A 68,456-nucleotide genomic window follows, 5' to 3' on the forward strand; every position below is an offset into this window, starting at 1 on the left:
TAAGAGATAATCTCCAACAATATTTTTACATGGTATAAACTCACCAGGTAGACAAAGGGTGTACTATTCTATCATTTGAACATATGGGAAAGACACAAAACACAGATCTTTTTGTATACTAAATGAAAATCTCTGAACAGATATACAAATAATTGGTAATAGCATGTACCTCTAGTGAGAGAGAAGAGGAAAGGAAGGTCAGGTGAACTTCTCCGTATTTGCTCATTTGCTGTATTTGAATTTTTCTAACCACATGTATAACATACCCACAAATGCACACATGTAGTTATGTTACTCAATTTTCTCTCATTCTAAAATTGACACTGCAGGAAGATGAGCTGTATATTTTTTTTCCTCCCTGCCCCCACTTACTGTAGCTGTGAGCACTCCCTATACACCGTTATCAAAGTTTGAGTTGCATAAAGGAGTGACGTGGTCCATAATTCTGTTTCTACTGCTTCTTAGCTTTCTGACTTGTATTTTTATGTCCTTGACCATTAACTTACTGATGCATACTATTATCACCACAATTCCTACTTCCTAGGGCTGTCCTGGTGCTTGAATGAAAGAGCGTATCACAAATGCTTACCACAGTGCTTAGAATAGAGCAGGTGCTGAAGAAATGTTGTTCTTGTGTGCTGGGTACCAATCCTAGATAATGGGGATGCCAAGACAAAAATTCTCCTGCCTATAAGGAACTCACACTACAATGGCACACAAACCTGAAGATTAAACAGAAAGTAGATGTCTGACCCATAATAGAATGGAAACAATACATACTGAATTAACGAATGATACCATTATATATTTTAAGTAAGCTAACACATTGGTGTGGTCTGGAATCGGGTATAGGAAATATGCAAGGCAGAGTCTTCGTAAATATCTTTATTCTGTTTATTAATGTACCAACTGATAGAATTGGCTATCAAAATTGGTAATTTTAACAATTCAAAATTAATTTTATGGATAAAAAAATGTTAAAATACTATTAAGTATCCGGATCAGGAGAGAGTATTACTGTTAATTTTCAAACATGAAACTCTGCTCTCTTTTCTTTTATATCTTTCCTTTCTAGAAATGGAAATTCTTAAGGAGCTGTGGCTTTTGAGAATCTTCCAACTGACTTTGATGTTGGAAAGGAAATATCACTTTCCTTTCTAGTCAAAGTATAGTCAAAGGGATATTTCATTAGAATTCATTCCTACAAATTTAAGTCTTTTGCTTTATTCAGGAAAATATGAAAACTTGACTTTGGAATGGTATTTTACCTTTTTTTTTTTTCTTTTAATTAATAGACTTTATTTCTTAGAGCCGTTTAGGTTTACAGAAAAATTGAACAGAAAGTACAGAGAGTTCCCATATACTCCACCTTCCCTCACCCCACCCCCAAGCTCACAGTTTTCCCTGTTATTGACACCCTGCATTGGTTTGGTACATTTGTTGCAATTGATAAATCAATATTGATACATTATTACTGACTAAAGTCCATAGTTTATATTAGGGTTCATTCTTTGTGTTGTGTAGTTCTAAGGGTCTTGCCTAATGCATAATGTCAAGTATACACCATAAGAGAATAATCTCACTGCTCCACCTATGTACTCATCCCTCCCTTCTTCCCCTCAGTCCCTGGCAACCAGTGATCTTTTTGCTATCTCCATAGTTTTGCCTTTTCCAGAATGTCATAGACTTGGAATCATATAATACATAGCTTTTTCAGATTGGCTTCTTTTGCTTAACAACCTAACAATATGCATCGAAGTTTCCTCCATGTCTTTGGTTGGCTTGATAGCAAATCATTTATTTTTTAAATTTATTTTTAATTGAAATGTATTGACTGTACATATTTATAGGTTACAGAGTTATATTTCAATACATGTATACAATGTGTAGTGATCAAATCAGGGTAGTTAGCAAATTCTTCATCACAAAATTTATCATTTCTTTGTGATGAGAACATTTAAGCTCTTCTTCTAGCCATTTGCCAACATACAATAAATTATTGTTAATTATAGATGCTTAGCACTACTGTACACCACTAGAACTTATTTTTCCTAATAGTTCATTTCTTTTAATTGCTGAAAAATAATATTCCATTGTATAGATGTACTGTACCACAGTGTGTTTATCCATTCGCCTACTGGTGAAATTTTACTGCTTCCAATTTTTGGCAATTATGAGTAAAGCTGCTATCAATGTTTGTGTGTAGGTTTTATGTGGACATAAATTTTCAAGTCACTCGGGTAAACAGCCAGGAATGTGATTGTCAGACTGCATGGTAAGACTATGTTTAACTTTGTAATAAACTGAAAAACTGCCTTCCAAAGTGGCTGTACCATTTTTTCATTTCTACCAGCAATACATGAGAGTTTGCATTGCTCCACATCTTCACCAGCATATGGTGTTACCACTGTTTTGGATTTTTAGCTATTTTAAGACTGTTGTGATATCTGATTACCATTTAAATTTACAATTCCCTAGTGATATATGATGTTGAGCTTCTTTTCATATGTTTGTTTGCCATCTGTATATCTTCTTTAGTGAGGTTTTTCCAGGTCTTATGCCTATTTTTTAATTGGGTTGCTTATTTTCTTATTGCTGCATTTTAAGAGTTCTTTGTATATTTTGGATACAAGTTCTTTGTCAGATATGTGTTTTGCAAATATTTTCTCTCAATATATGGCTTGTGTTTTTATTCTTTTAGCAGTGTCTTTTGCAGAAGAAAAGTTTAATATTTAATGAAGTTCAACTTAGCAATTTTTTTTCTTTCATGGATTGTACTTTTGGTGTTATATCTAAAAATTCATTGCCAAATCCAAGGTCATCTGGAATTTCTTGTTATTTTCCAGAAATGTTATAGTTTGATCCATTTTGAGTTAATTTTTGTGAAAGGTGTAAATAAGGTCAGAGCTTAGATTTATTTTTTTGCATGTGACTAGTCGTTCCAGTGCTATTTGTTGAAAAGACTATTCTTTCTCCATTGAAATGCCTTTGCTCCTCTGTCAGAGACAGGTGGCTATTTTTGTGTGGGTCTATTTCTGGGCTCTCTTTTCTGTTCCACTGATCTATTTGTCTATTCTTTTGCCAATCCCACACTGTCTTGATTACTGTAGCTTTAAAGTAAGTCTTGAAGTTAGGTAGTGTCAGTCCTCTGAATTTGTTCTTCCCCAATACTGTATTGGCTATTCTGGTCTTTGTCTTTCCACATAAACTTTAGAATCAGTTTGTTGATATTCACAAAGTAAGTTGGGGTTTTGATTTGCATTGCATTGAATCTATAGATCAATTGAAGGAAGAACCAACATCTTAAAAACATTGTATTTTTCTGCCCACGAATGTGAAATATCTCTCCTTTTATTTCCATTTCCTTTGATTTCTTTCATCAGAGTTTTGTAGTTTTCCTCACATAGATCTTATACATATTTTGTTAGATTTATACCTAAGTATTTCATTTTGGGGGGCTAATGGAAATGACGTTATGTTTTTAACTCCAATCCCAATTGCTCATTGCTGTATATAGGAAAGATATTGACTTTTGTATATTAACCTTGTATACTGCAACCTTGTTATAATGGGCTGATTTGTTTCAGGAGTTTTTTTGTTTTGTTTTGTTGATTCTTTGGAAGTCTCTTTGTTGCCCTTGTCCTTTCTTTCTTATTTCTTTTTCACTCTTTTTCTGCCTTCTTTAATTTTTTTATTAGTGTATTCATCATTACAAGTTGTAATCCTTCCCCTTGTCCTCTACCCAACTTCTTTAGCTCTAATTGAGCATTCTACATGATTCGGTTTTCTTTTCTTAGCATATCAATTATACTTTAAAAAAAATTTTAGTGGTTGCCCAAGAGTTTGCAATATACATATATGACTAATCCAAGTCCACTTTCAAATAATGCTATACTGTTCATTGGTGCAATAGTATTCTCATTTATAATGTTATTATAAGTACCTTATAATAATAGTATTCTCAATTCTTCCCTCCTATCGCTTTTAATATTGCTGTCATTCATTTCCCTTTTCCATAGCTATAATCCAGAATACATTTTTACTATTATTTTTCTTAACAAACTGTGATGTTTTACCTACATTTATTTCTTCTAATGATGTTGTTCTTCTCCTTATGTAGATTTGTTTCTAATCTATGTTATTTTTCTTCTCTCTGAAGGACTTCTTTTAACATTTCTTGCAAGGCAGGTCTGTTGGCAACAGATGTCCTCAATTTTATTTGTGTGAGAAAGTCAGATTTTTTTTGAAGAAAGAAGAGTACTTTTATTCCTTTACTTTTACTTCTTCACTTTCAAAGGATAATTTTGCTTAGTACAGAATTTTAGATTGGTGGGTTTTTTTCTTTGAACACTTTAAATATTTCATTCTACTCTCTTCTTGCTTGAGTGGTATCTGAAAAGAAGTTAGATGTAAATCTTATCCTTCCTCCTCTCTAAGTATGGTGTTTCCTCCCCCACCTACTTACTCTCCCTTTCTCCTCATCCCTTCTTTCAAGATTTACTCTTTGTCTTTGACTTTCTGAAGTTTGGATATGCCATGCCTACTGTAGTTTTTTGTTTGTTTGTTTTGTTTTTTAGTATTTAGCCTGGTGGTTGTTCTCCGAGATTCCTGGATCCGTGGTTGAGTATTTTTCACTAACTTTGGAAAATTATCAACCATTAATTCTTCAAATATTTCTTCTCTTCTCTATAAGCATGGCTTTGCCTTAGATATATTGTGAATTTAATTTCAGACCACCTCAGTAAAGTTGATATCACAATAAAGCGAGTCACAGAAATTTTTTTGGTTTCCCAGTGCATATAAAAGATACATTTACAATATACTGTAGTCTATTAAGTGTGCAATAGCATTCTGTCTTTAAAAAGATATGTGCATACCTTAATTAAATAATAACTTACTGCTAAAAAATACTAACAATCATCTGAGCCTTTAGCAAGTCCTTATCTTGTGGAGGGTCTTTCCTTGATGTTGTAAGCTGTGACGGATCAGGGTGGTGGTTGCTGAAGGTTGAATTAGCTGTTGCTATTTCTTAAAATAGGACAATGAAGAGTGCTGCATTGATCAACTCTTCCTTTCATGAAAGGATTTCCCTGTACATGCAATGCTGTTTAATAGCGTTTTACCCATGGTAGAACTTCTTTTGAAATTGAAGTCAGTCCTCTCAAACCCTGCTGCTGCTTTATCAACTAAGTTTATATAGTATTCTAAATCCTTTTTTGTTATGTCAAGAATGTTCACAGCGTCTTCACCAGTAGCACATTTGATTTCAAGAAACCACTTTCTTTGCTCATCCATAAGAAGCAATGCCTCCTCATCTGTTAAAGTTTTGCCATGTGATTGCAGAAATGCAGTCACATCTTCAGGTTCCACTTCTAACTCTAGTTCTCTTACTATTTCCACAACATCTGCAGTGACTCCCTCCACTGAAGTCTTGAACCTTTTAAGTCATCCATGAGGCTTGAAATCAACTTCTTCCAAACTCCTCTTACTGTTGATATTTTGACCTCCTCCCATGAATCATGAATATTCTTAATGGCATCTAGAACGGTGAATCCTTTCCAGAAGGTTTTCAGTTTACTTTGCTCACATCCATCAGAGGAATCACTACGGTAGCTATAGCCATACAAAATGTATTTCTTAAATAATAAGATTTGAAAGTCAAAATGACTCTTTGATCTATGGGCTGCAGAATGGATGTTGTATTATCAGGCATGAAACAACATTCATCTCCATGCACATCTCCAACAGAACTCTTAGGCGACTGGGTGCATTTTCAATGAGCAGTACTATTTTTAAAGGAATCCTTTCTTGTGAGTAGTAAGTCTCAACAGTGAACTTAATATAGCCAGCAAGCCATGCTGTAAATAGATGTGCTATCATCCAGGCTTTGTTGTTCCATTTACATAGGACAGGCAGAATAGATTTAGCATAATTCTTAAAGAACCTAGGATTTTTCAGAATCATAAATGAGCTTTGGCTTCAACTGAAAGTCACCATGTGTTTTAGCCTCTAACAAGAGAGTCAGCCACCAAGTAGGCATTGACTTCTCCTCTTTAGCTATGAAGTCCTAGATGGCATCTTCTTCCAATAGAAGGCTGTTTCATCTACATTGATAATGTGTTGTTTAGTGTAGCCAGCTTCATCAATGATCTTAGCTACAACTTCTAGATAACTTGCTGCAGTTCTACATCAGTACTCGCTGCTTCACATGGCACTTTGATGTTACGGAGAAGGCTTCTTTCTTTAAACCTCATGAACCAACCTCTGCTAGTTTCAAACTTTTCTTCTGCTGCTTTCTTGCCTCTCAGCCTCCATAGACTTGGAGAGAGTTAGGGCCTTTCTCTGGATTAGACTTTGGGAATGTTGTGGTTTGGTTTGATCTATCCAGACCACTAAAACTTTCTCCATATCAGCAATAAGGCTGTTTTGCTTTCTTTTCATTCATATATCCACCAGAGTAGCACTTTTAATTTCCTTCAAGAACTTTTCCTTTGCATTTACAACTATGCTAACTAGCACAAGAGGTCTAGTGTTCAGCCTATATTTCAGCTTCTGACATGCCTTCCTCACTAAACTTAATCATTTGTCTTTTAAAGTGAGAGATGTATGAACTTTCCTTCACTTGAACACATAGAGGCCATTGTAAGGTTATCAAACGGCCTAATTTCAATATTGTTGTGGCACAGGGAATAGGAAGGCCTGAGGAGAGGAGGGGAGATGGGGAATGGAGGGTTGGTGGAACAGTCAGAGCACACACAACATTTATCAATTAAGTTCGTTGTCTTAATACGGACATTGTTTGTGGCTCCCCCAAACAATTACAATTATAACATCAAAGATCACTGATCACAGATCACCATAAGATATAATAAAAATGAAAAAGTTTGAAATACTGTGAGAATTACCAAAATGGGACACAGACACTAAGTGAGCACATGCTGTTGGAAAATGGCACTGACAGACCTGCTATATGCAGGGTTGCCACACATCTTCAACAGGTAAAAAATGCAATACCTGCAAAGTGCAATAAAGCAAAGCACAACAAAATGAGGCATGCCTGTGTCTCTCTCTTCTTTTAGTGCTCATTATAGTTAGGTTGTGCCTTTTGTAATCACTCTACACCTACAGTTCTTGAATATTCTGTTCCATCTTTTTCATTATTTTTTTCTTTGCATTTCAGTTTTAGATGTTTGTATTGACACATCTTCAAGCCCACTCATTCTGTCCCAGGCTGTGTCCAGTCTATTGATGAGCCCATTAAAAGCACTCTTCATTTCTGTTATGCTGTATTTGACTTTTAGTGTTTCCTCCTTAGTCATTCTTAGAGCTTCATGTCTCTGTTCACATTACACATTTGTTCTTGCGTGGTGTTCACTTTTTCCTTCAGAGTCCTTGGTATAGTCGTCATAGTTATTTCAAATTCCTGTTCTGATAATTCAAAAATCTCTGCCATATCTGAGTCAGGTCCTGATGTTTGATTTGTCTCTTCACAGACTGTGTTTTTTGCCTTTTAGCATTTCTTACAATTTTTTTTTGTTGAAAGCCAGACATGCTGTATCAGGTAAAAGAAACTTAGGTAGATAGGCCTTTAGTGTGAGGTTTCATGTTTATCTGGCTAGGAGTTAGGCTGAGTTACTGTTTGCCACAGCTATGGTGTCAGAGGCTAAAATTTTCTCCAATGTCCTTGTTTTTGTTTCCCATGTTGTCTCTGAATGTCCCTGGAGATGCCTAAAATAGGGTTGAGGCTTGAGTTCTTTTAGCTGTAATGCCCTGTTATTATAAAGGAGCCCTCCTGATGTGGTAGTAAGGTGAAAGCGGGGGGACCGGGGGACACTCTGTAGTTCTATGATTAGGTCTCAGTCTTAGTCAGTCTGAGTTGAGTACTTCCTTTCTCCCACATGGAAGACCAGAGCTGGCTGGAGTTGGGTATTTCCCTTTCCCCAGATTGGTTAGGCTTTGGTAGAGTCCAGTTAGCTAGGCTCTGATAAAATAGTTTGCCTTGAGAGCAGGCCTCATTAAGAAGTATAAAGAGCTCTGAAACTATGGCCATGCATCACTTAATGAGGGAGATACATTCTGAGAAATGCTTCATTAGGTGATTTTGTCACAGCAAGAACATATAAGAGGGTTCTTATAGAAACCTAGATGGGATAGCCTACTACACACCTAGGCTATATGCTATAGCCTATTGCTCTGACCACGAGCATGCATGCAGTCTGTTGTTGACTTAAATGTCATTATGCAGCATATGACTATAATTCAGAGTGGTTACGTTCCTCTTCCTCTTGCCAAAAGCAAGAGGAGATTTTTGTCAGCTATTCACAGAGAGAACCTGGTAGAGTTCCCTGAGGTAAACTCAGGAAAGTGTTGGGGTCCCATGAGGCTGAGCCTTCTTGGAACTTTTAACTCTCAAGCTAGTCTGAGCCTCCAGCAATTCCTCAATTACAGTATAAAGTAATTTATACTGTACTATACTGAAGCTGGCTCTGGCGGTAATATTGGCTTCAGCTGCTGGCTTCTGCTCCTGGTAAATTGTGATCCTTTGGTAAGCAGTCATTCTCTGCATCCTGTCTCTCTAGTTTTCTGGGCAGCAGTTTTTCCTCTGACATCAATCCTCTGATGGACCTAAGAAGAATTGTAGATTTTCAGTTAGTTTAGCTTTTGTTGTTGTTGTGAGGATGAGAGTGACAACTTTCAAGCTCTTTACATGTCGGACAGGAGACTGGAAGTCCCTCAACATTCCTTTGTAAATTCATGCTAAAAATATCTATCATAATTGAAAAGTGCTAGTGTCAAATTTTCAGTCTATTCATATTTTCCATAAATTCAGGCAAATATAAATATTTATGTCCTGTTTTGATTCATAAGAGGAAAAGAAAAAGATTTTTAATGCCTATTATCTTTTAAGCACTTTTTCCCCCAAATGGTACACTTTTTTGTTGTTATTATTATGAATAGATTAAAGAAGGAAAAAAACCAACTAAGGGTAATAATAGGCTAAGAATCACTTATTGAACAGTAGGTCGGTCTTCTTATACAGTTTGATACACTTCAAATTGTGTGCATCTGATATGTTTTACTTCTAAAAGCCTCAGTGCTTGATATTATTTAGTAGTAATCAGAATTTCAAGTTTTACTTTGTCTTCTTCTGAATCACTGCCTAATTTCCTACTAACCATTAAGGGTCAAGTGAGTCATCTGAAGTAATTTTGTAGTCTACTTAGAAAGTTTTACAAAGCTATTTGGAATGAACCTTGGACACTTAAAAGATTAGAAAGTGATTAAATAAAACTGTTTATTGGGACTTCCAATCAAGATGGCAGAATAGATGGTACCCAGCATCACCATATCAAAATCAATCAATTTACAACTATTAAAAAGCAATGACAGCCAAGCTGGGGCTGCTAGAGCTCAGGGGAAAAGGAGGAGAGACCTACGGAGTACATGAAGATGGGAGAGGCCATAATGAGAGAAAGAAAGGACCACTCCGACCATTTCGAGCCCTGGCCACTTCAAGGCTGGCCCTGGTGAGTGCACAGAGCAGGAGCTGCCAAAAGCCCCAGCTGTTCCCTTTGTATGAAGTTGCTTGGAGGTGGCGGGGGAGAGGAGGGCCTTGGTTGCCCCCAGGCCAGCAAGACCACTAACAGGGTTTACGTGGACCCACATAGGAGTGAGGGGACACAGACAACTGAAGAAAGGAGCCACTCAGAGGCCGTGAGTCATTGCAAAGAACCAGTGCGTGAAGTGTTTGGAGTGCAGTGGGAGGGCGGAGACGGGCCCACCAGGAGAACATTGGGGCACAGCATGGACAGCTGATCTGCCCCCCTCAATCAGCACAGGACCACTCAGTGGAGACTGGTCAGGAATACAGAACTGCAGGGGGTAGAGTTTGTTGAAAAGACTCAGGCCCAGACCAGAGTTTCCACACAACCCAGGTGTACCAGATTTCACAAGACTCAGAAATGCTTACAACGTCAACAATTAAAACCTGAGCTGCACAAAAAGCCTTCTCCAGAGAATCAGCAGCAAAGCAGCAATTTGGCTCAACCACAGGGCTCAAGTGCTGGTTTCCACAGGAAGTTCCCCCATTTTAGAAGAAACCAAAGGACAACAAACTAGTTTGAGTGCAAAGTTTAATAGGTGAAAATAGCGAACAAATCCAACACAGAACTGAAAGAAAAAACAAAACCCCCACCTATCAGAGAAAAAGTTCTGATATTGACCAGTAAAGGTCTAACACCACCACAGAAGACGTGTAAAACCTAGAAGAACCGGAAGTCCCCTGGGTTCCCAAGGGGTGAGGGGGGGTGAGGGCCTCAGCCACACACCCCTGACATCCACATCCAGCCCAGTCATGGCCACCGAACCACTGCTGGAAGCGTCCCAGGCCCCTGAGCTGAGGTCGTAGGGGTCCAAGGGCCTCAGCCATCCCCCCCCAATATCCACATCCGGCCTGGCCACGGCCATGAGCTCCTGGTGGAAGTGCCCCGGCTCCCCTGCTTGAGGGGAGTGCCACTGGCCTCATCCATGCCCCCTTCCTCCTCTTCCCACACTCTCTTCCTCCCCCTTCTCCAAACTGCTCTACATCTTACAATGTGAAAAAAAAATTTTTTTAAAAAAATACTGTTTATTAAGATATACTTATACAGTAATAACCCAAATTCATTTATTAACAAGTGGTTGTAAAAAAGGTGAGTTAAAATTTTATCCCATAGAAAATTTTGCTTTTTAGGATTCTATAATTTAACAGGATTGCTTGAATTAGGGATACTATTTGGCTCCTTTGAAATTATGTGGAAACTAGTCTGTTTGAATATTACTGCTTTTCGTGTTCATATCTGTATGTATGTATGCACATGTATACATACACACATAAAATATCATACTTTATACATTTTTGAAAGGAAAATTGAACTTTGGGGCAAATTTAATGAATACTCAAAAATAATTTTTGTTGATTGAATTATTCTGATTAAAACTTTCGAAATGATTCAAAAAAGTTTTTAAATGACTTTCATTTGCTATTACAAAATGATCTTCTTTTGATGTCACAAACATTATATACCATGCCTATAATCACTGGCCAGAGAGAATTGCTTACACGTATAATGAGACAAGAAATGATTGAAGATCCCCGCAACCATGCTCATATATGAGGATGGGAACACCATGGGCAGTTTCAGAGTTAAAAATAGAGAATATATGTCGATTTATATTAACATAATCAACATTCTTGAATAGTTAAAACTGGCTAAACTGTAGCAGAAGCACAAATTTGGGGGCAATAATAATGACAAGAATAATGAAAACAAAACCAACAACAATTCTAATAGTTAACATTTATTGATTGCTATGTGTCAGGTATTGTTCTAAGCACTCTACACGTATTATGTCATGTATTCATCCATAATTCTGTGGCACAGACACCATTGTGCTCATTTTACAAATAAGTAAACTGAGGCTCAGAAAGGTTAAATTATTTGCTAGTAAGTATCAGAGCCGATAGTTAAGATCACTCTTGATTCTGGAGCCAGTGTTCTTAACACTGCATTTTCAGAATATTAAACTGAAAGGTTTGTAATTTACAGAGTTATTTTTTCCACAATTAAAAAAAGAAAACATGAGTATTTTGGGTCCTTTTCTCTTTTCAGGCATTTCTCACGGTTCTTTTCAAGAATACATACCTTTTAGTGTTGAAGATCTGAAACAGAAAAGTAGCTATATGATCAATCTTTAACAATATCTTTATGGGCCTACTGAAAAGTTAAAAAGAGGAGTTGTGCGCATCGGTTGCTGTCTTATTAGAGTTTAATGCTGTGTGATACAGACCATTGTTTTTGCAAACCAGTATAAAGTCCACTACAGATATCCACACTAATTACTATACAACCCAAAGGTAGATTATAATATACTAATAAGGTAAAGGTGAGAAGTAAAATAATCTACTGTCAAATAGAAAAATATATGTGGAATGCGCCTTTGTTGAGCTCAAAATATACTAATTACTATTAGTCTTACTACTGACAGGCTTGAAATTTACGCTCCCAAAGACGAAAAGTGATTACGTGTTTTCAGTAGCTTGCAAAATCATGTCAGCAAACAGGCAATACCGGCCGCCACCATTCGGGTCTCAGTGAAGGTTTGGAGAGAATTCCCTCTCCCCAGTCTATACAATGAACTCCACTCAAGACACTAAGTCTCAAACTAAGGGTGGTTTCCCCCTTTTCCTAGTCCATCTAAGATTATCTCTGGCTCTTTTAAAAGCGGCAAGAAAGCAAAAGTCTACCTACAGCCATTTTTTCTCACTCTTTCCCTGAAACTCAGATTTATGTCCTTATTTACTAAAGCCATTTATACCTATTTGTAAATGCTTAAAATTATTTCGGATTTTGAGTTCCCTGCAATTTTACTTCCGTTGAGAGGTTTACAGCAAGAAGAGTTTGTTTTATGTTTTTATTTGCATTTACTTAGCAATCAAACTTCGCCACAGAAAACTTACTGGACAAGGAGAGTTCCCTTGTGTTCCATGGCAGAGTGCTGTCGGTGACAGCGACCCGTGATTTGGTAACCTGGCAAGGAAAGACTCCGTTGCAGCGTATGTAAGCAGAGACCAAAGGGCTTGCTGCCACGAAGCAAAGTCTGCGTTTTTGAACTGGGAACTCAGCAGAGCTGGGCGGTAAGCCTGCCCAGCACTGCCACCGAGGAAAAAGAGAGCGGGAGACTCATATTACTGCACCGAGAGCAGGAAAATAGGATGCAGACTGGAGACCCGGCAACCGATCCCTTCTCAGCAGCGCCTCCCAAAGCCAGCCACCGCCTTCCCTAGGAGAGGCGCAGAGTCTCACCCGGGCCCTGGCGCACCCCCAGCTCCTTTCTCTCCCCTGCACAGTTACACACAGACGAGCACGTGAGCTCGGCAGCGCGGCCCAGCTGTGCCTCAGCTGACCGCCTTCTGATTGGCTGAGAGCGGCGCGGCTGGGGTGGGGACTGGCTGCCTGACTCGTTCGCCATTGGCTCTCAGGGAACCCGCCTCCCCCTCAGGTGAGGCGGGCCCGCGGGAGCGCGCTCCGGGATGGGCGGGCAGGAGCACTCCCACCCCTCTTCTCCCCTCCCCGCGCGCCCGAGCGCGCCTCCGCCCTTACCCGCCCCCTGCCGCTGCCTCAGCTCCTCAGTGCACAGAGCCGTCTCGTCTGAGGGGACGCGAGCATCGCCGTCGCTGCCGCGTTGACCAGGGCGTCGCGCCGGACCCTGACAAGCAGCCTGAGGAGAGCCTCTGAGCCGGATCCCGACCTCTGCGATTGCCGCCCACTCCTCCGGCCTTTGGTCCCACGCGGGGTTTCCCGCCTCGCACCCCCCACCTCTGGATTTGCCCCCCTCCTCTCTCCGCGTGTGGAGGGAGCCAGCGCTTAGGCCGGAGCGAGCCTGGAGGCCGCCGGCCGTGAAGGCATCGCGCGGTCCGATTCGCCATGGAGGGCGCCGGCGGCGCGAACGACAAGAAAAAGTAAGCCCATTCCTTCGACCGCCCGCGCCCCCGCCCGCCGGCCCGCCCGGGGCTCGAGGGCCGGCCTCGGCCTTCCTGGGGGGCCGGCCTTTTTGTTTCTGCCTCTTGTCCCCTCCCCTCTTTTTCCCCCAACCTCGCCGGCCGGGCTCCCCCATGTCCACGTCGCCATCTTGTCGTGGGGGGTGGGAGACGCCTCGAAAGTGTTTTCAGGGGCCGGGGTCTGAGCCCTGCTCGCCCTACCCCCGGCCGCAGGAGCCTTGCGCCGCCCACCCTACCCGCCTCAAAAACCCGGCCTGCTCTGTGGCCCCCTCCGGAGGGGACTTTACCCAGCCTGAAAACCCCGGGAGGGGAACTGAGCCGCAGCTCGGTCGCCGCGGTTTGCACCCGGAGCTTCCGCTCCTTCCCGCCGCCATCCTCTCGGGTTCCATTGAAAACTCGGCGCCGGGCGGACCCTGCGCACGGGTCCTGGCTTCTCTGTGGGCTCCGGGCCCTGAGTTCCCAACCGAGAGGCTCGCGTGGTCCGGTGCGGTCTTGTCCTGCGGGTGTCCGAGCCGCGGTGGGAGTCTTTGCCTTTGTGCATTAGGGGGTTGCCGCGATGGCATTAAGATGCTAACTTTTTAGTTTGCACGTGCAGGTTTTGTTTCGTTTTGTTTTAATCATCTTGAAAACCTTGCCTAGACTGAGAGTCAGAGTAACGGGATTTTAAAGAAATCGCTACATTAAAGGAGGACTTCAGAATTGGATACTTGGGATCGTATAACCTGTCACGAGAGCGCAGACATTACAAATGAATATATGCCTCATTCATTCTTGAAAATATCTTAGTGAAAATGTAGCAGCTGGTTAAATTTAGGCAAGCAATTTTAATGAGATTGAAATAAGTATATGATCATAGCAAATTCAGTGCAGCACTAAAATGTTGTAAATGTTTTAGAACTCTGTCTCGTTTTCCTGAAATTGAAGTGTTTTAAAGGAAAACCTTCAACGTCTGTCCGAAGTAAATAACCATTCTGTTAGAAATTAATGCAAGTTGAATAAAACACCTTAAAGTTTGAGTCTGAGAGGTACGTAAAAGGATTAAGAATTGTGAGTCGAACCAATAGCATTAAGAGCGACCCCCCTGGCCCCCGACACACAATTTTGTTCACTTTGGTATTTTAACTTTTGAGGAAATCATTTTAAGGAATTGAAGATTTATTGTAAGAGTTGTCGTTAGCAGAATGGCTTTACTGTTAAGTCTTTCCAGTGTTCTGGGAGAGATTAACTTCCCAAATCAGTAACAGCAGAAGATAAACTTGTTTGTATTCTTGCTGTTTTGTAGATCCCTTATCTTTGTCCTTATTCAATAGAATGTTAAGTTCTCAGTTTGTGAACACCAGAGAAAGCGCTGATAAAATTCAAAAAGTGAGTAAGGAAGTCTAGGCTTAATTCCAAGAGTTACCAGGAATTAATTGCAGTTAATTTTGCAGAAGTGATTGCAGTGCTTTTGACGAAATGATGAAGCTGCTATATTGTAAACCTTAGGCAGAGTACCTCTGTGTAGTGCCAATTTTCTGTTCTTATTATATTCTGAATCATACTTAATACAACATATTAAGTTATGCACCAGACACTTCCTTTTTATATGCAATATTGTACTCATTCTTTGCCATTCATCTAAGAATATCAGAAGCAGCTTTAAAATGAATGAATGAACTAGTATGTGTTAGCCCCCATTATAAATGAATTCTTAGATTTTCCTGAATCCCATCTGTTCAGATTTTATCATTTGAAAATTTAGCAACCTTGGATCAGATGGAATTATATTTAATAATGTAGACGTTCTTAATATAAATGAAAAATTAAATAAACACTTAATAAGTGCTGGTAACTCAACAACTTTTTAGATTCTGTTTATTAAAGGTGTCCTTTCCTAACTGATTTAAAGTTTTTTGAAAGGTAAGAGAGATTGAGGGGTGGGGATTTTCTTCTTGCAATTTTTGTATTTTAAATGAACTCCTAGAGTCAGGGTGAGGGAAACGAATTTGCCTTTTTAAAGGGCAGTCTAGGAAACTCAAAACCTGAAGAACTGGAATAAATCAGAACAGAGAATGGATATGATTATAATAGATTCAACATAGGGCATTTCGTGTTGGTTCCTTAGTTGTAGAGTCTGGACTTATTTAATAGCACGTGTATATAGATTTTTAGATCTTGACAAAGGAATGTTAGGAGGTTCATTGTTCTGTTTCAGGCTTCAGGCCAGACTCCTTCAAAGTTTTCCAAACAAAAAGTTATTGGATCATTAAAGTAAAATCTCTGAGAATAGATATTCCTTAATATCTTTCTTTAACTCGGCCATTAAAAATCAAGCAGCTCTCCTATTTATTAGTAAACTGTTTTCTTGCTATAATTTTACTTTGGTATTCCTTTTGTTTGAAGCAGCAGCATGTCTGGTGGTTAATAACATAGGATCTATAGTCAGACACCTCTGAGTTAGAGTCCCAGGCTTTCCACTTGTGAGCTTGTGCAGGTTACTGAATGCTTCTGAGCCTATTTCTGCCTTTTGAAATGATAATATTAGCAACCATCTTAGCAGTTATTGTGAAGGTTAAATGAGATAATGCATGTAAAGCATTTATCCCAGTGCTTGGAATAGGAATCTTGGTAATAATAGATGTTACCTCTTAAAGTTCTAGTTGAAACTTCAACAACACTTAAAATCCTACTAAATATTTCTTTTAGTTTTTCTTTTCTCTGTCTTCATGCATCTTTTCTATATTTCCTAAAAATGAAAAGACTAACATTGGATTCAGAGCTTGAAAAGGGTTTATTTCCTGTTAAAAAAAGTACATCCCTTGGTTATATTGGCATCTCATAGCAGTTGTTTTTCTAAAGCATTTGATCTCTCTACTCTAGGCCCCCTTCTCCACAATTCCTCACCCCAGTGTTTTCTCCCCAAACAGGCTACTTTGAATTTACTCTGGACTCTAAGAGTCATAAACACTAGTCACACACTAGTCATACACTCTTCATTTCAGCAAGATAAGTGCAGGGCACTGCAGTCTTAGGACTGGCTGTAACTTAAAATATTTTTTGTCTTGATGGCAAAGTTTAGAGTAGACAATTTTATAAATATTAATCTTTGTTAAAAATGATGAGGTGGTAAAATACAGTAAAGCATCTATATGGTAGAAAAACTGTCCTTTGCTTATGCATTTCTCCAGAGTTAAGACCATTAGATTCCATCTCAAGGCAAGGCTTTAAGCCTGTATTTTTGGTCTGATTTTTGTGGCTGAAATTGTATGAAATCTATTTTAGTGCACTTTTCCACATGCATTTGTTTACTGAACTATCAGGTTGTTTTAGACTGATAGTGTGTTGTGGTTCATTCCTGTAATCCACTGCAAAGCATCTTGTGCAGTTTGGCCAGTGTCCAATCTTTATACCTGTTAACTTCAATTGTGTTTGTGGCTCTAATGGTGTCTGGGCCCAGGGTTTAGATTTTGTAGTTACATTCTGTTGTTGTGTGTCAAGAATGGTGTGTAGGAAGCTGAGGGAGATTGGTCTCTCTACTGAATATTTCCTGAAGAACTCAAAATAGTTTATGATGTTTGGTGGTGAAATAAAAACTATGATCATGAATGGATGTTAAAGATTTGGTTTAAGTTACTGTACTTGTTCATGGATGACTTTTCTTAAAATAGAATTGTTAAAAATTTAGATACTTGAAATATTATATCCCTTTCTTATCTCAGCTTAAAATAGGTCTGCTTCTCAACCAGGAGAAAATCTAAATTTAAATGTGTTGTTGGATTAGTTTTCTATCAAGAAATTGATTTTAATTCGGAAGAAGAAAGTCTTTTTTTGTTTTTGTTTTTAACTTTGGGACTAGTTATCCCGTTGGTGGATTTTACTTGCCCTTCTGCTACTTGTGGTGTATGTGTTGTATATGTTTTCTGCTTAATTCTAAAGGGTTAGAAAGAGAATTTGAAACTAAGCCAAGCCAGTCTTCTTGTTGCTCAGTATTTTGGTAAAAGTATGGTAAGAATGCTTAAATTAACTATAGGTTTTGTAATTTTAAAAATAATTGTATCCCTCTGTCTCTTGGTGCATCAAGAATGAGCTATTTTGTATGTGCATTGAGTTTTATATTAAGTTTTATGTTTCTGCAATAAAAATTAATAAACCCGTACAAGGGTACTTCAAAAAGTTTGTGGAAAAATTTATGTTATCTTTTAATTCTCTTTTTCTACAAACTTTTTGAAGTACCCTCATTTATTTGCCAGACATGATCCTTGTAGGAAAATATAGTATATAAAATCAGAATTTATAAAAACAAAAATTAAGTGATTACCTAATGACTTTTTTTCCATAGTTTTTGAAGTGATCGTGATTTTTTAAATTGTGGTTAAAAAACACATTAAACATAAAATTTCCCATCTTAACCGTTTCTAAGTGTACAGTTCAGTAGTGTTAAGGCCACATTGTTGTGTGGCCAATCTCTAGAACTTTTTCATCTTGCACAACTGAAACAGTACCCATTAAACAACAACTCCCAATTTCCCCCTACTCCCAGCCCCATGGAAACCACCATTTTACTTTCTTTTCCTGCAAATTTGACTACTCTAGATACCTCATATAAGTAGAATCATACAGTTTTTGTCTTCGTGGCTCATTTCACTTAGTATAATGTCCTCAAGTTTCATCCATGTTGTAGCATGTGTCAGAATTTCCTTCTTTTTTAAGACTGAATAATATTCCGCTGTATGTATGTACCATATTTTGTTTATCCATTTGTCTTTCTCCATGGACACTTGGGTTGCATACACCTCCTGGCTGTTCTGCTTCAAATGTGGGTGTGCAAATATATCTCTGAGATTTTGCTTTCTGTTCTTTTGGATATGTATTCAGAAGTGGGGTTGCTGGATCATATGGTAATTCTGTTTATAATTTTTTGAGGAATGGCCATACCTTTTTCCACCATTTTGCATTCCCACCAGCAGTTTTAAAGGTTCCTATTTCTCCACATCCTCCCCAACACTTGTTATTTTCTCTGTTTGTTTGTGTGCATGTTTTATAGCAGCCATCCTAATGGATGTGTTGAAGTGATTGTGTTTTCAAGGATTTGTTTGTGTATGATTAACCAACTTAAAGCTAACTACAAAGAACAGTTTGCCAGTGGAAGCTTTAGCAGAAATGAGGTTAAGCACCTCTAATATGAGAATTAAATTTTTCTAGTTACTTAGAAAGATTTGGTCTGCCAGTACTTTTTCAGGAAAATACTTGTTGTATAAAACATTGTATACCTGTTCTATTGTTGACAAAACTTCACTTAATTAGTGATTTAGTTTTCAAAGATTTAAAACAATAATTGAAATGGCATATTTTCATAAAGAACTGTTTCCAAGATGTTACCTTTTAGTTGCTCTTGTGCTCTCAATTGTCAGTTGTGAGTGTTTCTTCATTTTAAATTCCACTTGGTTATAATATTAACCATAAAGATTATTTCAAGTTATGATTTAAAAAATGTATTGTCTTGTAAATGGAAAAATCTAGTGAAAGAACATAGTTTACTATAGTGCTTCACTTAACTGTTTTAAAAGTCATGATATATTTAGACAAATTAAAGGTGTCTACTAGTTAATATTGCAATTTCACTCATTAGTTACAGGTTTTCTGTGCTTCCCCCCTTTTCCTAATAGTTTGTGAGGATTTGTTTTTCCAACTGAAAAATACTATGACAAAAATAAACATGTGGTGTAAAGGCAGAAGGTTGAAGCCTTTAAGCGTTGGGATATATTTCTGCTCTTGCTACTCTTTTCTTGTAAATTCGGATGCTAAGCAAATTTTTTTAAAGTGATTCCTCCCCCTTCCCCCTTTTCTATTATACGACTGGATACATGTTTCAATAAGCAAAATCCTAAATAGACTGAATGTGAAATTTGTGATATAAAAGGGAATACTGGCACACTGTGAGCTCTTAATAAGTATTTGAATGAACAAATGAAACACTGAATGAGTAATTGGATGAACAAAGATAATGCAGAGAAATCTTTTAAGGTTTTTAAATGGTTTTGTTGGAAGTCTTCATTGTCCTTCCTTCTTCTTTGTCTCACTTTTCATAGGAATTTTTCTTATGCTTGGGAATCCCTTGTGTTCTTTTAGAACTTTCTTGAAACTTGAGTTTTAATTTGTTGTCACCTCTTTGATATTTGCAGTATCTATTAGAACCAAGCTAGAAAACATATTTTGTTAATAAATATAGCTGTGTAACATGTACTCGGTCTTAAAGTAATTCAGTATCTTACTTTAAGGTCTGTAAAAAACTTCATGTCTTTATATTCCGTATATTTAGAACACTGAATTTAAAAAGTGTACTAAATGAGGCATCAGTGTATAGCTGTGGAAAATCAGCTAGGTAATGTGTGGAAAGTGTCTTTACCCTTGTTTCATCCTATGCAAACTTCTATTAAATATGTGTCTGTATATCTATCTCATGGTAGTTAAGAGCACACCCTCTGGACCCTGACTGCCAACAATTCTACTATGTACCACTGGGTAAAATATTTAACTTCTCTATGCCTCAGTTTCGTGTGTTGTGAGGATTGAATGTGTAAGTGTGTGTGTATGTGTATCTCTTAAAACAGTATGTGACACTGTGCAATATAAATGATAGCTATTATTGTGCAGGTACTTGGTACTGGTGATATAACAATGACTAAACAATAACTAAAATACAAACAGCCTTCAAAAAATTCATAGTCTACTGCAAGAGTCAGCCATGGGGCTGATAAGTTTAAATACAGCCTAAGTGTTACAGGCTATGAATTAACAAACAGTTGTGGCCTAGTCACAGCATCAAGGGAAGGTATCCAGTAGTTCAAATCTATTATAATAAAATAACAACATTCCAGAGTCTCTCAGAGAATTTAGATACACTTCATATCTGGCCTTTAGGTTTCTCATGGACTGACTGCAATCCAGCCCTTCTCAGAGAAGGTGATGTACACATGATGGAATACACACACAGCCATGTCTATAAAAATAGATTAGAGTTTAAGATTGCCTTACTAAAATATAAAGATTTTTTAAAAAATTATACATCATATATGTCTGTTCTCATTGTAAAAATTATCTAATTTAATCCCTTTTCCTTTAACATTATATCTTAGTTATCTTTCATTGCCAGTACAAGAGCTACTTCATTCTCTTAACTACTACATAATATTTTTTAGCATGGATGTACCATAATTTATTTAATCATTCCCAATTGGTGGATGTTTCTAATGCATTGCTCTTACCAGCAAGACATGATGAATGTTTCTGAATATATAAATACATGACCTTAAGCATTTGTTCAAAATCATAACAATACATATTAATTAAGAAAATACAAAAAGTATACAGAAAAATGCACTCATAATTCTACCACTTACAGATAACCACTCTTAACATTTTAATGTATTTTCTTCTTTATCTTTTTTTATATATGCACATGCATGTGTTTTCATTAGCTAAAATACTGCTTGGCATACTTTAACATTCTGCTTTTTTATTTGCTATGAGCATTTCCTACATCTAAATGTTTTAAAGTAGTATTTTAATTACATACTATTTCATTGTATACTTTAGAGGCAGTATTTCTTAATGTTTTAAGCACTAGAGTTAGTAGAGTGCCTAGGTTCAAATCTCAATTCTCTTACTAACTAGCTAGTGTGACCTAACTTTTCTGTGTTATGTAACTTCTCTGTGCCTTAATTTTCTTGTCTATACCTCATAGTTAATATATGTAAAGAGCTTAGAACAATGCCTAGCAAATATATGTATAATAGTATTTACTATTGTTATCTTTGATATTTTATTAACAGTTAGTTACCTTGTGTTAAACAATGATGCTTCTAAATTTTTGTTACTATATCCTTTGTTCATAATCAGGAATGCAAAGATTTTAAATGTTAAGGTTCTAAGGAACTGATGCTGTCAGAGGTGGGTAAGCGGGAATGTGGGAGGGGAAGGGGGATTAGGAAGAAATTGGTAAAGAGCCACAAAAAATGTTTACATTGTGTAATGATAAAGAAAAAAAAAAAGAAATTATTACTTACTCAGAAAGCACTGTCAAAAAAATTTAAAAGGCAGTTATAACCAGGGCAAAAAATAAATATTGAGTTTCTTGATAACTAAATAATTTGACTTTAGATGACTCCTTAATAGTTGTTTCATTTAATTTTAGAGGGAATTTGATTGTGAATATTAATTTACCATAGGATACCAAGACTTTGGCTTAATAAGAATATGAGAAATTTGATAAATGAAATTCTGTAAGAACTACTTAATAGAGACTAACGTATTATCAGCATTTTTCTGAAGTTTATACAGCCTTTAAGAATTTTGTTTTAAAAAATAAGTCTTATCTAGGGATCATTATTAATATTCAGTATTTTGGTCCACTGAGTTTTTCCCTTTTCTCCCTGAATAAATACTGTGCAATTTTGAAAATGAGGAACCTGTGAATGCTTTTAAGTATTATGAATGAATATCATTTAATATCTAATATAAAATTATGGTTTCTCCTAATTTTGATCTTTCAAGTCTTACCTTTTGTTTAATGTTGAAATTGTAATTTGAAACGTAATTGAAGATCTTCAGCTAGAGATTAAATTCATTACTGGCAGTGCTTGTAAATTACAGTTGGTAAAGGTGGTCCAAGATGGTAATAAGTTTAAAAATCCCTGGAGTCTGTTAAAAATTTATTAAATGTGTGTCATAACATAAATCCTGTTTTGAATGCCATGAAGACACTATTACTGCTTGAAAACAGGTATGTATTTTCAGACTCATGATATAGGTATCTGAATTTTGGAGATGAGGGAGAGTTCTCTCAACAACTGCTGAAGTGATTTGTTTCTTCTGCTTTGATTATGTTATCTCCATGCAAAGTCCTTGAGCCATACTCTTATCTCCAGAGTCCTTGGAGCATACTGCAAGACCTTTACACTAGACCAACTCAGTGTTTCTCATAACCTTTGTGTCACCTTGCCCAGTCTGACCTACCTATTTCTTTCAACCATCTTGCTCCTGTGTGTGAGGTTTTTCTTGATTCACCTTAATTTTTCTTTCTTTTTCACTTCACATATATCTTCTCCTTTAATTCAATTGTCTTTCTCTCTCTCTCAGATTTATTGATTGGTAAGATAAAAGTTATGAATATCCCTTGACTTTTGATATAGATATTTACTTTCTAATTTTTCCACAAAATTTACTTAAGCCTCAGTAAGGGTGATAAATATGAGCAAGCCCGACTCTACTTCCTCCTCTGACATCATGACTGGCTTCAGGATTTTTGTTCAGTAAGATATTACAGGCAATCATAGCAGTCATGGAGTTGGCCAAAAATGAAACCTATTTGCTATTCCAGCCATGCTACAATACTAAAATTAATAATAATTTCAGAAACAACAAACTGTACCCCATAAACATGTACAATGAAAAAAGAATAAATAATAACTTAAAAAGAAAACTTTTGACATTAGATACAGGTGTATTTTGTTGTACTAAATCTGTTATAAGGTTGGGGCTTGATTATTCCCATTACTTTATAATGGCATTTAAATAGGAGTTCCCTGAGTATATTCAAAATCACTTGATTTTGCTGAACTTTTTAAAATGTTGAATGCAAAGTTTTGGTGTAAAAAATTTTAAGAACTATACAAATGCATGAAGAAATAGAATCACCTACTATTTCACTACCTAAAGACCCTATTTTCCACATTTTGATGTTACTGTTTGTCTTGTTTCTGTGTATACTTATTTATATGTTTTCATAAATGCAGGATTAGGGTGTACATACTGTGTTTTTAACTTACTTTTAAAAAATCTACTTCTATCTTTATTTTTTTCCATCTAAAAAGCGGGAGAGATTCTTAGAATTTTGTAGGATTGTGGTGAAGATTAAATTAGATAATATTAGTTGTTGGGTCCGTTGCATAGTCTGAGTATATGGCTCTTAATGTTCTCTAGATACTGGATATAGTCTGTTTTACTATTAATTAGCTTTATAGCAAGACCTATTCTCAAAAAAAAGGATATGGTGAACACATTTATCAGAAAGGGTAGATGATTTCTAAGACTATTTCTTACACTGTATTCTTCTGAGAGATTTTTGCAATTTGTTGAAGAAATAAAGAATATGACTAAGAAAAGTATTTACATGGGGTTGTTGTAAGGGTTAATTAAAAATGTTTACTATATCATATGTAGGTAGTGAAAATTTAAGTACTTATTGTTAGATTGCCATTAAATATTTTATAGTAGTTTTAAAGGCTGAATGGTTTTGCATTATATAAATGTCCTATCATTCCCCTATTTGGGACATTTAGATTGAATCTAATGTTTCCCTATTATAAATAGTGTTGTGATTAATAGTCTTTGTTCACGGTTCTTTTTAAACAGTTGATTTTAGGTAGAATTACTGGCTCAAAAAATGTGTAAATTTTAATGCTTTCAATGCTATTGCCTATTTATCTTCCAGAAAGTGTGAACTAGTTTATACTCTCTAGAAGTATTTGAGTGTTACTTTCTTGAACTTTATTCATCATTAAAGTTTATTTTTAATTTGAAACACTGGCAATTTCATAAGTGTTATTAGGATTCTTTTTATTGCAAGTGGCAAAACAACTCAAGCTAGTTTAAGGGGGGGAATGGAGTTACTACTGGCTCGCACAATCTAGCTTTGGTTTAAGGGACAATCAAATCCAGAGTCTCAAGTGATGTTCTCAGAGTGTAATTGCTGACTTTTCTTGCATAATACTTGGCTTGTATACCTTTGCTGTACTTGCATGCTGGCCTCATTCTGTCACTGACGGACTATATCTGTATGGTATAAAACTGGCAACTGGCATCCCCATACCTGCATCCATACAGTTTATGATCAAAAAAGAAAAGACACTCCTTTTCTCTTCTAGTGTCCCTATATCAGTTTCTTGGAAGAATGCCAGTTTGCGCTGCTTGGATAATTCATTATTAAGATGTGATTGGAGTTCCCTGGTTACATGAGTCAGATGTCTTATTGTAGATTATTTGGATGTCTTGTAGATTATTAACTATCACCTCATACACAGTACTCTTGATCAGTGCCGGCATTGTAATGAATGGGCTGTGGGTTTTTGTTGCAAATCATCTGAATTCATACTCTACAGAGTTTTCTACTAAGCACAGTCATTCTGCAACTGTTCTTTCCATAATTTGGGGGAAGTTTAGAGTTTCTTTTACTATAGATTAGAGTTTTCATTTCATCTCCTTAAGAAAAACATACTAATGCTAAGAGCTTAAGCTCTGCTAGCTGTGCTGCTTACTAGCTGTTTGATCGTGCACAAGTTGCTTTATCTCTCTAGGTCTCATTTCCTCATCTGTAAACTGGAATGATAAGAATAATTCCCTTATAAGATTGTTATGAGGAGAAAATGTGAAATACTTGGAACAGTTCTTGGCACAATGTAAGGGCTTAATTAAATAGACTCTACCCTTATATTCGTATTATAATATTTATTACATTGTTTTCAGAAGAGTTTTACTCCCTTGAAGTCTCATGATACTGTTTAGGAATCACTTGAGCCTTTGGGATAATCTGATAAAGGCTAATGTCCTTTGGGCCAAACCACTAGTGAACCTGTAAAAGTGGTTTGAATAGTTAGTGCTGCTTTCCCTTTACTTTCGTGTTTTTTTTCCATGAATATCTGGTCTCTGCAGATTAAATGAAGATATTGGTTTTTTATATAGGCATGTTGTTCTTAAAACAATTATTTTCCATAGTGATAATAATAAAGGAAGAAAAATATTCTCAAGGGTATTTATACAGTCTTTTAGAGGATGGGAAATTTAAAAAGCCTATTTTTCCATGCTCTTTTGGTGTCAAAGATCTCATTAAGTGTTTTTTTACTTCTTAGCAGAGGAAAGTTGGAAATCGCCTGCCTTTGTAGATAACATAGTTAAAATATTTAAATAGGTTATGTCAAACCCCAATAGTCAAAGCCTTCACTGTGAATGGAAGAAGGGATATTTTCTTGGATAATGTGAATAAGTTGATTTATTTCAGTGATTCACAAAATTTCTTCAATTCTTGACCATGACTCTAGTACCTAACCACTGTGTCCTATACAGATTATTGTGCATTCATTTATTCTCAGATATTTGTGCATCTTAATTTATTTGAGCATAGCATTGAACCATTGATCACTCAGGCTGTAGTTGAATATTCAATTTTTAGTGTTAATTGGTTCATCCATAGCATGTTCCATTTATTTTTTAGTACAGTGCAATTTCAATTTTGAGGTTCTTGCAAAATATTGACTTAAGATTTAAGTTTTGTTAGTTTAATATCAACCATCACAGGAGCATTGTCTGTACTTATGTTTACAGATTTGGCCAGTCGGCTTTTAGAATTTTCATAGACACACAAAAAGCATTCACAAGACAGTCTATTCATTTTTGTCAGCTGTATATGTTATTTATTCTAGTTTTTCTCAATCCTGACTAATGTTTAGATCTCTTTTGGAGCAAAATACTCCTTGTGAACTTTTGAGATGTGTCCAGTGAACCTCAATCTGAGTATACTGCATTAAAAAAGGTAATCCTGTTCCTTTTATAGTTTGGTATCAATTTGATCATAAATGCCACCTCAAATACAGAAGGCTTGTAGCAAGTATAAAGAATTATGTAGAGATTTTAGATGATCCAGAATATGCTTTTTATTTTCTTTTTTTACATTACCACCAAAGTGAAAACACAGTTTTAAAATTCTCATAGAATGTACCTTCAACACTGCTTTAACTCTATTGAACAAAGCCCTGCCATGTTGTAATTCCTCCTTAATATTGTCTGGAATTGCAATAATTGCCAAATCTGTCTTCCATATGACGTTCTTTTCAAATGTCTGAAAATAGCTATCATATCTCTTGACTTCTATTCTTAAGGAAAAATATCCCCAAATTTCTTTCATCTTCTAATTAAAATATTATATATTGAGCCTCTAATTTGTGGAAGCACATAGACCATATTAAAAACAAGAGGTTCATATTAAACAGGGGGAGGGGGTAGAGATTCTCAGGTGGAATCTGAGGACTGCCACTTATTGTTACTTCTTCTTATAGACAAGGAAACAGGTTACTTGGGAAAACTTATTTGGTAACATTGGATAGGATGGAATAGTGTAGGTGGAGAACAGAGACTCTTGCTTCAGGAGAGCTTCTCCTTTGCCATTGTTTCCAGAATCTTTATCATGATCAAGTTTTAGAACTAAATAGAAGAAAAATCTTCAGGGCATGATTTCTATTATATACTTTTATTTTGATATCTGTGGTTTGTTTCCTGTTATATAAGTACTTGATTACTAGAACTTGTACATCTTCCATTATACGTAAGCAAATAATTCTTTCAAGGACACGTTCTTCTGAATACATACAACACACACATACCGTTTAGTATCACTGATCATCTTAAGTTCACTCCAGTCCCAGATCTATCACTATATGAGAGCATATAATAAGGGAAACAGAAGGAAAAGTGTTTACACTGCTGAGAAGGAAATAATGGAAAGGGAGAAGAGTGATAGAGTAAATGATGTGATTTGGGAAAAGCCATTAACACACAGCTGTTAGCCATGGACAGTGGTTCTTAAGTCTTTGATGTTTGTGCCATTTATGAAGATGAAAAGGTGATTTTTTAAAACTTTTACGAGGATTGAAAAAAAAATCCCACAGTTATCATATTCTTCATGTGGTCATCTTTGAACCCTGCTCGTGCTCATATTTTTGAGGCAAAGTTACTGTGTGGTTTATTAAACATACAGTCATTCTTACTGATTGTCATTAAATTTTACCTCTAGCTTCTTATTCCCAGCAACTGTCCCTAACACTATATAGCATTGCCCAACCAACTCAATTCAGTCTTCTGAGAAACATAGTATGTTATAGTATAGTATGTATAGGTTATAGTATATAGTATGTGTTTAGTTGTAGCTAAAAATAAATTTCACTCATTTTTCAAAATTTACTGGCCTTCCTGTTAAACTAATGATTCTCAAAATTCTGTAGCTTAAAAATCACATGAGTGTTTAGTTGATATATGAAGTCTCAGGGACGTACTCCCAGAGATTCTGATTTGGTATTTCTGGGATGAGACTCAGGAATCTGTAAATTTTACAAGCACCCATAGATGAAACATAGACTTTTTTTTTTTGGCTGGCCAGTACAGGAATTGAACCCTGGATCTTGGTGTATCAGCACCACGCTCTAACCCATGAAACATAGACTTTAAACAGCTAAGTGTGCTCATCAGAATTATCTGCGAGATTATTTTTAAATAGACATGCCAAGCCTATAATTTGAGTTTCCAAGTTTGGGATCTGGACATATACATCTGGGGGGAAAAGCTATTGGTGATTGTGATGTATATAGTACAGGTCAATCATTGACTAGTCTAGTATAAGACCATAATGTATTTTATAGTTATTAAGTTCTAAGTGTATGGTCGTATTAATGTCTTAGGAGTTGGATATGTTTCCTATATTTGTAAAGCATGTGGGCAGATTTTTAAAGAGATAGTATATAATAAACCATTTTTGAGTGGTGATGAATAATTTTTACTTCTTTGGGCATTTTCGAAGCATACATAAAGAAATATTTTCTTAGAGCAGAGGGGCTTAAAGGGTCATCATCAGTACCATCTGCTAACTTATTAGAAATGCAGATTTTCAGACCCCATTCAGTCTTCCTGAATCAGTGACTCTGGGGGTAAGGCCCAGCAATCTTAAGAATTCTCCCAGGGGACTGTAATACAAGCTAAAGTTTGACAACCTCCATCTTAGAGTAAAAGCTTCACATATACCTTTTTTAAAAAATTCATCCAGCACAATACCTTGTATACTAGGGTACTTCAAAAAGTTTGTAGAAAAATAGGATTAAAAGATAATACAAATCTCTCCATGAACCTTTTTGAAGTATCCTTGTATTATTTGGGGATCAGATGTTTGTTGAAAACTTTAATACTAATTCTGGACCAGGACAGATTTTATTTATATCACTAGTCAGGAATAACCTAAAAACAAAAAGCACATTCTATTTACAAACAGAACTTCAATACACATTAATGGAAACATGTGTAAATCAATTTCAACTAATTTTTACATTCAGCCAGCACTTACTGAATACTTCTTATGTGTTAGGAACTGTTTTAGGTTCTTGGAATATGTCACTGAATAAAACAGACAAAAGTCCCTGCCTTTATGGAACTTACCTTCTAGTATAGGAGTGGGTTGGGGTAGATAATAAACATAGTAAACAAGTAAGATATATACCTATAAATGATTAAGTGCTTTTGGAAAAATAGAGTAGGGCAAGAGAACCAGGATGGAGGCAGTGGTCAGGGAATCTCACCTCAATTGAGAGGGTGAGACTAGGAAACACAGACTGAAAAAGGTGAAGTAAGCCTTGTAGGTATCTAGGGTAGCTGTGGTTCAGGTACAGGGAACAACTCATGTGAAGGCCCTAAGGAAGGAGTGTGTCTGAAAGTGTTTGAAAAACAGCAAGGAGACCAGTGTAGTTAGACGGAGGGGAGCAAAGTGGGCAGTGGTAGGAAATGAAATGAAAGAGGTAATGGGGTCATATGGGCTATTGTAAAGACTTTGGGTATTACTCTGAATGAAACAAAAACCATTTTAAGCAGAGGGGTGATGTGACTTGACTTTCCTATTAAAGAATTATTTTGGTGGCTGTTACAGGAAAAGATTACAAGGGGTCAAAGAAACAGGGAAATAGCAAATTTGGGCCAAATACCAAAGTGAAAGTCAACCATATGCACACACCTACTGAGAACACGAAAGATGAATGAGGCATTTTCCTGCCCCCAAGAAGCTTTAAGGGTTTAGAGGAAGATAAATATAGCCAAATAACTATAGTGGTCAGTTCTCTGGAGAGAAGTAGTTTTGGAAGAGAGATAAAAAAGAAACAAAATGATGCTTGAGTTAAATCTTCAATGTTTCTCACATAAATTTACCAACCCTTGTATTGCTCCACAGGCAAAGAAAGAGTGAGCAAGCCAGAAAGCAATGAAATATGGTGCTTTTTGAGTAACTATAGTGTGGCTGAAGAATATGGAAAATGATGAGGATAAAGAGATGGGCAAGGAACTAGGTAAGGGAAGGGCTTCATTTTAAAATAATGAGCCTTTGTCCTGTGTACATTTGATGAGATTTTAAGCAGGACATAATACCAGATTTTTTATTTTGGAAGGATCTTTGTGTTGTTAATTTAACAGAGAAATTAAAGCAAAGTAACAGTGATCATCAGCCAGGGGCTCCCAAACCCCCCTAGGTATCATATGCATCTTGGGAATTTTAAAAACTCAAATTTTGGGGACCTGCCTCAGGTCTACCTAATCAGAATTTACAAAGGTGGTGCCCAGAAATTTGAAATGTTGAATGTCCACAAGTAACTATGACACAGCTAGACCAGCATTTGGGAATATAAAGGGACTATTTTAGTAGACTAAGTGGTAGGTCATCTAAGCTCCTTGAGGGCTGTTCTGCTTATCACTATAGCAACTAATCATGCATCTTTCCACCTATTTAAATTATTTTATGTGTTAAAAAAAAAAAAGTAACAAAGATAGTTCAACAAAATTGTCTAAGAAATATCCAAAATAGGTCAAAGTTTAATATGTTAAAGTCAGAAATAAAAAAGCAATGGGGAGAAAAGGATTAATTCTTAAAGGGTGTGGATAACTGCATAGTACATAGGGAAAAAATAATTTAGATTCACACCTTACTTTTTATGAAAATAAAGTCCAGTTGGTTTATCTGGTTCAATAAACTAGATGGAAGCAGGATAAGATATTTATCTGGTCTTTGGAAGAATGGAAAAATAAGGAATAAAACCCTAGGAAAAAATCTCAAAGGAAAGATTAATTTGGCTTTATAAATATAAACATTTTTAATGATTATAAGATAAATAAAAGAGGAAACGGATTCTGGAAAAAAATTAACATGTAATATGACAAATGGTTTATATTTACAATATATGAAGAGTGTATTTAGATTTATAAAAATAGAATCAGAGTCCATCAAAGTAAATTAACTGAGCAGACTGTGAAATGTGGAGCTCTATGTAAGAAGAAGAAGAAGGCTTAATATATCTTATTGTCAAGCTGGCACCAAATTGAATGTTTACTGGAACATGCAAAAAACTAGCTTCCCAAGTATGTAAAAGCACTCAGTCAGATTAGTAAACAGTCCTTTCCAAACAGCAACACAATGCTCAAAGTCATTCAAGGAAAAGGAACAGTATGGAAATGTGAGGTGATGTTTATAATTGTGTTATTTTTGTTGATTTGTTCAGTGGTATGTCAGTTTTTTAATTCCTTCAAATCTGCTAGAAAATACAAACCAAGAACTTGGTGAATCTTCCTTTTGTTTTCCTGGGGAAAATGGTGGAATTAAAAACCTCCAAGGTTACTTTTCAGTTTTTATGCCAATGTCATACCAAATTCTGGAGGACTGACTCCCTTCTGCTTAAAAACCAAGGGCCGACCCCATGGCTCACTCGGGAGAGTGCGGCGCTGGAAGCACAGCAGCGCTCCGGCCGCGGGTTCGGATCCTATATAGGGATGGCCAGTACGCTCACTGGCTGAGTGCAGGAGGGTTGCGATCCCCTTACCGGTCACAAAAAAAAAAAAAAAAAAAAAACCCAGTCAGTCTCAGAAATCACCTCAACCAAGGAGAATGCATCATTCATTATATTATGTGCATTAGCTTTAGGTTATAGATCTAAAGTGTTTTTAATATTTCAACCCCCCCCCAAACCTTCAGCCTTTTATTCGTTAATTTGGCCTAACACAAGTTAGAAGAACTTTGTAAAAATGAGTGCCCCCCCCCCAAAAAAAAAGTTGCTGTGACTGCCAGTCAGATGTCGAGCAAGTAAGATACCAACAATAATGAAATAGGATGTTCAAATAGCTGCTCTGTACAAATAAAGTCTAGTGGGTGTATATGGGGTAGATTGAATTACTGTCCTCAGATTCTTTCTCCATTATGGTGGACATTATCCATTTCAAGGTTGCCTTGCTTTGAAGAACTGGTGGACAGTGGAGCAGAGAGCATCGATTGCCATTGTAGGTGCCTTTCAATTAGGAGTTTAGATTTACAAGCAGACTCCAAAAGCGAGCCTGATCATGAGTCCCTGTGAATAGCTTAGCGTCAAGTCCTAAATTCCAAAGCCAATCCCTACAACTTCTCCTTTATATCTCTGGACATATGAAGTCAACAAATTTTTAACTTTATAATAATGGCCTAGACTTATGAATACTTGTCTTGGTAATTAGAATGAGTTTCTGAGAGGCAGCATGGTCTAGTGTTAATAGCATGGACTCTAGAGCCAGACTACTTGAGTTGGAATACAGGTTCTACCATTTACTGACAGTGTAACCTTGGGTAAGCTATTTAACCATGATCATTATCTGTAACAGTGTGATCATAATAATGATTAAATAAGTTAATGGTGAAAATGTTTAGAATACCACTGTGTATATAGTAAGCATCATGTGTAAGTGTTTGGATTTAAAGCTTCAGGCAGAAATGTCAACTAAAGAGTGAACATGAAGATTTCCTTGCGTTTTACTTGGGCCTGAAACTTTAAGAAATTCGGGGCAGTTAAAACAATGAAATAAAGTTCTCACCTATTAGCTTGGCAAAAATTAATAAGATTAAAAAATATCCATAATATATAATACTGCAGAGTGCATGAGGAAATGGATATACATTCATGGATTGCCAGAGATAAAAATGGGTACAGACCTTTTTGGCAAGCTGTTATCTATTTAAAAATTTTAAATAGCACATCTTTTATATCATAGAATTTCACTTGAGAACATCTATCCTGTAGTACTGACACAATTGTAAAAACAAAACACCCAAAAAAACAACTTGTACCTTCAAGACCAGAAAGAGCTTTTTCAACAAATAATAGAGTTGAAGGTTTTTTAAAAAAATTTATACATGAACTTTATTAGAAATAAGTCTGATCATCTGCTAACATTTTGAATGGTTATGACTTCAGATCTTAAAGTGTCACGTCTTTTCAATCAGGAATGCTAACAGGCTTTTTTATGTGGAATTTAGTAGACAACACAGACAGCTGACTTAATGTCTGCAATTATTTTGTGTTCTTAATCTAAAGAATAATAGGTATTCTTTGTAAAACAACCAAGTCATGAGCTTTGTATACAAGAAAGTAAATTAGACAACAGCTGTTCAAAATAATTTTTCTAAACATTTTTCTATACAAAATATTTTCAAGAAATAATTGTTAGTTTCATGTCCAGTACTGTATGTTAAATAATAATAAGTATGTGAAAACTACAATACAACAAAGATTGAGCTATTTTTCTAGTTTATGCAAATATTAGTTCTAGAACAGTCATGGAAATGGTAAGCAAGCTATTCAAAAGACAGGAATTTGTACTCAACTGAAATCACACCTTATGCAGACATATCAGTAGCAGAACCTCATTTGATCTGTACTTAAAAGCAACATAGATACAATTGATAATTTAGAGAAATACAGTGACCTTATTTGTATACTGAAAATCTATTTATTTCCATCTGGTCTATACACCTTTCATTGTTCAATCTATGTAGTAAGTAAATAGTACAGGATTCATCTCTGTGGGACCTAGACCCTGTGGTGTAACAGAAATAATTCTTGGTCAATACTGTAATTCTGTGATATATGACTGATAGAGTCTTCTTGTGAGTAGACAAGAAGCTGGGCAGTTTAGATGCTGAAACTTATAAGAATTTTGGAAGCTTTAGCTTCAAGCCTAGAAATGTTTTAAGAGCTCCCACAGTCACATGTGAAGAACATACAGATTTCTTCATTAAACCTTTATTGTAGGTCACCTGATTGCTTTTTGTCTAGACTGATTATGTAATGAACGACATAACGATTTTCACCACCATCTTCATCTACTATAGGTTTGTTGGTTCTCTTATCATATTACTCATTTTCTTGAAGCTCAGTTTTCTTCCAAAATTCAGGCTTATGCTAAAATTCTTCTGAGTCTGCACTAACTTAAATATATTGTCCTTTTACATGTTTCATCCAACCTCACATTTCTAATGGATTTGTCTTAGAAGCTTATTGCCACACCTTGGACAGGCATTGCTATCTTCAAAGTTCTGGACAAGTATTTCAAAGGTATGGAGACATTTCATCACCATAATTAGTTTGATTAGATACCCTTTAAAAGCATATAACAGGTATTATAAGGATTTCAAGTTTTCACCAAGTGTTTCATTTAGGTAATCAAATGTCAGTAGCTTACATCAGTTGAATAGTCCAGAAAAAAGAGAATAGTAAGTCTGATTAAAGTTGTTTATAAAATTCTGAAGAGCCGGACTAATTGTGGTGTTTGGACTAATATTCAGGTTTATCATGAGGTCAGTGACCATCAGCCTTTTTTGACGGTTTTACTTGAACCAGATAAGAATCTGTTTCCCACAGTCATCACTGCCTCTCACCTACCAATTTGAGAGGAAAAAAGTGAGGGAAACAGTATCTGTTAGAGCAAATAGCGTCCCTGGATACCCCCGCCTCCCTGAATATTGTGTAGAACTCCAGTTTATAGATTCTTAAAAATGTTTTATGATAATACATTTTAAAGTTCAAATTGAAAACATTTACAGTCGATCAGTGAGAACAATGAGGCAGTTTTAATACAGATAAATAAAACTGCAGACTGCTGACACTAACATTTTCATGTAGCCTCAGCATCTAATTTATTTTTTAATTGCACAGCACTGAAAAAATCCTGATTCACATAGATATGTAGTTACAAGTGATAAAATTATACTATCATTATTGTCACAATACAACTGTTAGATATTCTTTTGTTAATATACAATATAACAGAGCATGTACTGAGAACCCTGCGCATTGCTTGACAACATTGCTTCTATGATTGCACTTTTCAGCTTTGCAGAAAATTTGGAGGGAGGAGAGATTTGAGGTGGAGACAGTTATCTTCATTCACAGGATGTAAGTGTTAAATGAAATAATGCTAGCAAAGTCCTTAGTATACTACTAAATGCTCAATAAATTGTAAGCCTGTTTTCAGTATTTAGTAAATAATTGAGTTGAGGGGCATAGGAGATCAGCTGAGTATTTGAGGTAGAAATGGCATTCTCCATTAAGAAGATAAAACATTGTGGAAGGGCTAAGACTTTGGATTAAAAAACACCTGGGTTCAAATCCTGTCTGCTACATTAATGGCTGTTTTTACTCATTTGTAAAATAGGGATAATATTTAACCTGTTCATAGGTAGTTATGAGAGAACTAGGCGCCTGGTACCAGGGTAGTGTTTGGCATGTGGGCTTTAATGAACAATAGCTATTTAAGAAGAAGCTAAGGATAGAACCAGATTTAGCCTTATCTCCAATTGGGTCAGGAGGAATGTTGCTAGGCAGTTAAGCAAAGAAAGACAGCTTTGCTTGGTATGACTTAGGAAAATTTTTGACTGACTATCTTTATTCTTGGAAGAGTTCCCTAAAGGTTTATTGACACCTTTATCTTTGCTAACCTGTCCCTTTAAATTCTTGGTATTGTGCCACTTTTTTTTATTCTTCCGCTGCATTTATTTGGTACCGGATATGCAAGTAATAGATAAGGTGCTTCTAAAGGGAGTAGGCAACCTGAAATCGGTAGCCTATTATAGCTGCTAATATAAATTCTTATACCTTATAGTCGTCATTGCTCATGTGGTAGGGTAGAGGGTGGGAAAGTATTAGAGTCAAAAGAAACTTGAGTCAAAAATCAGTTTGTAGCTATTGCTGTCCTACCTGCTTAACAACTCCTGTTTTCAAGTTATTATGTACAATTTTAGGTAGTTTCTCTACACTTAATCATGGTTTCTCTATGTTGAGACTACTTTTCAATGGCTATGAGGTGCAGCCCTAGATATACAGGCTGCTTTAAGTTTTTGGCTAAAATAAAAACATCCTCTTCAATTTGACATGCCGGATTTAAAGCTTGATCTTGGGCTTCCTGTGAGAGTTCCTTATGTTTGCAGTAATCAAAAATTTGTATAGTTGTCTTTATAAAAATATGTTCATCCAGTAGACAAATTTCCATGTAATTTAATTACACGGCATTTTGTAATCTTGTAGTAAACAGAAAAATGTAAAATTAGTTTTATTCAAGCTAAGGCAAACTAACTTACATACATTTTCTGTCTTCTCCCTTTTTTGTTTTTTGTTTTTGGTTAAGTAGGATAAGCTCTGAACGACGAAAAGAGAAGTCCAGAGATGCAGCCAGATCTCGGCGAAGTAAAGAGTCTGAAGTTTTTTATGAGCTTGCTCATCAGTTGCCACTTCCCCATAATGTGAGCTCGCATCTTGATAAGGCTTCTGTTATGAGGCTTACCATCAGCTATTTGCGTGTGAGGAAACTTCTGGATGCTGGTGAGTTGTTTTACAAGGGTGTAATAGACCTGAAAATTAGAAATTAGAAGTAATTAGAAATTATTTTTAGAAGGTGGTCACAATGTTTTTTTATACCTTATTGTATTGTGATATATATACACTTTAAAAATTTTTCAATAATCCGTACTGTTTTTACCAAGCTTCATTTCTTTTTCTAATCTGTTTAGTTACTCTTTGAATAATCCTTCTCTTTGCATTAAGTTGTTTTGCTTTGTTCTCTTAAACATATTCTCAATTCTTTATATGACATCCTTTCAATTACCTGCTTTTAAAGCTTCATTCAGGAATTTTTAAGATATTGGCTCCCCGCCCCCATCCCGTCTTTTTCTCCTGCTCCACCTCTCTTCCTTTCTTCCTTTTAAAACATGACCCTTCTTTCTTTTCTCAGTGGTTAACCTTGCTGTATTACTTTAAATAATGATGAAAAGCAGCTGGCAAGTCTAATTTTAGTCTTTCCAGCCTTTGGCCTTGACTGTTCTGTGTTAAAATAAGAGTGATGGGGAAAATCTACAGAAAAAATAGATGCTGTATATATTAAATATCTGTAGGAAAACTTCATAAAAGAATCTAAATATTACATCATTTTAGTATAACTTTTAAACTGATTATTTTCTTTCTTTTGTGCCCTTTTAAGGTGATTTGGATATTGAAGATGAAATGAAGGCACAGATGAATTGCTTTTATTTGAAAGCCTTGGATGGTTTTGTTATGGTTCTCACAGATGATGGTGACATGATTTACATTTCTGATAATGTGAACAAATACATGGGATTAACTCAGGTAAAATACCCACATATTAAGAGCCCTTCTGTATGTTTTTATGATTATATGATGTAGATCTAATTTTTTAAAATGTGTTTACAGTTTGAACTAACTGGACACAGTGTGTTTGATTTTACTCATCCTTGTGACCATGAGGAAATGAGAGAAATGCTTACACACAGAAATGGTGAGAAGAAAAGTCTACTGTTTGATTTATTTAATTTTTAATTTTTTTATTGAAACATAGTTTATTGTACGTATCTGTGGGGGTACAAAGTTGAATATCAATATCTGTATGCAATATCTGATGCTCAAATCAGGATGAGTATATTCAACATTATATAATATAATCGTTTTATTGTTTGATTAAATGTGACAGGTGGTTTTTCTTAATCACATACTATTACTATTTTTTAAATTTTGCTATTGTGTTACCCTAAGGCAAGACGTTATTTCACATTTAATAAAATGTTTATTTGTTAAAACCATTATTCTATTTTTAGGAATTTCTTAAATACCTAAAAGAAATTTTAAGTCCCACTTAATTCCATAAATAATTTTTTTGTGTGTGTGTATGTATATCAACAGATAAAATAAAATGGAAAAAAATAAAAATCAGGACCGAGGGACTTATAAGTTAAAATACAACTGTAAGCCATGGATAAATGGTAGATGATAGGATTTTAGGCAATATTTAAAGTTGAGGTTCCAGTTTGGGTCCAAGCTTTCTAAAGGCAAAAGCAATAAAAAAAGATACCAGAATTTTAAGAGCACAATAACAACTGCTTATTTGACTTCTTAGTGTGTTTTCAATAATTTGGGACTATGTAGTTAAATTAACAACCATTATATTATGGATGCCTTCACATTAACAGAAAAAAGACAGTAAGACCTATCCTAGTAATGAACTGTTAAAAATAATAAAATATTCCAAGATTTTTGGAAAGTACCTCTTGAACTACAAAAACTTAATGATTAAAGAAAATCTTTACACAGTGTGCCTTCTTAAACAGAGTATACTGATCATAATTGAACTTTTCTATCATAGCTCAAAGTTACCACAATGAAAATTTGTTAATGTGCTCTGCAGTTGTTCTTTGCTGTTTTCTAATTTACGTGTATAAGTTTGTTTGCTTCTATATTAAACAACCTCAAGTTTTATAGTACTTATTGAATAATTTTAGGCTTTTCTTTTTTAATCTCATTTGTAATAATAATAGCTAACCTCTAGAGAGTGAATACTCTGTGCCAGGACACTGTTCTCTGCATTTTATATGCTTTAACTCCTTTATTTTTATTTTTCACAACAACCCTGTTAAGTTACCATTACAATTTCTATTTTACTGAGGAAACTGAGGCACAGAGTTACTGAGTAACTTACCCAACATTACTTGGTTAGTAAATGGCAGGCCTTGAATTAAACTCAGGTAGACTGGCTCCAGAGTCCAAACACGTTAGTATTTTAGAGCTTTTTTCATGTTCTTGAACTCTAAGTACCTTTTTTTACCCTATCATTAGGAACCTTCTCCTGTTTTTTAATTTCATATTGTGTTTTTACTGTGAATTTGAGGGGGGAAATGCATTAGAATTCTGTATAGAGGAGGAGTAAATATGCTTTGAGCAAGGACCTAAGTGGGTTGTCTTAAATTAATGAACTTAATATGATATGAGTTCTAGTGTTTAGACATGAGGTTTGTATTGATTGCTCAGTGCTTTCCTGGGGCTAGACTATAAAAGGATGGATATTAGGAAGTCTTGTTTTGATTTGGTAATGATGTTAATATATATTATTCTAAATCAGATATAGTCTACTTAATATAGTTTAAATATATCTTTTGAACCAAATGTTCTTTTTTAAAGCACAGAAACATTTTTTGAAATCATTCCTAATGTAGCTAATGAATTTTTGATGTTTTCTTGTGAAACTAAAATGTAGATTTTCACTCTTAGAAATGAGGGGCTATTGCAAAGCCTCATATTTTAATGATACACTAAGAGCTAGTGGTGTGCTTCTTATAGAAATAGTCCTGTTATTCTTTCATTTAAATTCTAAAAAGATGCTTTAGAATCCATAAATTATTACTAAATATGAATTATTTTTAAAGGGTTGAAAATTTAGTTCTTTTAAAATGTTTTTTCCGTTAGGAAAATGCTAGTACTTTTCAGTCACCTTGGTTTTCAAAATTATCTGCATGCCCCCATTCAAAGGCCTTGGGTTTCCAAAGGTCAGTTTAATTCAAGCTTAGATTATGAAGGACTAGAAACATCCCAAGGAATTACATGTGGATCTCAACTGCCAGCACCACAACCATCTGTCCCCCAACACACACACCGTACTGTACCATCACCAAGACCAGTATGGTTCTTATGGCATCTTTTTAAAACCTATTCTTGAATGCTTCTAGGAAGGCTAATTCAATCCTTATTTAAGTAAACCCAAGTACCTTGTACCAGCACTGGGACTGCTCTAACTTTTTCTAGTTCCATTGTTAAATATGAGTATCAACTAGAACTCATTCTTTTTGAACAGTCCAGCATTTCTAGCTAACCATACCTAAATTTAAACTTATTCTTGTTTCTTTCCCATTTGACAATGTTTTCAATATACTAGCCTTAAAATTTCCATATCTTTTCTTTTTCTCCTCCTTTATTTCCACCAGTTTTTAAATTTTTATAGATTCTATCTTTCTTCATTTGTCTTCTGCTACCCTTCTTTTCACTCCTACTGCTACTACTTGCTTAGCCCCTCATTACCAATTACCATCACTGTATTCAATTTTAAGACATCATATATATTGCTGCTAAAATGTTCCTTAAGTTAAAAGCCCCATGTATATTTAGACTGATCTTCTCTTTTGGGCATCCAAGGCTCTCTATAGTTATGGTCCTAACCTCCTAACTTTGTCTTATTACTCTTTACGTGTACTTTATAACGCTGACAAACTGTACTTTACTATTCCCCAAACATGCGCTATTTTTCCTACCTCTGTGCTTTTTACTCTCTTCTTCTGCCTGGAACACCCTTCTAACCCATTTCTACTTACTGAAATTCTAATGTCTTTTTTCCTAAGGCAGCCTTCTTGATTCCACCTGACTAGAAGTTGTCTTCTGACCTTTCTCTGTCCTTCTTTAAGGCATTCTTAGAAGACTTGTGTACTTACTCTACATTGTATTGTTGTTGTTGACCTTATATATCTACTATATTTTTAACTTCAGGAAAGGCGCAGAGTGTCTTATTCCTTTATATTGCCTGCAATATCTAGTCCAGGTCCTAAATAATGAATATTTTTGTATTTGTTTTGAACCAGACTGACCAATGAAGATAAGAAATTAAGATGCTATTTACTTAATCCCTGAGTGTAATCTCATTTTTTAGTTATATGAGGTTTGGGATGGGAGTAAATAGTTTTGAATTTATTTAATTCTGACTTTGCTTTATTACTCTAGCTTTTGATAAGACATTCAATCTGATTTTTTTCCCACAGTAACAAAGTAGAAATAATTTCCTGTTTTACAGGATGATTTAAGAAAAAAATCAGATATTAAAATGCCATTTGCTATTAAAAAGAAAGTAGCTATTTTAAAAGTTCTATAAATACATTGAGTGCTCATTATAAATTAGGCTAATATATTTAGTAAAGGATAGGAAGAATTTGCTGAAATTCTCTTTTTAGGCATGCTTGTACATTGATAGCACAGTTAGAAGGCAAACTCATACCACTTTTATATTTCCCAGTATGTTCATAGTTTGACCAAGTTTACTGGTTTGAATGATTAGCTGTTATCCCAAATATCGATTCTCTTCCTGCCAGCTCAGGGAGTCACTGCAGTCTTGTACACCACTGCTACTGAGGGGAGTTGGTAAAAGGGTGTGAAGCACTATGTTCATACTGAGATTTTTGAATTGAACAGCATCTAGGTGCTGGGCACTTGCTATTTTTATTGTAACAAATTTGTATATTTAGTTATGTTTTAACTCTATTTCATGCTTTCATTAGGCCCTGTGAAAAAGGGTAAAGAGCAAAACACACAGCGGAGCTTTTTTCTCAGAATGAAGTGTACTCTGACTAGCCGGGGGAGAACTATGAACATAAAGTCTGCAACATGGAAGGTAAGTAAAAATGATTTCTGAGTGATGATGATCTTGATGTATATAGATAAACTGATACATCTAGACATTGCTAGTATTAAAATAGCTTTAGGATTGTGAGGGAAAATTTACAGTTGTTTCTTGGTGTTTGCAAATTTAACAATTATACTGTCAACTACATTCAGCCCATCATATCCATGAGTTCCACATCCATGAGTTCCATATCTGTGGATTCAGTCAACCAAGGGTCAAAAATATATTTGCAAAAAAAATGATTATTGTATATGTACTGAACATGTATAAGCAATTTTCTTGTTATTAACCCCTAAACAATATAGCATAACAACTATTTACATCACATTTACATTGTATTAGGTATTTTAAGTAATCTAGAGATGATTTAGAGGATACTGTGTAGGTTATATGCAAATACTACAGCATTTTTTATGAGGGACTTGAGCATCTATGGATTTTGGTATCCACAGGGGTCCTGGAACCTGTCCCCCACGGATACCGCGGAACAACAGTAATTCGTGTGTGATCCCCAAAATTCAAAACAGTGTGGTAGAAATTTACCAATTTGAGGCATAAACATAAATTATGTGAATCGGCACTGGTGTACCAAGTTGATTTAATCAGTTGGTTTTGCCAGCCACCCAGTGTTTGAATCCTGATAGAGCTTAATTTTCTGTTCATTTTTGTATAATTTCTTTGCTATGTGTAGAAACACAGTTATCAGAGCAAGAAATACCATCAAACAGCTATCATGACCAGCTGATAAAAAAGCAGCCCAGACTTAAATGAGGGGAATTTTTTAAAGAGTAATCTGTGGTGCCTGGCAAGGTCTTGGTGGTGTCAATAGGGAAAACGTGCTGATTTTCAAAAATATGGTTAATCCACTGACTGTAAATTTTACCAATGCTTACTTGCCTTGTCATATTCAACTACATATCTCTGCATTTTTTTTTCCCTAGAACTGTAAATTTTAAAAAATAACTGCTTTGTTTTCTTATTTGTACACAGGTACTTCACTGCACAGGCCATATTCATGTATATGATACCAATAGTAACCAATCTCAGTGTGGGTATAAGAAACCACCCATGACATGCTTGGTGCTGATTTGTGAACCCATTCCTCATCCGTCAAATATTGAAATTCCTCTAGATAGCAAGACTTTTCTCAGTCGACACAGCCTGGATATGAAATTTTCTTATTGTGATGAAAGGTAAATTAGATATAAAATGTAATTTGAAATTTTTAATTAGACTACAGCATTTTTGAATATTCACTATTGTAAAGATAGTAAAGACTCAGTGGCAAATTGTATGCTTTCTCTAAGTTGAATAGAATGATAGATCCTGGAACTCAGTAATATTAGATTAACTTTGTAAATTAATTCAGCCACTTTTATTGAACACTTGTGTGCCATGAATACTTACTCTATCAGATGTTACACAAAAATTGTTAAGATGATGTCTTTTTTTTAGGTGCTCAACTTATTTAAAGAGAGAAAATATAAATACATTTCAAAGACATACAATGCATGTTCTGAGGAAGGATATATTATTTTTGATTATGGACTAGAAAGCAAAGTCTGCTCATCTCATCCTACATATTTTCCCTAAGCAGCTTCAGTCTTGCCCGTGGTTTCTATCACCATTTCCCAAATTTATTTCTGTAGCTACTTCTATTTAATTGCCAGCTTGATATTTCTATCCAGATAGATATTCTTCTGTAAACTAAGTATTTCTGTAATTGAACTGCACCACTTCTGCCCCCACACAATGACGACATCAAAAACTGCTTTTCCTCCTATGATACCTATTGTGGTTAATACACAACTGTAGACACATGACTCCAGCAATACTTTGGAGGTCATTCTTTTCTTTTACCTTCATCGTTTACACTCAATTGGTCTCCAAATCTTATAGATTTTCTATAAGATTTATCTACATGTCTCTTGATCTATTCTCTCTTTTCTACCCTTGCACTCCTGTCATTGAATTCTTCAGCTCATTTTACCTTTTCTTGAACTGTTACCATAGTCTCTTAAGTTGCCTTTCTACCAACAGATTTGTGCCCTTTTAATCTTTCATCCAGGTTGCCACAAAGATGACTTCCTAATGGGAAAATCAGATCATGTCATTTTCTTGATGAAAATGCCTGTTTTTTTCCCTTTGTCTTCACATAAAAAAAGTTTTGTTTATAAAAATATTAGAGGAGAGAAGGAGGTTTTATTTATCAAAAGAAGTTGTGCATTTTAAAGGCTGAAGAGAAAAACAGACCTACCAAATAAAATTTAAACTTCTTAGCATGGAAAACAAAGATATTTATGATCTGGCCCCTGCCCACTTCTCCAAATTAAGCAGGAGGAAGGGGAACCACCCACTCTTATGTGGCCCCCAACAACTTATAGCCAGACATGTCCACATGCTGTTTCAATGTCTTAGTGCATTTACACTTACTTTTCTACTCTGCAATGAAGTTTTCTTCACCTTCTAAGAGCACCTACTTCATTGTGGAGCTTTCCTTGTTTCTTCAAGAAGAAACTACACTGTTTCTTGTACATACCTCTGTCATAGCATTTATTCTACTATTGCTTTTCCACTTTTACTATGAGGCTGTATAACATAGTGGTTAAAGGCGTGGATTACGTAGCCAGCCAGACTACTAAATCCTGGCTCTGCTGCCTATATCCAAGTGATCTTGGACACATTAGCTCTTCTCTTTGAGCATGAGTTTCTTCATCTTTAATAACACCTATTTTAGAGAGTTAACCTGAATATTATATTGAAAAATCAATTTTAAGCCCTTAGCCATAATATAGACAATAATCCCCCACTCCATTTGGGCAAGGGAATGTGACAGAGCACTGGCTTTGGAATCACATAACCTTGAATTCAGTCTTGGCTTGCAGCTCTGGTAGTTTAACAGTGTGGCATTGGCCTTGGTACTAAACTGTTGCACATTCCTTATCTGTAAAATAATGGTCATACCTCAAAAGGCTGTTGTGAGGATTAAAGGAGTTTGTTGAGTGCCTAGTGTATATAATGTGAGTGCTTCACCACTGGAGTCAACTTTTTAATAAAATGAAGATCAAGAAGCCAAGAACTATCTTATGGTGTTTACCACCAGTATTCATGTGAATATATTATAGAACAAAGATGCCCATCCTATTTTGAGGAATCATTTTTTTGTTTTTTGAAAACTTGGAATAACAATGCATAGGGATAAGCTGGGGAGAAAGGAAAATGATAGAGCTAAAGTGAGAAAATGAGTGGCATTCCTTTCTGGTTATATCAAAAAAACTAGCAAAATGATCAGGACAGAGGAGTTGAGAGTAAAGACAGCCAGCTTAGAGATCAACCAAGAAAGGCTTTGAGTTTGACCAGTAGACTGTTGTTTTCTTGTTAGAGCTCTTTCCAGGAACTTCTCATATCTGTAACCCCTGAGAACCAAGATATGGAAAAAAATTTGCCCAATTTTAAGAAAATCTAACATTAAGCTTCTAACATCCAAAATATCCCACAAATGGCTCTTATTTACTGTACTGAGTAGTATCCACTTAATCATTTGAGTATCTACTATGTTGATGGCACTAAAGTAGAAATGAAGATTAATAGTTCCTGCCCTTAAGAAATGAATGGTATAGGTGCTTTAGATCACAAGTTTCCTAGTCTATTAAAAACATTTTCTGGGCCCCTCTCCCCCTTTTGGTACAGAATTTAAGCTATGTAATTCTCTAAAGTTAAATTAACTTTACCTTTATTCCTCTAATATGCATAAAATTGACCTTCTAGGAAAACGTATATTGTTTATATTTTGACTGCTTGGCATTCCTTAGTGATAGACATACCTCAGATTGAGAAGCACTGATTAACATATGGTTAAATCAAAGCTTCCTAAGATAATAAACAAGACCCTCATTAATCTGATCCTCCTGGCCTTCTTCTCCAGCATCATCTGTCTCCACTCACCTCTACTAGGCACATCAGAATCTCTGTTTACCTGCACCATGTTAAGCATTTTCTCTATCTTTGCTTGTGCTGTACCTTCCTCCTGAAACAATTTTGCCTTCTCTTTGACTCTTTTATACTCATAAGTCTCCTATAAGAAGCTGTCCTTTATACTACCATTCCTTCTCATGGATGAGGGGGTTCCTGAAATAGATTCTCATAACTGCATTTACTGCATTATTTTATAAGAAGTATGATAAGTCTACCAGAAAATTAGCCACATGTTGAGTTTTATCTTCATATCTACACTTCGTATTTTCACTTCCAGAACAATGCCCGGCACACATAGAAATATAAAGGTTTGAATAGTGAAAAAGGTTTTAATTCCCAAGGAATTTTATTTAAATGTATAAAATATATAAGCCTGTATATAAAATGTAAATGTGTAATATATATGACAAAATTATTCTTAAAGCATAGTGTAAAGATGACTGTTTAAAAACAGTAATTTCCTTTGTAATGCTGCCACCTAGTGTTGATGTGTTTAGGGATATCCCATTGTAAAGAATTGAGAGGATTGGGTTGGGTTGGGTTTGGTTTTTGACAAATCAGCTTTCTATTTAGTTAGTTAGTTTAGAATAAATTATGTCATATCTTGCCTTAAAAGTGTGACAACACAAACAGTATTACTTCTATACCTTTTTTAGAAGGATATCTTGCCTATGTCCTTTCTGAAGTTACTGGGGGGGTTTTGGACATGTAGCATATTATGTAAGTTTTGCTTACACCTCAGTAAGAAAGTCCTTTGTAATTTAAAGGCTAAGAAATCTAAAAACTTAACTAATGTTTTCTGTTCAGAAAGACCTTAGAAGAGAATCTTTCTATCTGGCATGGTGCTAAGACAACAACTTTCTCTTTCCCATGAAGTGGGTTCCATTTTACACTGGAGTTATAGAAAATAAGATCTAGTTTCTGTCCTAAAGGAATTGCCAGGGAATCAGATGGAGTAACTGGATTATTTGCCAGTCCATTTCCAATTTGATGTTATTTTTCATCTGAAATTAATTCCCATAGTTTTATGTAATTCCAAAAATTAAGTATAAGAGTATTTTCTAAAACCAACATAATTGGTATTCCTTTAGTTCCCATTTAGTGTGGATACTCTTTAATTTGATATTAGAATTTTGTAGTGAATACTGATCCCCTAAAGTGAGGCCTTGCCTAGGGGCTTAAAAAAGTAATTTGTAGATTTAATCTATATTTGAAAATAAATCTCAGTGACTGTCTTTATAACTTTTATCATTTAATTTAGCAGTATTTCATATCTATTTATTAATATTCTGCCTTGTTACCAAAAATACGTACAATGAAATGTGACAAAAATAGGTAACAAGTTTGGGTGAAGGGGATAAAAGATGAACCCAGAGGACTTAAATGCATGGTGCTGTAGTTAATAAGCGTAGAGTTATTGAAGGTGAGATATAAATTTATTCTAAGCCAGGAGGGATGCTCTTTATTTTTGAAAACTCATTTGTACATTAGATTAATGCATGAGTTACCCTTGAGAAGCAAAAAAAATTTTCTTTATCCATTAGTCTCTCTCCTCTTTTTTTTTAACTTACATTTTTTTAAATAACAGAATTACTGAATTGATGGGATATGAGCCAGAAGAACTTCTGGGCCGCTCAATTTATGAATATTATCATGCTTTGGACTCTGATCATCTGACCAAAACTCATCATGATAGTAAGTACAATTGAATAACTCATAGATTTTTGTTAAAATTAACAAAACCTCCTGGACTAAATATGTTAACAGACCATTTCATAATGTATCTTGACCATTAAGGGATCTTAACATTGTATTTGTTACAACACATGTCAGTAAAAGTAGAATCATTTAATAATATATAAAACACGCCTGGCATTTTAAATACAAAGATTTTAAGAAATCAAATAATATAGCATCGTTTTCAGAATCCATACATGAATACTCACAATAGTGGTTGGTACATAGAAAGTACCCAGAAAATATTTGTGTGATGAGTCAGTGAAGGTGATGGTGATCAAAATCATGCAAATGCAGTAACAAGTACCCTTGATATAAGATATGATTCTGAATTTTACTCAAATGAGTTATTTAAGATTCCAAGGTAAGTTAAACGTTGGAATTTCTCACTTGCCCATACCTAAAAATGACTTCCCAATGTGACTGGGAATGCCTTAATATCACTGAGTTGGTGTGATTAGCCTTGAACTGAAGAGTAGGACCAAGTGTGCAGTCAGGGCCCCAGTACTAATCTCATCACTAGGATTTATTCAGTACTTTCTCCGAATCACTAATTAATATAGATTGCCTAAATTGCCGAAGGACTACAGTATGGTATCAATTTATATTCAAGTATGCTAAGTACACCTTTTGAAGTATCCTCGGTTCTCTGGAAAGTATAGCAGGAATTTAAGGAAGTAATAACAGTACCATTTTCATGAATGTTCCTTGTGGAATCAAGGTCATTGATCATTCTCTCGTCTGACACTTTCAACGTAAGTCTTTAAAGGAATTGTAGTCACTGATGTTCCTTATTCCTGGTTTTTGTTTTATTTAAAGTGAAGATTGGCAGGAAAGGAGTTTCATATTTGGGGTTTAGAAGAAGGAAATGAGTATATTTTCTGCTATGCTGAGGCTTTTTCTTGCTCTCGATTTAAACAGTTACAACTGATTCTATTAAAATAAACATTTCTCCTGTTTTCTAAAACAGTTATCAACATTCCACATCTATTCATTTGATAGGAAATTCAGTTATTTTCTCCGCGTGATTCTTTTTCCTTTTCACTCCTAGTGTTTACTAAAGGACAAGTCACTACAGGACAGTACAGGATGCTTGCCAAAAGAGGTGGATATGTCTGGGTTGAAACTCAAGCAACTGTCATATATAACACCAAGAATTCTCAACCACAATGCATTGTATGTGTAAATTATGTTGTGAGGTAAGCTTGAGAAATAAACATTTTGGGGGAGTGAGTAGTACCTCTTTTTGGATACTTTGCTCTTTTATAGGAAAAGATTATAAACAGCTGAATTTTGTACTTTCACATTTCTGCCAAATTATGATTTTTCAGTATTCTGACCTAGGTTTCCAGTCCAGTGATTTCACAGTGTTCCACTAAATACTATCAGTAGCTGTCTATCCCCATACTTGCACTCTTATTTTTAAAAAGACCTTGAAAAGGTACCAGATCTATGTATTAGTTTGCTTTAGTCATACAGCTATCAGTATATACCATATCTCAAGGCAGTTATGCAATTTTTGTAGGGAATAGTTAGGTTTGTGTTATTTCCTCCATAAACTTGGGAAAGTATCTTCATTTCTCTGAATTTCATCTATGTAAGTAAGATAATACATGAAAAGGTTATAATGATTAAATGAAATTCTGTGTGAGATTACAGTAAGTAAAGGCTGTATGATGTGACAACAAATGGTTCTTGTATATACATGAACTCTTTTAGTTCATTGGTGTGTGAATATTGTGGACATCTTAAATTAATCTTTCATTTGATCTATTTCAGTAGGCTCCTGCTCCCTGTAGTCTGTTGTCCACATTACCACCATATTTTAGTTCATCTTCCACATCACCACCATGCTGAGCTTTCTAGTGTGGATATCTCATCATCTCATTTTCCTTAGAATTTCTTTAAAGATCCCTTTGTCACTCCCAAGATAAACCCTTGCCTAAGTGCACAGCATCATTTCTTGTCATCATACTCACATGCTCTCATAGATTTTTGCTGTCCCTCTAAAGTCTATGGTCTCCCGTCTTAGGAAGACTTTGGTCATTTGTTTTTATTCATGCCACTTCTGATACAGTCCTTTAATGTTTTAATATTAGTGCCAAAGTGTTCTTTTGTGACTTTAAGAACCCCCCAGGGCCGGCCCGTGGCTCACTTGGGAGAGTGTGGTGCTGATAACACCAAGGCCGCGGGTTCGGATCCCTAATAGGGATGGCTGGTTAGCTCACTTGGGGGAGCATGGTGCTGACAACACCAAGTCAAGGGTTAAGATCCCCTTACCAGTCATCTTTAAAAAAAAAAAAAAAAAACCTCCCACTTGGAATGTCCTTCTCTTCCCCTCACCACAGTCTGCCTAACAAATGCTACTTGAGCCCAAGTTATAGCTTGTTAGCCTCTCTGTGAAGCAAGTCTTCTCCATTTTAGCAATTATCACAGTATATTGTAATTGTTTACATATCTGCTTTTACAATGGGTCATAAACTTCTTGAAGGCAAGGGTTAGGTATTTTAATCTTTGTATCCTCAGTTCATTTCATGTAGTGAACACTTAATAATGTTAATAAAGGAGTAATAAAATTTACATTTAAGCCAAACATGAAGCTGGAGCTGTTGTTCATCATTCTACTTCAACCCTATCCTGTAGGTGGTTTGACCATATCATTTTCCTACCACCAAAGAAAATATGGTACCTCTCTTAGAAAAACCTTGATTATTTATCTGTATATAGCTTTATATTCTAGGACCATCCTTAGATCATGCCTCATATATTAGTGCTAAAGAGCTCTTTTGTACCTATATTATTATATAAGAGCACAAAAACTGTGATCTGTTTGTGTCCTTCCTATACTTGACTGTAAATTTCCTTGTCACCATTACTCTTCCCAAAGGGTATCTGAAGTTTTTAACTGACATTAATCAACTATTTGAATTATTTTTTACTATAATTTTATTAGGTCTGTTTCATGTTGGCATTTTAAAACCCTAAAATGTGAGAAAGTATGAATGAAAGATTATACATCTCAAGAAATCTTAAAATGTTCCTTTTCATAAAGCAGAATTTTTTGAAGAGATAAAGTCATTTCACAGTCCTCTTTCCCCTCACTGTGTCAAGTGCTCATTTAAGAATCACTGATTTCTTTTTTTGACAGTGGTATTATTCAGCACGACTTGATTTTCTCCCTTCAACAAACAGAATGTGTCCTCAAACCAGTTGAATCCTCAGATATGAAAATGACTCAGCTATTCACCAAAGTTGAATCAGAAGATACCAGTAGCCTCTTTGATAAACTTAAGAAGGAACCTGATGCTTTAACTTTGCTGGCCCCAGCTGCCGGAGACACAATCATATCTTTAGATTTTGGCAGTAATGGTGGGTATTATTTATTTTGTTAATATCCTAAACTATGTCTGTTGCTGCAAGCCCCATTTCAACTAAACTTTATTATGACATCTTTTGTTGGTAACTGATTGGACATTATAGTCTTGTACATTTTGTTTTCATAATCTTCTTGAAAGTATTTGATTAAATATTGTTGCCCCTGTAATTTCTTAGCATTCTTGCCTTTTTCACATTGTTGGAAATTGTGCTTAAGAGTGTCCTTAAGGTGTTTCTTCTTCCTGCTTTAATTTTTCCAGTGACTCTGCAGTTTCTATATCTTGTTGTCAGATTTTCTCCACAATTTAGAAGAGTTATGTTGCAATAGGTATAGTTGCACTAAAGGTAGGTAATCATACTGTAACATCAGACAGTGAAAATGAAAACTAATCTCAAACTAGGTTACATTTTAATGTATAAAAAGGCTAGAATTGCAGGTCTTTTATGCCACACAGATTAATAGGAGTTGTCAATAGTAAACTGGAAAGATAACTCAGAATTATACAAATACTATAATATCTGTAAACTTTCTTATTAAGGAACATTTTGTAACATTTTTAGTGTCTGAGTTAGACAAGCCTTTTGTAAAGAGGACCATAAACTTCTGTACATGTTAAAATCCTTATATTCTTTAGATTGACTAATTTTTTTCCCCCACAGACGCAGAAACTGACGACCAACAACTTGAGGACGTTCCATTGTATAATGATGTAATGCTTCCCTCATCCAGTGAAAAGTTACAGAATATAAATTTGGCAATGTCTCCATTACCTGCCTCTGAAACTCCAAAGCCACTTCGAAGTAGTGCTGACCCTGCACTCAATCAAGAAGTTGCATTAAAATTAGAACCAAACCCAGAGTCGCTGGAACTTTCTTTTACTATGCCCCAGATTCAAGATCAGCCAGACAGTCCTTCTGATGGAAGCACTAGACAAAGTTCACCTGAGGTAGATGTTATTACATAATAAGAAAAGGACAACTTTCAGATTTTAACATTCAGGAATGTATTCATAAATTTGATTCAAACTTTAATTTGAACCATGTCACATTTTGTGTGTGTGTTTCAGATTTGACACTTGAAAATTATTGCAAAAGCAATGAGCTTGTGTTATTGGCCTAACATACCTTAGTGTGTGTTTTCGGCTCAAAGATAGTCAGGAACATGGGAAGGAAATGGCTTTTAATATAAACCAAAAGGTAAAACTTAGATTGTTCCGGTGTATATTTATATCAATAGGACAAAAACGTCTTGAATACTATCTGTATGTGCTCAAAATAGCCCAGCCTATACCTATTCCCCTATGAGTGGGAGAACTATCCAACTGCAAAAGGTTTAGTAGGGTTTAAATGGGAAAGGACCTTGTAAGTTCTTTGCCTAATTTAGTCCAGTTTCCTTCACTGTTTTGAAATTCTGGATAAGTATAACATGAAAATACCTATTACACAGAATAAATACTTAATTAACTGGTCTTTCTTATTCTAGATCTGTCCTTATAGGCTAGGCTGGACCAAGACTAGAGACATCACATAGGGCTCTATTTCTAAATCTAGAATGACTCAATTTCAAAGCTTCCTACACTAAAAATATGTTTAGAAGTAGGGCAACTTAGATCTGAACAGTATAACTTGATAAATGAGGCACAAATAAGCCTTAATAATTAACTAATAATGTAAATAATTTTATATTAAATATTTATTAAAACTGGCAAGCTGACAGTAGGAGATTTGACATCTCATAAGCTTCTAGAGTATATATCCTATGCTCTGGTTGCTTGGTTTGCCTAACACAAAAATATTTGATTCATTTTGTTTGTAATCTAACAAAAATATTAGAATGAGGGAAGTAGAATTTTATACTTAGAATACATAGCTATAGTTTTTTGGTTAGAATTCTTGCCCAGAACCTCTAAAATAGTAGTACACCCATTAAAGTATATGCAGGTGAAAGAATTTAAGTCACTGAACACACATCCCCCAACCCTCTATAGCTTTGAGATTTTTAGGTAGATTATCACAGGAGTGTGCCCTTTCAGTACAAAGGTAGATTCCTGAAAATATATATTATCTAGTTAATACCACCTTGAGACCTGAATTATTAGGTAAGTTTTATTCTTTAGAATAAGCAGATAAGTGCATCTTTTCATCTTAATTTTATAAATGATGTTAAATTACATAGTCCAAAATATGTATACTGGCAAAATTAGTTACAAGCATAAGCTCAAAAATGTCTCACTAGTTAAAGTCTGACAAACAAGGTGGGCTTTTTTAATGTGTTTTCTGAGACCCAGTTTGAAAATTCTAACAACTAGCAAAACATATGTAGGCCTCTTCAGGGAAAAGTTAACATATTCAATTTCTTTTATAGCCTAACAGTCCCAGTGAATATTGTTTCTATGTGGATAGTGATATGGTCAATGAATTCAAGTTGGAATTGGTAGAAAAACTTTTTGCTGAAGACACAGAAGCGAAGAATCCATTTTCCACTCAGGTATGTTAACTTTCATATTAAATTTTATTAATTTTTAGTCTGAAGTGACTTTAGGTTTAAGTTGTTTTTCTTTTACAAAGTGGCCATTATAAAAACTCATGTATTTGTTGTTTTAAAGGACACTGATTTAGACTTGGAGATGTTAGCGCCCTATATCCCAATGGATGATGACTTCCAGTTACGTTCCTTTGATCAGCTGTCGCCATTAGAAAGCAGTTCTGCAAGCCCTCAAAGTGTGAGCACAATGACAGTATTCCAGCAGACCCAAATGCAAGAACCCACTATTAACGCCACCACTACCACTGCCACAACTGATGAATTAAAAACAATGACAAAAGATGGTATGGAAGACATTAAAATATTGATTGCATCTCCATCTCCTACCCACGTACATAAAGAAATTACTAGTGCCACAACATCATATAATGATACTCAAAGTCGGACAGCCTCACCAAACAGAGCAGGAAAAGAAGTCATAGAACAAACAGAAAAACCTCATCCAAGAAGTCCTAATGTGTTATCTGTTACTTTGAGTCAAAGGTATTTATATGTAACATTAAAATTATAGTTCTTTTATTATTTTTTCAGGAAATGTGTGTGATGATAAATGATTTCTAAATATGCAGCCAACTTTCTGATCTATATGCTTTAAGGAACATAAAATTGGCATACAAATTCTGAACTAAAAACAAGCACTCAAACTATTTCTAAATTTGCTTTTATATTTATTTTCTCTAAAATAATTGTATCACCTATTTAAGTGTTGGAGGTAGGAGTGTCTTCTAACACTTTTAAAAATAAAATCAAGCCAATAAGTTCTGTAAATGTATAAGAATTGGCCCAGGCATAGTTCTCGTAGTTGTTTATTACTTAGATGCTTCCATCTCTTGGAGTTCTTTTTAAGCTTACCTGATACAAAAGACCTTCCAACTTAGGGGTTATTTACAATTTTCCATTCCAAATTAACCCTGACGGTCTTCAGTCCTCAATGTTCAGTGTATATATTTATAAGCCTTCTTTTTAAATTTTGTTATGTATGGTTACTTGTATTAAAATAGCTTTCATTTTTCATTACATATCTGTAGTATATTAGCTGTATTACAGATAGGTTAAGTAGGTTTTTGAGGTCTATACCAGGAATCTAAGCATGATTTATGACATTGTTTCTATGGAGCTAGTTTGAGCAAACATCTGTACGTGACCCAATTTTTAAGTTATAATTTCTGTATATAATTTGTAATGGGATTTGATATGTTTTAAATTTGAGGCTCCAGCCAGAATAAAGAAGTTTTAGCTCATCAGTGTGTGGAGGACAGAGATGATTCCTTCTCTGCTGTGCCTAGACCAAGACAGATATCAGTAGCAGTAGGAAATAATCACTGTCATAGCCAGAGTATATGGCTCTTTTTCCCTGCCCTGCTTCATTCACTACCTTGACCTAGAGTGTGGGAGAGGCCTTTTCCCTGAGCTAGGAGAAGTTCTTGGGACTTCAGATGAACTCAGAAATACTTAATGTTACTTTATAAATTACTGTGTCACCAACTGACTTCAGACTCCGAACTCCACTAAGGCAATGACAGTGTCTTGGGCATTTTAGTGATACTAATACTTAGCTCAGAACCAAACGTGTAGTACTTCCTCAATAAATAGAGTGATAGATGAATGAATATAGTAATATAAATGACAATGACCTCTAATTTATAGTTTACTATTATTAGCTGCAGAGGATGAGATATTCAGTTTTCTGAGCAACTGTCTCCTTGTATTTGTATAAACCAAAGTCTAACATAAGGTCACTTTAGCATTTCTTAAACATTAGTTAGAATACAGAATGCACTAAATCATTTTAAGAGATGAACTCTCAAAAATACGTAGAGGCTTTTTTCCTCCACCTCTCTAGGTAATTATTTGCAAAATCACAGTGCTATACTAAACCAGAATACTTAACAGCTTTAGAAGAAGGATTAAAAATGAACTGTTAAAAGTACTACTACTAAGATATATTTACATGATAGACTGGGTTACATTTCACAAAGATAATATGTTTATATAAGAATTTTAAAACCTGCCTGTCTATATAAGAGATTTTATAGAATTTTTAAAAACATAAAGCAAAACTGCATATAGGAGAGCAGTTAAGATAATATATAACTTACCTATTTGGCATTCTCAAATACCTGGAACAAAGCAAGAGAGGGGGTGGAGTTCTTGAAAAGCCAAAATAAATGTAACAAAATTGATGTACTCGACTTGTTAAAACAGTTCTTCACTATTTAGTATTAAGTTTAGATACAGATAGTTCAGATTTGATAATGAATCAATACTGAGGGCACAATAGAATAGTGGGGAGACTACTGGGAGGAGAGGTTGATATCTGGAGCTCTAGAGTATACTTACCTGCAACTAATTAGCAGTGGGACTTTGAACGAGTAACCTAACAAGTCTCAGACTTCTCGTTTATAAAGTGGGCATGATACACCTGTCCTACCTATCTTGGGAACTGGAGTGAGGTTAAAATGAACTAATGAACATGAAAAGTTTTATAAACTAAAAGTCTATCCAAATGTGAAAATAACTTTGTATGTCAGTAATCCCAAGAATATCAATGTATTTTTTTATTAGGTGGAATGAAAGGCCATATTTCATTGTTTTTGACCTACAATAGAGTCAATTTATTTCTCTTTGGTTCTATTTTATAAAATAGGGATATACATAGTTCAGAAATTTTTCAGTTTTAAAAAGTTGCGTTTTAGCTTTTAGGGTGATAAACTTTAGTAATTAGGGAAGTTCTCGTACGTATAACATTACATTCTTTAATATTGGAAAACTAAGGCATTATGTATTTTGTTTAAAAGAGCTCATCGGGGGCTGGCCCCGTGGCGCACTCGGAAGAGTGCAGTGCTTGGGAGCGCAGCGGCGCTCCGCCGTGGGTTCCGATCCAATATAGGAATGGCCGGTGCGCTCACTGGCCGAGAACGGTTTGGGCGACACCAAGCCAAGGGTTGCGATCCCCTTACTGGTCACAAAAAGACCAAAAAAAAAAAGAGCTCATCGGATTTTTTTTAAAAACAACAACAATAAAACAACTGTATTTTTATACTTTTTCTTTTCCAGAACTACCGTTCCTGAGGAAGAACTAAATCCAAAGATACTAGCTTTGCAGAATGCTCAGAGAAAGCGAAAAATGGAACATGATGGTTCGCTTTTTCAAGCAGTAGGAATTGTAAATGTGAGAGTAATATGTTTGCTTTTCTATTCTAGCTAATGTGCTATTTCCGAGTTAAATACATAGGTAATTCCTTGTTTCTTCCAAATACTAAAGTTATATTTTCAGAAACCATACCTTGGATTTTTTTTTATTTTGTACACATTGTTATTTAAAAATACAAAAATTTAATGTATACATTCTTGGTGTAAAAATTTCAAACAATTCAGATGTATTATGAGTAATAAATGAAGTTTTCCCCTTACCCCACCCTCATTATCAACACCAGTCTCATTCTCTTCCCTTTAAGTTACTTTCTCTTATTAATGGGACTACTATGTTATGGGGTAAGTCAATGCTGGTATAATCCATACTGATATTTTCAGAACATATTAACTGTAAAGTATTTATAGACATATTAGCCATACTGGATGGCAGATGACTTTATCATAATATTATTAAGAGAAAGAATTAAAAATAGTTTAGGGCAATATTTAAGAAACCTGCCTATATGTTGTTATTAAACTTACACCGATTTCAAAGTTTTTGACTGTAAAAAAAAATTTGACATACTAAACTTGAAATTACTGTTTTTAGGGAACATTATTACAGCAGCCAGATGATCGTACACCTACTACATCACTTTCTTGGAAACGTGTAAAAGGATGCAAATCTAGTGAACAGAGTGGAATGGAGCAAAAGACAATTATATTAATACCCTCTGGTTAGTTTATTCTTTCTGCCCTTGAACATCATGACAACTAAAGTATATGAAACTTTCAGGCTGGTCTGTTAGCTCAGTTGGTTAGAGAGTGGTGTAATAACACTGAGGTCAAGGGTTTGGATCCCCTTACTGGCCAGCTGCCCCCCCACCCCCCAAAAAATGTTAAAATATGTGAAACCTTTTTATCTAGGAGCTTTACTCCAAGTGAGAGTGATTTTGGTTCCTTAGCAAGATTAAAAAGTAAAGTAGCATTTCATCTAATGGCCATCATGCAGGAATAGATATTTCAAGATGGAACTCTCATTTTTTAGTAATTCTTGATATATATTTATCTGCAATCAGTATTGATAGAAGAAGAAAGTTGGTGCCTTCACTGTATGTTCTAAACACTTCTGACATAGCACTAATAACATCTGATTGCACTTACTTGTTTGCATAACTGTGGTTTTTCCCAGTAGACTAAAAGCCCTTCCAGTAGTTATTTGCTTTATTTTCCCCAATACCTAGTACAGAGTGGGTGTTTAATAAATATTCAACTAGATAAATGAATATACTTAGGTATCTCTTTGTTTTTCAGATTTAGCATGTAGACTGCTGGGGCAATCAATGGATGAGAGTGGATTACCACAGCTGACCAGTTATGATTGTGAAGTTAATGCTCCTATACAAGGCAGCAGAAACCTACTGCAGGGTGAAGAATTACTCAGAGCTTTGGATCAAGTTAACTGAGCTTTTCATAATCTCATTCCTTTTTTTGGACACTGGTGGCTCATTACCTAAAGCAGTCTATTTATATTTTCTATATCTAATTTTAGAAGCCTGGCTACAATACTGCACAAACTTGGTTAGTTTAATTTTGATCCCCTTTCTACTTAATTTACTTTAATGCTCTTTTTTAGTATGTTCTTTAATGCCAGATCATAGACAGCTCATTTTCGTAGTTCCTTGGTATTTAAACCATTACATTGCAGTAGCATCATTTTTAAAAATGCACCTTTTTATTTATTTATTTTTGGCTAGGGAGTTTGTCCCTTATCGAATTATTTTTAATAAGATGCCAATATAATTTTTTAAAGGCAGTAACCTTTCATCATGATCACAGGCAGTTGAAAAATTTTTACTTGTTTTTTTTTCACATTTTACATAAACAATAATGCTTTGCCAGCAGTAACATGGTAGCCACAATTGCACAATATATTTTCTTAAAAAATACCAGCAGTTACTCATGCAATATATTCTGCATTTATAAAACTAGTTTTTAAGAAGAAATTTTTTTTGGCCTATGAAATTGTTAAACCTGGAACGTGACATTGTTAATCATATAATAATGATTCTTAAATGCTGTATGGTTTATTACCTAAATGGGTAAAGCCATTTACATGATATAGAAAGATATGCATATATCTGGAAGGTAGGTGGCATTTATTTGGATAAAATCTCAGTTCGGAGAAATCATCTGATGTTTCTTTAGTCACTTTGCCAGCTCAAAAGAAAACAATACCCTACGTAGTTGTGGAAGTTTATGCTAATATTGTGTAATTGATATTAAACCTAAATGATCTGCCTACCCTGTTGGTATAAAGATACTTTGAGCAGACTGTAAACAAGAAAAAAAATTATGCATTGTTAGCAAAATTGCCTAGTATGTTAATTTGCTCAAAATATATTTGGTTTTATGCACTTTGTCGCTATTAATATCCTTCTTTTTTCATATAGATTTCAATAATTGAGTAATTTTAGAAGCATTATTTTAGGAATACATAGCTGTCACTGTAAACATCTTGTTTTTCTATGTACATTGTACAAATTTTTCATTCCTTTTGCTCTTTGTGGTTGGATCTAACACTAACTGTATTGTTTTGTTACATCAAATAAACATCTTCTGTGGACCAGGCCCCCCTTTGATCAGCTTTTATGTTGAAACAATGTTGGCTTCGACACCTCCAATTCATAAAATTGTTTGCCGACAATTTTGATACTTTATAAAAATGACATTGGTACTGATTATTTCTGCATTTGTCTTATTGCCATGTCCTTAAATGTGATGTTTACAAATGATAATATTCCATTGTAAATAATGTTTTTAGAAAAGAAACTTGTCATTTATAAATTTATGAGCCTATTAAAGTACAAAACACAAAATTTAAATATATTTAGTATGCATGGATGAGTGAAGGAAATTGTGAACGTTATATATAGTCACATAATGTTGTAAGGGATAAAGTTTTCTCTAAAGATTTCTAATGGATTTCCATTGATAGATGAATTTAGACCTCAAATGATGAACAATTTGCTGAAGCCCTAAAAGATAATAAATGGCAGACCAAAGATTTAAACTTGGATCTTCTGACTCTAATGTCAAACTAAGAGCAAACCTTGGTTTGTTTTTGTTTACCATACGTAAATACTTTTAAAAAATTTTAATAGCTTTATTTTTTCCTCTCATGCATTTTTCTTTTATGAAATAGCTGTATTTCTTTTATGACTGAAAAAGAAATACATTCTTGTTTTTAAAAATCAAACAGTATAGAAAGATATTAAAAAGAAACAAAAAAAAATCACTGTGAATCACTGTACCTAGAGGTAATAGAAAATTATTTTTATGGACAAATTATATAGGCAGTGCCAGAGCCTTAGGTCCTGTAGCCTGAGGTGTATATCTTGAACAAAATGAACTAAGCCACAGATTTCTTAGGTGGCTGTTTTTATCTTAAAATGAAGAACATGTGACTGCCATTACATGAAAATTTCAGAACAGAAGTTCACAATACTAAGAATCAACCCAAAATTCTGGGAGCACAAGTATACTTCACCTCAAATACTACGATCCAAAGTGCTTCTATAGTTAGTTACGGAAAGTACTAGAGGTGGTCTTTTAGAATAAAGTAGTTCCTTAATATTCCCAAGTTGCAAAATCAAAAATGACGCTTATTTCGCAAATTAGCTTCAGTTGAAAACTAGAAGTTTATGTGTAGTTTTCAAATATGAATAAGTGAGCAGGTTATGTAATGGGCAGGAGTCCGGAAATGACTTCTCAGAGCAATGATTTAGAAGGGAAAGCCACGTTAAAGGACAGAGTTGGTAACGGGCCGATTACGTTGTAAATTGTTGTTTAAGCTAATTATCCTGATTTGAGCATCACATGTTGCACATGTTGATGTTCCGCTCTGTACCCCCAGATAAGTACAATCAACTATGTTACAATATAAAATTTAAAATAAAAAGGAGGACAGAGTGGGAAGAAAACAAGTACCCAGTCATTCAGAAAACAAGCCACTTGGAGTGCTTTAAGCTTCAAAGTGGTAGAACCCGCCCTTCCTTCCCAGCATTTTGCACCATGCACCATCCCAAGATTTTTTCCCCCTTTCCTACCAAGTTTCTTTATAATACTTTATCCAATGAGTATTACCCTACCCTAGCAACTGTATTTCTATAATAGCTGTTCTCTCATCATTCTCCCTCCTCCCCACGTATGCCTATACTCTTCCTTTCTCTGGTGCTGCTGTGAATGAATGACAATAGTATTACTTTCACACCCTGAAGAAAGTATGGCAAAGGAGTTTGGCACATTTTGATCATTTGTTCTAAGCCTCCCATTAAGCTTAGAACTGACAATAGTTACCCAGGGTGCCTACTGCTGCTAGGTACAGTGTTAACATCTGTTGAGTACTATTTGCTAGACTCTGTGCTTGGCATTTAGCATATGTTATCTCACAATCTTCAAAAATCCCCTATGAGTATTTGTAAATGAAAGTTGTCTAAGGTTCAGAGCTTTTGAGCTGGCCATCAGTGACTTCAAAGCCCATGGTGCTAACCACCCTGCAGTGCTAGCCAGTCCAGTAGAACATACCCTATACTCCATTGTTAGCTGTTTAAATAGCAAACAGGAGAAAGCAAATAAGGGTGGGGAAAACTGAGGGTCCAGTGTCAGCTGAAATGAGATCACACAGGACATTGAGGGGGGTTCCTAAGAGGAGTGGCAGGACATACATAGAAATGAATTTAAAAATGTTTTGAAGTGCTATTTAGTGGGTTATGAATTTGAACTAGATATTCAGATCTCTTGTTACGAAGACAACTCACAGTAAACAAGGTAGTTGTATGGGAAAGCACTTAAATTATACACGGCTATGTGAATGTATGGTGTGTGTGACTTAATGGCATAACAGACATGTTTATTTTAAGTTTTTATAACCTTACAATTACCATTACAAATCTTGATTTCCCCCTACAAACCTCTAAAATACATAAAAGATGAACTGAAAATAACTAGCTTTGCAGAAACTTAAACATTCTAAAAATTTTAATGTAGCAATGTCAAAAACATGTTACAAAGAATATGGAATCTTTTCTTTTTCTCTCTTTTTTTAAAAAAAACATTAGGATTCGGTTAAATAAAACCTTTGCAAACATGTTGCTAGCTGGAACCAACAAAAATGTAAAGAAAAAAACTTTAACTCGGATGTTAAAGTCTGCCCCTAACCTCTTTGCTCGTATTTCATCCCTTTAAATAGCGCTGAACCTGTTGTCTGAGATTTTATACAGAATTAGTGCAATCTGTAGAATTTGATACGAAATACTCTCCCTTTAAGATAAAAGCTATACTTTATCACAAACCTTCCTATGAACGCCCCCTGGAGCTTTGTTGTGTTCACACCTTTCAAAGGTTTGGACATGATTTTTATTCTTACCTGTAGTGGACGGTTTTATCCCAGGCGCTGCCCAGACACCCGATCTCCGCGCACTATTTAATTTCCTTTATGCCCCTATCTTGGCTCCATTCCGGAACGGAAAGTAAAGACAGGTGCCTGAGAGCGGCAGTGATCAGACACTTCAGAGGGTAAAATGCCCACCACGCGGAAGGGACCTGGCACTCCTGCTCCCGGAACCGCTGGTACTACATGAAAAACATGCGAAACACGAGCCACACCGAGAAACTTCCCCAAGCCTCGCCCCTCGCGCTGCAGGCCCCGCCCCAGTACGTGCTCGGGCGCAGCACCGCAGCCTCAGCCTCGGCCCTGGCCCCTCGGCCCCTCGGCCCCCTGGCCCCCGGGCTGGGCCAGCGCCACGCAGCTGCGTGTGCTCCACGGCGCGACTGCTGCCAGCTCCCGCCTACGTGTGGGAGCGCACGTGGGCTGCGCGGTCCTCCTGGCCTTCGAGCGGGCGGGGCGGGTGTGAGGGGCCTGCGCTGGCAGCTGTCTTCAGGGGCTTGCCTAGCCCTAACCCAAACTTTGCTTTTCAGATGAGCGTGTGGGGGAGTGGGACTCGTTGTGTCCCTGTAGAGCTGTGTCCCCAATCCCCACGCAAATGCTTCGGGGAATGAAGCTCTCCTCTGTAGAACAGAAAAATATCTGAGGTCTCCTGACAAATTAGGCTTTGGTTAACGATAGCATGTTTCTTTAAAAATTAATCCTCATCTACTAATCTAATAAAAGTTATTTAAATATATTTCATTTAAGGCACTCTAAGACTTAGTTTATTTGAATAAAGTACTTTATTAGGCATGCCTAAGTGTACCTGAACTTTAGCTGCCCCAGGTGGTGTTTTCTTTGTTTTTTGTTTTATTGTTTGCTTGGTTTTTGAACTCGTTCTGTGCCAGCTATTGAGAATACTTTGGGAGAAGATAATCTTGTTGGACAGGAGGGAGGTGAGTTTACGGAATACGGAAAAACGCGCGGGGCTTTAAATTTAATCTCCTGTAATTATTGTGTTAAGATTTTGCAGTTTATTGTGAAGTACAGAGTCAGGTATTTGCAATAATAGCCTTGCCTCTGCATATCCACAGCTCATGACATTTTACATTTTAATTTCGGAAAAGTCATTGTTTCTGGTTTCTGAAATAGAATTTTATAGGAAGGCCCATTATTTTTTACTAATAAAAATTGATCTGTAGCCTTAGTCATCGTGTGTGTGTGTGTGTGTGTGTGTGTGTGTCTGTGTGTGTGTGTGTCTGTGTGTGTGTCTGTGTGTCTGTGTGTGTGTGTGTGTGTGTGTGTGTGTGTGTGTGTGTGCGCGCGCGCACCCATGGATGCTTAGTAAATGGTTTATAGACTTGGGATTCTCTGCCGAGGAGAGCAGGCTGGGTCAGATTTAGTGGATTGAATTATGTCCCCCCAGAGCTCACTGGAGCTTGAATTGTGTTCCCCAAGCTTTATATATTAGAAACTTAGCCCCCACTGTGACTGTTAAAAGGGTGGGAAATCCTATTATGGTAATTGAAAGGTGGATCCTTGAAGAGGTGATTGGATTTGCAGGACGATGCCATAGTGAATGGATTAAAAATGGTGGTCAGGGGCATGGTTCTGAGGGCTTTAACAGAAGAGAGTCTGTCTTTCTCATTCTCTGCTCTCTCTGCTTCCACCATCTTGCAATGTGAGACCCCTTGGTCACTGTCACCACCACCAGATGGACTTTGGACTTTCCAGCCTCAGAAACTGTAAGCAATAAATTTCATTTTCTTTATAAATCACCCAGTTTCTGGTATTATTATAGCAACACAAAATGGACTAATACAGTGGGGGCTGTCATGTTTATCACAAAGGGTCATGCCTTTTAAAAAATTGAGGAACGTCATGTATAGCCTGACAAGTAGGCTAGGATTCTGTGAAGTCAAAGCTATTTTTTATATATCTTTGAAATATTAAAACATTAGGAAACACTATTTTATGTAGAGGTCCTTTTCAAATACTTCTGGATAATAGCATTTGCTCTTTGAAACGGATTTTTTAAATAGTTCTACGTTCAACTGCTATGACAAAATCTTTCATAGTACTGAACAAGCTGTGGGGTAAGCCATTGTAAACTGTTGCCTGAGTCCCTAGTCTGCTGATAGAATATTTAAAGCAAAAATATTTTTGCTCCCAAACTGAGCTACAAACACAGAAAATGAGAGGAGTCAGTACAGCGTAGGTGCTTTGCATCAGCCTTGGACACTTCTTATAGTCTTCCCAACTGCAAATATTTGTCACCACTGTGAACTTCCTTATCACTTCATCTTTAGCTTTCCCACTTCTCTTTTTTTTTTTTACCTTCTGTGATAATTTATGTATGTCTTATCACTCCTACTAAGCTCTTAGTTTCTTCAGAGCATGGTTCCCATCTGACCCATCTTTGATTGTTCCTAAAATCTTCCACTGTGCTTGCACAGGGACATGTCACACGTGATTGAAGGTGGGAGAGGATTTCATGTGTGACTTGGGGACTAGAGAAGAATCACGATCAGAGGAACAGAATGGGGAAAACAGGACCATTGTCTAGCTCTTCCAGGGAAATTAATTCATTCAATGAATAATTAAGGCTAAGTGCAAGATATTATTCTAAGACCTCTGGGTGATATAAATGTTGTAGAACATAGTGCCTGCTGTCAAGAGTGTGGTTAATTCCCATGCAGTACTTAAATGTTCACCTGTAGTTGTGCAAACGCAGTTGAAATTTAAAAGGAATTTTTTGTTTGGCCATTTAAGATGTTCTAAGCCACTATTCTCTTTTCCTGAATCAAATCTAGTTTGATAATCTGTGTCTCCAGCCTAGATTGCTCCCCGTAGGTACTTCAAATTTGTCATGTCAAAAACTAACTCCTCATGTGTCCTCCCAATGACTCCTCCTCCTGCATCTCCTGCTCAATAGCACCACTCATTCTCTGAAACCAGAACCCTAGAGGTCACTTGTCACTACTCTATTACATGCTACATTCAGTCTAACAGTCTTTCTTTCCTTAATTTTTTATTTTGGAAACTTGAAAGGTACAAAAGTAAACAGTATAATGATGCCAAAGTGTCTTTGAAGTTTGGGTTCCCTAGGGAATAAATTCTGATATGAAGATTTCAAGCAACTTATGAGAGAGTGCTTTTAGGGTCAACACATGTGGAAGGGAAAAAGAAATGGACAGGGGGACAAACAGCTGAGGTGCAGTCCCAGCAAAGGCCTTTAGCAGCCGCATGGGGAGCTCTGGAATTTGGACAGCCCTCAAGGGGTGAGATTAGCGGGGTCTTTACACTGTTTCACTGATCAGTCATTGAATGTGGGCTGCTTCCAGGAGATATGTCCTTAGTGAGGCAGTTTTCTCCAGTTAAGACAATCCCTAAAGAGGACTGACAGCTGGGGACATATATAGCAGCTGGGACATATGCCCATCCTCCCCTACAGAACATTGCTATAGAATATAAAATTTTCTCTGGAGAGGGAGAGAAAGGGAAGGTCTTTATCTTTCCTTTACCACCCTGGAATGTAAGCAAATGGCTCTAAGGGAGACAAGTCTCTAAATCTCTTTAGAGTTCAGTTCTCTATCTTTAGGATGAATATCCAGTCATCTTTTACTCAGAAGTCTCAGACTGTGCAGAAACACCAAGGAAATCTCCCTGAATTTCTTGGGATCTCCTGCCTATTTTTTCAAATTCTACTAATTTCTTTCCCTTGTGTCCCATGCTCCAGTGATCTAACCTAACATGCTCTCTAACCTCTTTTTGCCTTTGTACTTATTTTTGCTCTGTGTCTGCAACTCCTTTCCTCTCTCATCTTTACTTACTTAATTTCCTTCATTTTCACAACTCAGTTCTACTTCAGAAAGCTTATCCTCTCAGGGACTGGGTTAGGAGATTCTCCTAGGTATTCCCATGTGCATTGTGCTTAACTGTTTCATAGTATTCATCACACTAAAATTACACATATCATGGGTGGCGTTGGTGGTATAGTGGTGAGCAAAGCTGCCTTCCATATCTCCTTGAGGTGAATTGTTCTGCGGTAGATGGCGAGCAACTGTGGTGGACAGGGGTTATGTCTTTAAAAGCATCCCCAGCAAAATGGCAGCATAAAGAGCTCTGTAGACTCACCAATGAAACAGCTATAACTGGTAAAGAATTTTAAAAGAAACATGCAAAGTTTTTAGAAATTGCCCACAGGGAATATAGCAAGTAAACAAATATTTATTCAAGAAAATATACCAAGTTTTGGTAAGAACAGCAATAGTCAGTGGTACTTGAGCCACAACCTGATGTCCCTCCTCCCCTTCCTGGCATGAAGAAAGTTCCACTCAGTGGGTGTGGCCAAGAAGATGGGGCTCCCTTTTCCCCCATATCCCAAAAAGCCCTATGGCATCTCAATGGGAGGGGCAGGCTGCCAGTATTTCTCATCCTCCCTAGCTTTATGTTGCAGAGGCTAAATTTCATGCAAGTGTGGCCTGGAGATTGGGGAGACTGGGGATTCTTCCTCTTTTCAGACCTCATCCATGGGGCAGTGCTTCTATCCCAGGGGCAGCAGGCCGAGAGTACTGGAATACTGTTTTACCCTAGTTCACACACATGGTGGGAATTCCACGCCAGGACAGACAGGCTGAGAAGAACAGAAGCTACTGCCCCCTTCCAGAGCCCTCCTCATAAAGCAGGAGGTTCACTCTGAGAGAAGTCCACTGTCCCCATCCCCCATTCTGGGACAGTGGCTCAGAGATTTTGCCCAGGGAGATGATACATCCATTAAGAATAGAGAACTCTGAAACTCTCCCCAGAGGAACTGACTTTATTTGGGACAGCATATGGGAAAATTTGAATCTGAATGTGCTCTTAAAAGCAATGGAGATTTTGGTGGTAAGCAATTAAGAGGAGGCTAGCAGTTCCCTAAAAGCAGCAAGCTAAACTGCAGACCAGCTAGTTTACCAGGGAAACCAGGGAGGAGACAGCTAAGAATAGCCCTCCTGGGATCAGAACAAACCTCAAGACAACTCAAAAACTACCTCTACAAAGGAGCCCAAATTGAATTGGATTAGACTGACAGGGCGTTGTCAAAAGCAACAGAGCAATCTGCTAGCAGTTACAATAGTGGAGCTTAACAGCTGAGAGAAATACAAAAAGAGACAGACAGCTTAACAGAGAGATCAGAAAAAGAGACAAAGAGTGCAGGCTAAAACCACATTCATCCTAGGGTGACTGTGCATGGCCAAGGTTGCTGTCTCTGAGGAGCAACCTCAGAGGCTTTACACTGTGGGGGAAATGGATTTCACTAAAACAGTCCACCCAAGTCACTAAGTAAACAAGTAAACAAAAACAACAAGCTCCAGGGGGAAGGAGGAGTAATCAGTATCCAGAATTGCTACAATAAATTACATAAAATGTACAGTTTTTAAGAAAAAATTTATGAGATACGAAAAGGAACAGAAAAATTTGAACCATACACAGGAAAAAAGGATGCAAGAGAAATTACGTATCAGCGGGCCCAGATGGCAGACTTAAAGACTTTAGAGAAGTCATTAAAAATATATTCAAAGAATCAAAGGAACCCATACTTAACTTTAAAGATGTAAAGGAATGGGTGATGGCAGTGGCTCATCAAATACAGAATGGAAATAGATAGAAATTATTTAAAAAGAGCCAAATAGAAATTTTAGAGTTGAAAAGTAAAATAACTGAAATGAAAAAGGAACTAGACTTTTCACTGAGCACCTGCTGTGTACCAAGAACTTTTAGGCGCTGGTGGTACAGCAGTGAACAGATATACATCCGTGCTATATTTATATTTAACGTAGGGCCGGCCCGTGGTAAATATATCAGAGTGTGGTGCTGATATATTTAACATAGTACAGGAGGTCTTAGCCAGGGAAATGAAATAAGAGGAAAAAAAGATATAAAAGGAATAGGATTGGAAGGGAAAAAGCAAACTATCATTACTATTGTTATTCACAGCTGCTGATATCGATATATAAAACCTAAATCTACAGAAAGAATAATTAACAAGGTGACTAGATACTAGATCAATATGTAAAATTCAATTGCAATTTTATGTATTAGATTCAAGCAGTTAGAAAATATAAAGAAGTTTCTGAGAACTGTTAAAAAGGAGGCTGTTAAAAAAAGAGAGAGAAAATGTAAGGAAGTAAAAGATACCAAATACAATAGCCACACAAAGACATAAGGTACAAAGGAAAACTCCAGCAAAAGACAAGTAAAAAGTTCATGGAGAAAAATTATAAAACTTTATTAAAGATGCTAAAAGTGACTTAAAGAAATGTTTATGAATAGGAAGACTCAATATGATAAAAATGTTATTCCTTCCCTGCTATGGGTCAAATGTGTCCCCCAAAAGTTCAGATATTGGAAACTTGAGCCTCATTGTAAAAAGTGTTAAGAGGGTGGGAAATCTGATTACGGTATTTGAAAGGGGGGGCCTTTAAGAGGTGATTAGATTGTGGAAACTATGTGCCCCCATGAATGGAATGATTGCGCATTATGATACCCATGGAGTAATGGGAATGGTTCTGATGGCTTTAAAAGGAGAGCAAGTGAGCAGGTTAGCTCTCTAACCTGGTGAGAATGGGTTGCTCAGCCCATTCTCACCATGTCTCACCCTGGTTGCTGTAGAGGGTCATCACCAAAAAGAAGGCCCTCATCAGATGTATTCCCTGGACCCTGAACTTCCCAGCCTCATAAACTGTAAGAAATAAATTCCATTCTTTTATAAATTACCCAGTTTCAGTTATGCTGTTATAAGCAACAGAAATGGACTAATACATTTCCAAATTGACTTACAGATTTAATGTAATTCAATCAAAATGGCAATGGTACTATTAGAGAAATTCGACAAGTCAAATTTAAAATTTATATGAGAAAGCAGAATTCCAGTAATAGTCCAGATAGTCTTGAAGAATAAGATAACAGAAATTTTTTTCCTAGACAAGATTATTTTTAAAAACTGTAGTAATTAGAGGATGATACTAGTGTAGTTAAATCTAAATGGAGCCATGGAAGTAGACAGTAACCCCAGAAACAGTCTGAAGCTGGAGTGGGTACTAGAGGCCTTTTCCTGTACCAGCCTTAACCATTTCACTTTTTGACTGTGGGGAAAGGATTCTAAGGAGGGGCCTGGGTGGTGGTAGTGGTAGGGTTGAGGGTAGTAAGGAGGCGCTGGGTGGTAACTATTTACTAACAGTATAGAAATTGTTTGGTGTTTTAACAACAGGTACAGAACCATACAGTTGTACACTGGTTGCAATTAGTCACGGACACTTAATATATGACAGAAGTCACTTTAGATCATTGGAAAAAGATGGACTATTCAATAACAAGTATAACAG

At 36.0% G+C, this 68,456-nt stretch overlaps 1 protein-coding gene across 2 annotated transcripts; it reads left to right on the top strand.

The window, feature by feature from the left end:
• Positions 1 to 13,135: 13,135 nt before the first annotated feature.
• Positions 13,136 to 58,385, top strand: HIF1A (hypoxia inducible factor 1 subunit alpha). Of its 2 annotated transcripts, none has more exons than XM_063089184.1 (15): positions 13,136 to 13,501; positions 35,795 to 35,988; positions 36,644 to 36,789; positions 36,874 to 36,958; positions 40,770 to 40,882; positions 41,885 to 42,087; positions 46,458 to 46,564; positions 47,658 to 47,805; positions 49,755 to 49,975; positions 50,642 to 50,928; positions 52,347 to 52,469; positions 52,588 to 53,009; positions 55,584 to 55,698; positions 56,272 to 56,398; positions 56,976 to 58,385. In XM_063089184.1, exons 1-15 carry the CDS (start codon positions 13,467 to 13,469, stop codon positions 57,125 to 57,127), a joined length of 2,478 nt encoding a protein of 825 aa, XP_062945254.1. In that variant the 5' UTR covers positions 13,136 to 13,466; the 3' UTR covers positions 57,128 to 58,385. The 2 variants fall into 2 exon arrangements, with proteins under 2 accessions (XP_062945254.1, XP_062945255.1); XM_063089185.1 differs by having other exon boundaries at positions 13,137 to 13,501; positions 35,798 to 35,988.
• Positions 58,386 to 68,456: the final 10,071 nt, after the last annotated feature.

Source organism: Cynocephalus volans, chromosome 3 (genome assembly GCF_027409185.1).
Source record: "Cynocephalus volans isolate mCynVol1 chromosome 3, mCynVol1.pri, whole genome shotgun sequence".
NCBI classification, from domain to species: domain Eukaryota; kingdom Metazoa; phylum Chordata; class Mammalia; order Dermoptera; family Cynocephalidae; genus Cynocephalus; species Cynocephalus volans.

Bases quoted from the DNA above. Each gene is read 5' to 3' on its own strand.
- HIF1A (XM_063089184.1), top strand. From the start codon at position 13,467: ATGGAGGGCGCCGGCGGCGCGAACGACAAGAAAAA. The intron at 36,959-40,769 runs GTGAGAAGAAAA...TGCTTTCATTAG, and splicing joins AATGCTTACACACAGAAATG to GCCCTGTGAAAAAGGGTAAA. The intron at 55,699-56,271 runs GTGAGAGTAATA...TACTGTTTTTAG, and splicing joins AAGCAGTAGGAATTGTAAAT to GGAACATTATTACAGCAGCC.